Source organism: Arvicanthis niloticus, chromosome 29 (assembly GCF_011762505.2).
Source record: "Arvicanthis niloticus isolate mArvNil1 chromosome 29, mArvNil1.pat.X, whole genome shotgun sequence".
Lineage (NCBI taxonomy): Eukaryota > Metazoa > Chordata > Mammalia > Rodentia > Muridae > Arvicanthis > Arvicanthis niloticus.
The window spans coordinates 1,651,630-1,723,718 of NC_133437.1; the positions used below are offsets into that span (position 1 = coordinate 1,651,630).

Consider the following 72,089-nt stretch of genomic DNA (forward strand, 5'->3'; position numbering starts at 1 on the left):
ATATCAGGAGCTGTCATAAGTAATGGTGCTGGTGAGCAGAGAAAAAACTCCTCATTCCACCTCTCAGAATACTATACATCAATCAATTCCACTTGATGGTGCCTAGAAGCATAGCAGATCTAAGTTTAAGCTTTAATTCTGTCATATTAACTATGAGAACCGAGATGGCATGCCTTCCTTGACTTAGTTTACTTGTCTATAAAATGGGAAGAGAAATAATGTTGTGGTGAGACACCAATAGATGAAAGTCTTTAAGAAAAGTGTAAATACTGCCATTTGGTTAGGACAGACACCTAGCTGGTGTGTTCCCATGTCCTGAACCATATCCTGAACCATCCTAAAGAAACCACTGCACTCAGAGAAGCTGAGGAACCACTGCATACAGAGCAGCAGGATTTCAGGATCCCATAGGCAGCCTGAGTCCTAGGAGCTCTTCCACCCAGAATCTCAGGATCACAGGATCACAGGATCATGGAGACAGCTGGACTCAAAGAAATTCTAACACAAGTAAGATAAGAGGAGAGACAGGCTCCAGTCAGAGACAGTGAAAACAGGTAGCACTAGAGATAACCAGATGGCAAAAGGCAAGCACAAGAATATAACCAACAGAAACTAAGGTGACCTGGCATCATCAGAACCCAGTTCTCCCATCATAGTAAGTCCTGGACACCCCAACACATCAGCAAAGCAGGATTTAAAATCACTTTATATGATGATGATGGAGGACTTTAAGAGGGACATAAATAACTCCCTTAAAGTACAGGAGAACACAGGTAAACAGGTAGATGCCCTTAAAGAGGAAACACAAAAATCCCTTAAATAATTGCAAGAAAACACAACCAAACAGGTGAAGGAAACATTAAACAAAAAAACATCCAGGATCTAAAAATGAAAGTAGAAATAATAAAGAAATCCCAAAGGGAAACTACCCTGGAGTTAGCAAACCTAGGAAAAAGATCAAGAGTCATAGATGCAAGCATCACCAACAGAATACGAGAGGTAGAAGAGAGAATCTCAGGTGCAGAAGACTTGGATTACAATAGTCTACAACAGCTGAGCACACTCTGATAATCTTGGTTTAGATACCTTGGGTGTGTGAGATTAAAGGTGTATAACTTAAGAGTTTGATTTAGAAGTGTAGAGATCCGATTTAGAGACAAGACCTAAGGGCATGATTAAAGGTGTGACCAAAAGGCATGGCTTAGAAGTGAGACATATAAAAGGCAGAGGCAGACAGAGAGAGAGAATCAGACACTTAGAGGAAATATACTCTTTAGGGAGACACTTCAGAGAGTACAACTTGGAGTAGGAATTAGGCATTAGGTAGCAGGCACTTGGAAGAGAACTTGGAAGAAGTAACTTGGAACTTAGAGGCACTAGGGACTAGGAACTAGGGACTAGGAACTTAGGAGTTGGGACTTGAAGAGAAGAAGAGAGACTGAAGAATAAACAGGATTGAATCACATTCTGTCTGGTCTCCATTCTTCGAGTCTGTCCTCACTCTCTCTCTTGCTGAACCCCGACCTGCGGACCGGAGCAGCAGCTTGGGCCAGGATACAGTGGCCGCCAAACATGGGGCAGCCCGGGCCTCAACATTTTGCTCAGGCCAGGACAACCATAGAAAATATTGACACAACAGTCAAAGAAAATGCAAAATGCAAAAAGCTCTTAACTCAAAAGATCCAGAAAATTCAGGACACAATGAGAAGACCAAACCTAAGGATAATAGATATAGATGAGAGTGAAGATTCCCAAATGAAAGAGCCAATAAAATCTTCAACAAAATTATAGAGGAAAATTTCCCTAATCTAAAGAAAGAGATGTCCATGAACATATAAGAAGCCTACAGAACTCCAAATAGACTAGACCAGAAAAACATTCCACCCATCACATAATAATCAAAACATCAAATGCACAAAACAAAGAAAAAATATACTAAAAGCAGTAAGGGAAAGAGTTTAAGTAACATATAAAGGCAGACCTATAAGAATTGCACCAGACTTCACACCAGAGACTATAAAAGACAGAAGATCCTGGACTGATATCATATAGACCCTAAGAGAACACAATGCCAGCCCAGACTACTATATCCAAAACTCTCTAAATCACTATAAATAGAGAAACCAAGATATTCTATGACAAAACCAAGTTTACACAATATCTTTCCACAAATCCAGCCCAACAAAGAATACTAGATGAAAAACTCCAACACAAGGAGGGAAACTATAACCTAGAAGAATCAAAAAAGTAATCTTCCAACAAACCCAAAAGAAGATAGCTACACAAACATAATTCCACCTCTAATAACTAAAATGATAGGAAACAACAATCATTTCTCCTTAATATTTCTTAACATCAATGGACTCAGTTCCACAATAAAAATACATAGACGAACAGACATTAAATGTAAAAATGACCCAGAATATTTCTGCATACAGGAAACTCACCTCGGTGACAAAGACAGACACTACCTCAAAGTAAAAGGATAGAAAACAATTTTTCCAGAAAATGGTCCCAAGATACAAGCTGGAGTACCCATTCTAATATTGAGTAAAACTGACTTTCAATCAAAAGTTATCAAAAAAGCTAAGGAAGGACACTTCATACTCATCAAAGGAAAAAAATCAACCAAGATGAACTCTCAATTCTGAACATCTATGCTCCAAATGAAAGGGCACCCACATTCATAAAAGAAACTTTACTAAAGCTCAAAGTACACATTTCACCTCACACATTTCAACACTCCAATCTCAGCAATGTACAGATCATGGAAACAGAAACTAAACACAGACAGAGTGAAATTAACAGAAGTTATGAATCAAATGGATTTAACAGATATCTACAGAACATTTCATCCAAAAAAAAAAAAAAAAAAAAGAGTATACCTTTTTCTCAGCACCTCATGGTACTTTCTCCAAAATAGACCATATAATTGGTCACAAAACAGGCCTCAACAGAAATAAAAGATTGAAATAATCCCTTGCATCTTATCAGATCACCACAGACTAAGGCTGGTGTTCAATAACAAAAACAACGAAAAGCCCACATACATGTAGAAACTGAACAACGGTCTACTCAATAATGACTTGGTCAAGAAAGAAATGAAGAAAGAAATTAAAGACTTTTTAGAATTTAATGAAAATGAAGGCTCTTCATACCAAAACTTATGGGACACAAAGCAGTGCTAAGAGGAAAACTCATAGCTCTAAGTGCCTACATAAATAAACTGGAGATAGCATACATTAGCAACTTGACAGCCCACAGGAAAGCTCTAGAACACAAAGAAGTAAATACACCCAAGAGAAGTAGACCAAAGGAAATAATCAAACTCAGGGCTGAAATCAACTAGAAACAGAACTATACAAAGAATCAACAAAACCAGAAGCAGGTTCTTTGAGAAAACCAACAAGGTAGATAAACCCATAGCCAAACTAACCAGAGGGCATAGAGAGAGTATCCAAATTAATAAAATCAGAACTAATAAGGGAGTCATAACAACAGAAAGTGAGGAAATTTAAAAAAAAATCAGATCCTACTACAAAAGCCTATACTCAACAAAACTGGAAAATCTAAATGAAAAGGACAGTTTTCTATTCAGAAACCAGATACCAAAGTTAAATTAGGAGCAGATAAACCATCTAAACAATCCAATAACCTCTAAAGAGATAGCAGCAGTCATTGAAAGTCTCCCCACAAAAAAAAAAAAAAAAAAAGCCCAGGACCAGATGGTTTTAGTGTAGAACTCTATTAGACTTTTAAGGAAGACCTAATACCAAGTCTCTTCAAACTGTTCCACAAAATTCAAACAGAAGGAACACTACCCAATTCGTTTAATGAAGCCACAATTACATTCATACGTAAACCACAGAAAGACACAAGAAAGAAAGAGATCTTCAGACTAATCTCCCTTACGAATATCAATGCAAAAGTACTTAATAAAATTCTTGTAAACCTAATCCAAGAACATATCAAAACAATCATCCCTTATGATCGAGTAGACTTTATCCCAGGCATGTAGGGACAGTTCAATATTCGGAAACCCATCAACGTAATGCACTATAAAAACAAACTCAAAGGAAAAAAAACACATGATCATCTCACTAGATGCTGAAAAAGCATTTGACAAAATTCAGTATCCTTTCATGGTAAAAATCTTGGAAAGATCAGGAATTCAAGGCCCATACCTAAACACAGTAAAAGCAATACACAGCAAGCCATTAGCCAACATCCAACTAAATGGAGAGAAACTTGAAGTAATCACACAGAAATCAGTGACTAAATAAGGCTGCCCACTTTCTCCCTACCTATCCAATATACTACTCCAAGTCCTAGCAAGAGCAATTAGACAGCAAAAGGAGTTCAAAGGGATACAAATTGTAAAGGAAGAAGTCAAAGTATCACTATTTGCAGATGATATGATAAGATACTTAAATGATCCTAAAACTTCCACCAGAGAGCTAAAAAACCTGATAACTTAACAAAGTGGGTGAATAAAAAATTAACTCTAACAAATCAGTAGCCTTCTTCTACTCAAAAGATAAACAGTCTGGGAAAGAAATTAGGGAAATGACACTCTTCACAATAGTCACCAATAATATAAAATACCTTGGTATGAATCTAACCAAACAAGTGAAAGATCTGTATGACAAGAACTTCAAGTCTCTGAAGAAAGAAATTGAAGATTTCAGAAGATGGGAAGAACGCCCATGCTCTTGGATTGGCAGGATTAATATAGTAAAAATGGCCATCTTGCCAAAAATAATCTACAAATTCATTGTAATTCCCATTAAAATTCCAACTCAATTTTTCATAGAGATAGAAAGAGCAAATTGCAAATTCATTTGGAGCAACAAAAAACAAAAAACAACAACAAAAAAAAAAACAGGATAGTGAGAACTATTTTCAACAATAAAAGAACTGGAGGAATTTCTATCCCTGACCTCAAGCTATGCTACAGAGCAATAGTGATAAAATCTATATGGTATTGGTACAGAGACAGGCAGGAAGGTCAGTGGAATAGAATTGAAGACCCAGAAATGAACACACACACACCTGTGGTCACTTGATCTTTGACAAAGGAGCTAAACCTGTCCAGTGGAAAAAGGACAGTGTTTTTAACAAATGCTGCTGGTACAACTGAAGAGCAGCATGTAGAAGAATGCAAATTGATCCATTCTTATCTCCTGGTACAAATCTCAAGTCCAAGTGGATAAAGGACCTTCACATAAAATCAGATATAATAGAAGAAAAGGTGGGAAAGACCCTCGAATACCTAGGTACAGGGGAAAAGTTTCTGAACAGAACACCAATGGCTAGAGCTCTAAGATCAAGAATTGATAAATGGGACCTCATAAAATTGCAAAGCTTCTGTAAGGCAAAGGACACTGTCACTAGGACAAAATAGCAACCAACAGATTGGGAAAAGATCTTTACCAATCCTACATCTAATAGATGGCTAATATGCAATATATACAAAGAACTCAAGAAATTAGACTCCAGACAACCAAATAACCCTATTAAAAATGGGGTACAGAGCTAAACAAAGAATTCTCAACTGAGAAAACTCAAGTGGCTGAGAAGCACCTAAAGAAATCTTCAGTATCCTCAGTCATCACAAAATGCAAATCAAAACAACCCTGAGATTCCACCTCACACCAGTCAGAATGGCTAAGATCAAAAACTCAGGTTATACCAGGTGCTGGCAAGGATGTGGAGAAAGAGGAAGTCTCCTTTATTGTTGGTGGGATTGCAAGCTGGTAAAAAAAAAAAAAAAAAAAAAAAAAAAAAAAAAAAAAAAAAAACCCTCTGGAAATCAGTTTGATGGTTCCTCAGAAAACTGGACATAGCATTACCTGAGGACCCAGCAATACCATTCCTGGGCATATACCCAGAAGATGCTCCAACATATAACAATGACACATGTTCCATTATGTTCATAGTATCCTTATGTATAATATCCAGAAGCTGGAAAGAATCCAGATGTCTTTCAACAGAGGAATGGATACAGAAAATGTGGTACATTTACACAATAGAGCATTACTCAGCTATTAAAAACAGCGAATTCAGGCAAATGGATGGAACTAGAAAATATCATCCTGAGTGAGGTAACCCAGTCACAAAAGAACACATATGTTAGGCACTCACTGATAAGTGGATATTAGCCCAAAAGCTCACAATACCCAAGATACAACTCAGAGACCACATGAAGCTCCCAAGGTATCTTACTAGCACGTACCCATTCATTGGGGGAATCAAGAATAGAACACAATATCATTTTTTCTTACCTTCCTCTATTGAATTCTGAAAATAATTGCTTATTCTTTAAATAAATGCTATCCTTGAAAATTGCACTGAAACAGTTATAAATGAGCTGGGACAGATGGGCCTTCCATAACTTCCTGTAATTGTTGTTAAAAGAGTGTTTTGACTTTGATCTCAGACACGACAAGGAAGAAATACAACCAGTACCAGAAAATCTCTATCCTGACCCTAGGGAAAAGAAGGTTTGTCATGAAAACAAATCTTTTTCCTTTCTCCCCCAAATCCACACTTAAAGAAAACTACTTTAGTATGGTATTCTTGATGATCTTGGAAATGATATTGAGGTTGAAATGGTCTTTTTAAAAATAATACCTCTACAGTTCATGGAGAAAACTGCTCAAAACCATCTCAACGAAGAGATCAGATATATTATAGCAGTACCAGTAATTAGATGCATTGATTTCATATGCACCAATTACACCAATGGCTAGAGCTCTAAGATCAAGAATTGATAAATGGGACCTCATAAAATTGCAAAGCTTCTGTAAGGCAAAGGACACTGTCACTAGGTGATGGAAAATAATACAACATCATATCCTGATGGAACTACATCACACCAACTTAATCATGAGAACCTGTTAAGTCAACCAAAAATGAGGAATGCGAACTAATTATTACTTCTCAAAGTGTCAAGGTTATGAAAGACAAAAGGGAAATGTTTTAAATCAGAGATATGACAACCAAAATGCAATGAGGCAATCAACTGATTATCAGATAATAAAATGGTTAAGAAAAACAATTGGAAACACTAGAAAAGAACTCTAGCTTAATTAACAGTATTGTATCAGTGTCCCGTTTTAGCTAAATTTTATGTTAGTCCCACAATGTTTCTCTCTAAGAAAGTGAAGTGAAAAGTATATAAGAGCCCTGGTAACTAATTTTGAAGCTTTATGAAAGTCTAAAATCATAGTAAAATAGAGGTCTTACCTCTACACAAAAACTACAGGCAACTAAGGAATGCTGAGAGTGGGAGAAATAATCTTGCCTAGGGAAGAGTACAACAATTTGTCAGTCGATACCAACTGGTCAGTCCTGAAAAATACATGTATAACATTATACAGACTAAGCAGGTTATAATTAGGACTGTAGCCTATATGCATGCAACAACGATCAATGATAAAGATGCCATGAATTTGAAGAAAGTAAGGAGTGGTATATGGGATGTTTTAGAGGGAGGAAATGGAAGGAGAAATGATGTAATTATATTATAATCTCAAAAAAAGATAATTTTCAAAGATTAAGAAAATATTTTTTCCCAAACATGTTTTATACCATAGCCCAGGTATTCTTAAAATGATTTAAATCTATTAAAAATAAAATTCATATTACATCATGCAAGTTAATTAATTCAACATTAATAATGTCTTTTAAATATCAAATGATGCCTAAATATGTGAACTGCAGGAAGGAAGATACTAAAAATGGGAAACTGGTTTGTGAATATTTTTTATCTTCTATTTCTCGCTAAAGAGCATGGTGATTGTTGTTAACATTTCTAAATATGTTTTCTTTTTTTATTACAGGAACTCACCCAGTTACTTTGAGTAATTGACCTTACCTTATCTAATGATGTACCTATAAGTCGGTAAAGAATACTCTTCTCTCATTCAAAACAAATCAATATTGGTCACATAATCTATACCTGGCAAATAACAATTCTAAAATTGCCCACTCAGGCACAGATGTGACATTTTTCTCTGGGTCTGTAGTATTGAAATTGGAGGGAGGTTTTCTGTGGTTGCGGTAAAAGGTCTGAATGTCTAACATGTTTGTGTCATGAACTCAAACACTGTGGCCCTAAAAGTACTGGACATATGTATATGTCACTCTTTACAAGAACTTGAAAACTGAGCTATGAAAGTATAAGATTTCAGAGGTGGAGGGAGAGAGGGAGAAACTGAGAGAAAAAGAATAATGACGAGTGGGAGCCAACGTGACAGCAAGAGGATTCACTGCTGTTATGTCTGTGGTCTGTGCTTCAGATCCTGCCTTGACTTCTGTTGATGCTAAACTACAACCAGTAAGCCAAGCAAATCCTTTTCTCCTCCAAGCTTCTTTTGGTAAATATTTTATCATAGCCACAGAGAAGCAATCTAGAAGACTGAGTGAAGATGCAAATGGGTAACTGACACTTAAATATAATACCAAACTAGAGGTAAATCACTTGGTAATAAAATAAAAAATTTCAAACATCTTTTAAGGTTGAAACTCATTAAGAGAAGAACAAAACTCTTTATTTCACTCTTAAACCTTCTCCCATATACACAGATCAAAAATATAATTTGAAAGCAGCACGAGGAACATAGTGTAGTCAACCGTTAGTTGAGTAAGAAAAAGAAAAACAAATTCTATTTAGACCCCAGTGACAAAACAGAATAAAGGCAAAATTCCTGCTTTGACAGCACAAAATTTGGCCAGCTATGCATGCTATATTTCATTCTGCATGCTGTTTCATTTTAAAATTATATCATTCCTGATTAATAAGGATTTAAGAACAATAAAAAGATAAGGAATATTTAATGTAGAACAGAAAAGTAGTCGAGACATAATAATCTGTGTTTAAACAATAAAGATCTTGAGCTATCATAAAGAAGTCTGACTGAATTTGTCAGTATGGTCCTACAAGCAAAATTAAAACCTGTGTCTCCACAAATAAAAACAAAAACAAAAAAAAAAAAAAAAAAAAAAAAAAAAAAAAAAACCAGAAAACAAAAAATTGCACCAATTCAAACCATAGCAGGTCTTTTTTGGGAGACTACTGATTACCTAATATGTTAGGAAGATCATACAAGACTGTCATTTGGACAAAGGTTTGTTAACTATTATCAGTGCTTTTCAAAGTTTAATTATGTTAGAACCATCAAGAGCTGGATAAAAATACGGTAGTTTCTAGAGTTCTGGTAAAGGCCTGGATTAGTCTGATCAAGGTCTAATAAGCTCCCAAGTGATACTTGTAATGCTGACATGTAAACCACACTTTGGGAAGCAAAGAACCTGTTAACTTTATCTATTGGCTATTATCTTCAGAGATAATAGCCAATAGTTCTCTGAGAGGAGCAGAGGAAGCAGAAAGGTAAGAATTTTACTTGCACACACTGGTGCTTGAGAACAAAGGTGTTAGCAGCATTTCCTGGAAGCAATGGATATGATAAATGTCCACTCAGTAAATTCACATCTTTGAAGAATCTTTTCTAAAGAAAGAAAAGCATATAAATATATATTCATATATAAAATATACTTTGTATATAAAATAAATGGAATTATCTATTTTCATTAGAAAAGGCCAGTTATTTTCAACAATTGAACTTAATAGTGCTTACTAGTTCCATTTTAATAATTCTATATTAAATTCAAGAGTATAAGTATTGGTCTAATGTGTTCAAAAAAGTCCTTCAGAATTATTCATCTACCCTCAAACATTTTTGTGCACAACCTTTGCTTTGTTATTCTACCATTTATACAGACCAGTTCTTTCCAACTGGCTGAATCATCAGTGTCCCTCTTCCCTGGGGATGCAGGGAAAGCAGCGTCTGTGACTAAACCAAGCGGAAAAAAAGTTCTGCCATGCCAATATTTATTTTAGCAACCTACTCCAAGCATGGCCCTTTCTGTCATGTAGTAACAATCTCACCAGGCACAGTATCACTTGGTCTCTCCAATATCAGTCTTCTCATATGTTAAATACTTCTAACACTTTTATTTGTGAAGAAGCTGGCAATCTCCCTATTTTTTAATTTATACATTCAATTTTGTTTTATAATACTTTGTATATAAAATCAGGTGTATCCTGAATCTATAAATTTCCTCACATGGAATTATTATAATTAATTTGACAAGGAAACATTATATTATTTTAAATCAAATAACCAAAGGCCATAATTTTTGACTGGTTTTAGAGCACTTCAGTCATTTCTGTCTCTACTTTATAAACATATTTTATTCTTGGCAAAACTATGAAAAATTTATACTGAAAAAAGTATGAAAAATATATATATATGCCATAATATAGACAGTTCCGTAGAGTGTCTGAATTATTCTCTTTTGCATACAAACTAATAAGCTCAAAATGTTATTAGAGGACTTTATTGAAAATGGCACATTGACTTCAAATATAAACTCAAGACGCGTTGTCTTAATAGAATTATAATCATTTATTGATTTTAAGTTATCTGTATTTGATTTTCATCTTATTAAAATATTGTATTTTATATTCTTATTATAACTGTATCCTGTAAGGAAATTATCTTCCATTAGTTCCACACACCAAGTACTCAAATTTCCTCCAGTCTGTCCCAATGTGCCACATAAATATCATTTCCTGGGTTGAGAAACCCACTAATAAAATGTTGCTTCTAATATATATTCTATTCCCAAACACGTTCTGCTTTAATTATAGATGCAGCATGAGGTAGTTATTACCCATAGAAAACATTTAAATCTACATAATATTGGAAAATATAAAACTAAGTTATTTCCTTATTATCCCTTTCTATTTATAAATCATATTGTGTTTGGCTACCCAGGCTCAACTGAAGCCATCCTCTTCCCTTGGCATTCTTAATTATTTCTGAAAACCTTGAAATAATATTATTCCAAGGCTGGAAATTTTTTTTTTTTTTTTGTTTTTTTTTTTTTTTGTTTTTTTTTTGGGGGTTTTTTTTTTTTTTTTTTTTTTTTTGGTTTTTTTTTTTTTGTTTTGTTTTGTTTTTTTGCAGTATTATTCCAAGGCTGGAAATGGTTTTTTTTGGGTTTTGTTTTGTTTTGTTTTGTTTTTGTTTGTTTTTTGCAGTATTATTCCAAGGTTGGAAATGTTTTTTTTTTTTTTTTTCATCATTCAGTTTGTAGTAGACAAATTGCATATCATGTCAGGCTGCATATTTAATTTTATAGTAGCATAAGTTTTTATAAAGTTGTTTTCTAAGGCTAAATAGAGGTCATGATCCAGAGGAACTTATTCCTTCTTTCACAGTAACTTTGCACTTATTACTTTTCCAAATATCCAATAAGTCATTAACTGAATCACTGGGCATTGGGAGCAGTCACAGTGGGCATGCCACAACAGAAACATAGTTCTGCTCAGTATCTGAATTATTCCCTAATCTATAAAAACTAGTGAGATCAAAATGTTACTAAAAACAATTTAAGGGCTAGAGAGACAGCTGCAGCATAAATGAAAACCCGAGTTTAGACCCCAGCAGCCATGTTTTCTTTTTTAAAGAAGGCCCAGTTTAATCTCAGGGCTATGAAGGGCAGAAACAGGGGGATCACTGGGGCTTGCTGACTGACAGCCTAGCCCAGGTTCAGTGAGAAACCTTGTCTCAAGGGAAATAAGACAAAAAGTGATAGAGCAGAACACCCAGCATTGTGTTCTGAACTCTGAGCATACACACAGATATACACAAACACACATTGTACCCCCCCACACACACACACACACCTTAGCACTTAGCACTACGGAACCCCCCATCAAGTCTTGCCTCGTTTGCATATAATGGAGAATATCTCTTGCTTCTTTTCTCTCTTTGTTGTAGTGCCCTTTCCCTGTAGCCTTCCTTTTCTTGCTTCATGCCATACACCTTCTCCCATCCTCTACTCCTACCTCTCTTAGTAGGTTAAAGAATCTTTTTCAGAAAAAAAAAATACACCTCTCATTTTCTTTTCCTTGCCATAGCAGTCCGATGAACAAGATGCACATAGTAACCATCATAACCGTCATCATACTTCTACTAAGGCTTCCTATTTTGCTGTAGAAAGGTGGGAACGACCCGGGTCAAACAGAAAGCTGCTGAGAGCTGGCCAGTGCAGCAGAGCAAAGACCTTTTCAGCTCAGAAGGTATGCACTTTCACAGAGGCACTGAGATTGTCGCTGTCCAGACCTCGGTGCTGAATATTAAAGGCTTTGCTCTCAGCTGTTCAATCCCTCCAAGGCCAGATAGAGTCAATCAAGGCAGTGAGAAGGTAATCTCGAAGGTAGGCATAGGGACTGTCTCTTACTCTTCCTGTAAGGGCAATCTGCATTCCACAAAGATACATGCTGTATTTTATGTGAAAGTACTGGAACAACTTCAAGTCAGGACCAAAATTGAAATTTTCAGTGAGGGAAAAATAGAAAGTTCTGGGTTGATGAAACTTGCCCCTCCGTTCTCTGAGTCAATATAAAAGTCTTTAGGGGCCCCGAACCTCCTCGTTGAAATTTTAAACATGTTTCTCTCTTAAAAACTCATGTTGCTAATCAACCAATCAATTTTCCCTTTCTCTTTTTTTAATGTAAACAGAGTAATGATGGTGGCGCTGGGCTCCAAATGGTCTATAATCGAATTTTAGAAACTGCTTTAGTGGGGTTCAGAAGCAAGAGAGAAGGACCTACAAATGATTTTAAACACACTATGAAAACATTGTTTCAACACTGCCTAGAGGAAGTGCTTATTTTCTTAAGTAATTTGAAGCAATGTATCAGACAGCTGCCCTCCTCTGCTCCCAGCCTCTGAAATATCAAAGTACAAGTCCTATGTCTGTTTTGTGTCTGTTTTACAGCAAATGCTGATACTCAAGAACCATCATAAGATTCCTCCTCGTCACCAGGCACATTCATAGGAGATATAAAGTAACACAGAGAAAATAGATGGAAGGCGGGGGTGGGAGGAAAGGGGTGAGTGGTAAGTGTTGTGCTTCCTGCCTTGGGATCTTGGTAGTTATATTCAAATGAGGCTATTCTCTTTGAAGAATGGAGATGTTTCTCATAGCTACAGTATTTATGAACAGACAGCAGAACTGATTGATCCCACCAGTTTTGTTTTTTGCTTTTGTTTTGTTTTGTTTTTCCTTTTCTTAATCCTTCCCTGCCTATTTTAGACGCTTCTCCTCCCCGCCGGGAATACCATCCAGTTCTCAGTCCAGGTAGATCTGACGTCAAGAGATGGCTTTCGTCGGTTTGACGTGTAAACACTCATTTCTATTCTGGCTGGGAAGACTGGGGCTCCACTCAGCCGGGAGACTAAAGCACTTCAGTGAGTGCTCGCTCGCTCGCCGCCGCCCAGCCTCTCCCAGCGAGCCTCTAGTAAAGCAACCCAGAGCCAGGAGCGGTTCTGAGCTGCAGGGTGGAAAGGTGGAGTCTAGCTGGTGTGTTTCTGATCTTGCTTCTTTTCTCTCAGCCCTTCTTACTTGTGTGAGACCAAGGTTTTGAGCCATGGAGCAAAAAGGTTGGACTCTGCAGTGTACTGCTTTCGCCTTCTTTTGCATTTGCTGTGCACTGAACAGTGTAAAGGGGAAGAGGCAGTTTGTCAATGAATGGGCGGCGGAGATCCCCGGAGGGCCAGAAGCTGCCTCTGCCATCGCCGAAGAATTGGGCTATGACCTCTTGGGTCAGGTAAGAGTTTCCACTTTCCAGAAACTTTCTGGGGCTTGAGGACGCTGGTAGGGCTGAAGTGCAGTCTCCCAAGTGGAAGCAGCAGATTGCGCTACGGCGCTCAGTGTCGCAAGCAGCTAGGAGAATCCCCCTTAACACCACCACCCCCCCTCCCCGCGCGCTTTTAGAGGGGAAATGCTTGCATTATTTATTGTTTGGGCTGGGCGCCGCTAAACAAGAGGAAGCTGCCCCAGCTCAGCCGACCCTGTTCTCTCTGTTGTCGGCTCTAGACTTGAAATCCGCTTCCTCGAGGTTTGGAAAATAAAATTAAAAACCTATGTTTGTTCGGGGAACTTGAGGTGCACACAGGCTCTCGCCTACCTTGGGAAAGGAAGTGCGCTCGGTTCCCTTGGGACACAAGCGGCTTGTGTCCAGAGCCGGCGCTTTCCTTCTTTTCAATATGGCAGCACCAGCACCAGCTACCAGTTCTGAAGACAGGGTCCAGGCAGGCTTGGAGATGCCTGTGTGTAAGGGCGCGCCCAGCTGCTGGGACTAGTGACTCCGAGGTCAGGTGAAGGTGGTGGTAGTTTAGAGTCTGTAGGGGAAACTGGAAGGGCATTAGGTAAGGGAAAGAGTCCAATGGGGGAATTGAGGGTTTTTTCGGTTAACTTGTAAAGTCCAAGCTTCCTAACTTTGCATGGCCAGTGTCTTAGCAGGCCAGTTGCAGAAATGACTGTCTTGTTCCTCTGCCAAGTGCACAAGCATTTCCTGGGGGTTTCGGGTTATGAGATAAACTGATATTTGTCTAAGTGTATGCTGAATTAACAGACAGGTGTAGGTGGGAAGGGACGCTCAGAAGCGTTAAGTGGGAGCCTGCTTGGCAGAGCACTCCCAGAGGGGGACTCACAGAGGGTGTGATTTCTAATGTGAGCATTTCTTTTCCTTGAAATAGAGTCAACCCCCTGACCATGGTCAGGGAAATTGTTCACAGTTAAGCGGGGAGGGAGGAGGGAGTAAAGAGTTGTAAAACATTTTGGCGCGTTTTCTATTCTGGAGGTGGTGATTGAGACTCTGAAGTCACGAATGAGTAATCGGTGTAGGCGGTGTCTATTCCATACATCAAATCCACTAGGAAATAAGCCTTCTCTAGCCAGAGGCTTCATTCTTTAACTGTGTGAGCTAAATGATCTTGAAAGGCCCACCATGAAACTCAATAAAATTCCCAGAGCCTTTCTGAACAGTTCCAGGCTGTGCCTTAGGGACTGAAGGCATGTTACGGACAGTAAATTAGAAATAAATAATTGCACCTGAATGCAATTTGTGTAAGAGATGTTGTAGTTGGTGGTTTAATTCAGCATAGATAGATAGATAGATAGATAGATAGATAGATAGATAGATAGATAGATAGATAAAAGGAGGAAAAGTAGAAGGGAATCTGGGGAGGGGGGCATGAAAGAAAGCTACTGAAAATATCTACTTATACAGGAGTTGAGAAAAGTCTGAGGCTTCCAGAAGAAAATGGTGAGATTGGAGAAGGCACTGCAGGCATCTAAAGTAGCTTACAGGGGAAACAGATACAAAGCCGCTTCATATTGTTTGGTTATTGTGTGCAATTTTTGAACATTTGGGAACCAAAGAGAGAGAGAGAGAGTATTTTATGGAATTATCTGGGTGGGTAATATAAGCACCATGGAAATTCATATGTCCTGGGTGGGAGAAGTGATATTTAGTCAGCAGCTTGGTATTTGTGACTGGAAAAGAAAGAAAACAAAACTTTCCTCCCCCACATGTCACACATCCGCGTCATACACACATCTACACCTAGACCACTGTGTATAAAAATTATTTTTCAAAATAAACCAGCTTCCCTCTAGTCATTTTTTGTTAAAATAACAAATAGCAAAAATTTCAAAATTAATTTGTAATAGACTAGTGGTGTTTTCCTGGCTTCGCTTACTTTCCATTTTGTCCAGTGTCTCTAAAACCACACTAAGACAAGCATTTTAACATTACAGCCTCATGACAGAACTAGGAAGAGGGTAGAGACAAGGAGCAGAGCTGGCTGATGGTAGAGACAGAGCTCTGCAACCCTAAACTAGTCTCATGGCTTTCAACATGTCTTACCAGTCTCATCTAAGGGTCTCAGCAGATTCTCTGCCCCAGGCTCTGGTTTGGAAACAAGCCTCAGAATTTTTTACTGAAAACAGATTTTCTCAGTGATGAGAACTAACAACTTAAAGAGCATCCATTGTTTTTGAAAATACTACAATTGTTTATCCTTTAATTTTAAAAAATAGGCATTAACTGGTATTTTATGTAAAAAGCAATATTAAACAATAGTTCTAAATGAACCTGAAGGTAACCACCAAAGAACTTTGATAACCACCAAAGAAGTACACATATCCAGAGGTGAGCCCTCTGTTTTAAATACAGTACACTTCCTGAAAGCATTGAACTCATAGACAGAATCACCAATAATGGCTATAACATATATCACAATTGACTCAAACACTTTATATCTACAATATCTTGTTTTAACTGAATGTTAAATTTATTTAACTAATAAACTGAAAGGAATTTTTATGCATTCTACAAATGTTTCCTGACACAATATGTTTGTTTAAATAATCATAGAGAAATATTTTTTTGCAAGAAAATACAAGGTACTTCCTCTAAAATATATGAAACAGAAGCATCACTGTTCTCAATTATGAACCGAAAGTGAGATATATACCAACGGTCATCTCAAATCTTCTGTGCCTTCCTCGTAAGAGAAAAGTTAATTTCAGTGGATTTAATGGAAGATACTTTTATTAATAAAAGACAATTAGCTGTGTTAGTGGATTTTTTCAATAGTCTCTATATATTATACATTTTGAAGAAAGTGGATTGTTATTTTGATTTTTTTTTAATAGATTGGATCACTTGAAAATCACTATTTATTCAGACACAAAAATCATCCTCGAAGGTCCCGAAGAAGTGCCCTTCATATCACTAAGAGATTATCTGATGATGATCGCGTAAGTGTGCATTTGCTCTTCAATTCTCAGCCTAACCAGCTGTTTTCTATATGACTCCCAACAGAAGCATTTGATCCTTTTGTATTGTGACCACGATTACTGAGCTATAATCATTATTATTATTGCTTGTTATTTCTTTTTGTAGAATTGTGCTCATAATGTGTTTGGATTGGATTAAGCTAACAAATGTTAATTTTATATATATGCTTAGTTATGTGTGGTATATATTTACATATGTAAAGCTGAGTTCTGAGTTGCAGAAAATCAGAGAGAGGTATTGATGAAATAATTGACTGTAGTCAGACAACAGCCTTTTATATGTTACGTGGCAAGTAGGAAATGTTCCTTCTTGAAATTCTTGAACTCAGAATATGTAAAGGTCATTTTAATATTTATTCAATGATGCCTAAGAAATGTGTAGGCCTTGTTTTTAATAACACTTCTATGTAACTAAAAAACCTTTTACTATTTGCACTGATAAAAATATTAGTACTTACAAGAAAACTTCTACTCCACTTCTTTATGAGGTAAGTGTTTCAAAACATGTTATGTTGTGTCCATATCAGCTCTTTTTCATCCTGGTTTGTATACCAAGTCATAATTATTTGGTAACAGCAAAAATATCTAGAATAAATATAGATAAATAGGGTAAAAAAATTGAATATGTATTTAATATACCTATTGACTTGAGAGTCTAATTTCGAGCTCAGCACTTATGCTATTAGAAAATAATAAAAGGAGTGTTGGAATACTCTACGACAGAAAATGCTGTCCTTTTTTTCTGACTGGCATTCCTGGAGAAATGCATGCTAGTTGGACAAATGTACAAGACCAATGTTGGTTAAGATACCTAGAGAATAACAGAAATACAAAGTATTGTCTCAACTTTGGGATGGTGAAGAAGATACAGTAAGGAGATGTCGACATAACCGTTGAAAGTAAATGGAATATAGAAAGCCTAGGAACTACTCTGTGGTTTGGCTTGCTCCTTGATTTTTTTTTAAATAAGAAAACAAATTATTAGGAGAGAAAATTGTTGAGACTTGGGTTGCAGGGTTCAAAAGTAATAGAACCTATCACATTGATGCTACTTTATCAAGACCGAGGTCCACGATCCTACAGCTTATGCTGGCCTATTGCTAGCTCTTTATGTCAACCTATGGCTAGATGTAGTAGACCAAATTGGAAACCAGCAACCTTAATCAAAAAGTTCTTTTGTCTAGTGAGATCTTCTCTTATGACCCACACCAAAGTAGATGGCTTCTTGTATGTGGGCTCTAAAAAGCAGGCTAGCCTCCAGTATTCTAACTAGGCTTAATCCTTGGACAAGGCAGTAAGAATTCCTTCTCTGCCTAAATAGATTCCCAATGTTATATGGAAAATTCAAACTGAAATCCCTTCTCATTTTCATGGAAGAACCTGCACAGAGTAGAGTGTTCCAGCTATTCTCATGCAAAATGTCTCATGCAAATGAACAGATGGTTTAATTCTCCTCTTCAGTTATTTCAGTTAATTTTGGGGAAATCCCAAGATGCAAAAAAAGGATAATCGTTATTCACTAATAAAAATTTATTACAAGTAAGTTATATAATCTTATGAAGATTTTACCTCAGGATAATTTTACTTTAGGAGATATGTTGGAATCCTAGAAGCTTGCATTGGACAAGATGGCATTTAGGACATTTTGCAGATCCAAAGCATTATTTACAATGAAACACATGATACTCTGTTGTGGATAGTCCTGGTCTATTATGCACATACTCAGAAGGCACTGACAATTTTCTCCATTCCATTTAGTCTGCTCGTCTAGAGATTAATATGTAATTCTGATTAATGACATTAATCACAGTGTGGTTTGCTACAATTGGATGTTTATCTGATCAAATGGTAGTGCCACATTTTTATGCCATTTTAAAAACCTGCTCTCATTTTCACTTGCTGCACTTTTATAATGGAGGAAAATATTCTTTTAAATATACTCCATGAAATGCACCCAAAAGTCCATCTTTACAGGCTAATGAAATTTTCAACTTTAAGAGGTCCCTTCCCACAAAGATTTATATGTGTCTCCTAGCAGCCAGCTTCCAAAGATCAAGTTAGACAACAGGAAATGTATTTCAAGTAGTGTGGTATTTTTTAAAGCAAAACGATTGAGTCTGAAAATACAGGCACTTTAAAATAAATTTTAGTGACTAATTGCTGGCTCTCCAGTCCCTCCTGGTTTTTATAATTGGCTTCCAATATACTTTCTAATTAAAAATTCAAGACAGTCCTAGTGGATATCTTTGGTCTTCAGCTGAAAATTGTTTTTCAGTTTTTATTTTTGGATTTGACTCATAGAAATTCTCATATTAAACATCTCCTACCTCACAGTGGACTGTTAACCACATACATAACAGAAAAATTTTGTTCGGAGTAGGAAAGTGTCATGTTCCCCAGCAAAATAAGAATATAGTATCATCTCATGATGATAATAACTACAAGATAGTCCTGTATTCTCTCCAGGCCTCAGGTATAATAAGATTATGCCATAGATGTGTGCCAGGTAGTTTTTGTATTGCCAGATCTGGTTGCATAATGTATGAGGCTGAATTAATGACAGGTGTGCCTGGTCAGTAATGCTCATTTATCACCTCAGGTCTTCAATCTGTTTTTCATATTAAATACTCTTAGGCAGGAGGGTGAAACATGGGGGAGCCGAAGTTTCAAATTTGCACACATAGCATCATTCTGCATAACACTTGAAATTTTTCCTTTTGAGTGTAGAAAGCGAAATGAAACAGCAAGAGTGCTGTAACAACAGTCCCTGAGGTGCCCCCCACACCACCCCCTGGTTTGTTGACTCATCTATGAAAATGAACAAATTTGCATTGTGGCCTGTTTTCTGATGACAGCAGTCTGCAGGTCTATTCCAATTGTAAGCACAGTGGGAATAATCTGAAGGTCTCACTGCTGCATTTTACTACTTCTCCTCCTTAAAAGTACACTTTTACTACAATGGAGGAAACACTTGTCTCCTCAGTGGGCAATCTTTTCTTCTCCCTAAGCTGGGAGTTTGAGCTACAGTCAGACAAAAACATCACTATGATAAGTGAGTTTGGGGAGGAGGGTCTCAGAGATAGGGGGGAGATAATTATATCTAGGTAGAAACATGATTTCAATTTTCTTATAAAAATATTTATAGGTGATATGGGCTGAACAACAGTATGGAAAAGAGAGAAGTAAACGTTCAGTTCAAGGAGACTCAGCATTGAATCTCTTCAATGATCCAATGTGGAATCAGCAGTGGTACTTGGTAAGTACTGAAAGGACCACTTAGGATCTCGGCTCTTAGAAAGAGTATAGCTGCTATATCATCTTTATGGTGGTTCTGTCTATCTGTGTGTCTGTATTAGAGCTTCTTGAGAACAGAATTTATAGGAAAAACTATATATCATCTACATCTGTCTGTATTTTTCATATATAAAGGAGATTTATTAGAATGGCTCATGAGCTGTGTTCCAGCTATTCCAAAAATGACCATCTACCAATAGAAAGTCCAAGAACCCAGTAGTTGTTCAGTTCTTGAGTCTGGAAGTCTCAGCTGATCTTCTGTATATACTGAAATCATTAATGCCAGGTAAGGACTAGACTTGCTAATGAAAGCAAAAAGCAAAGAAAGAGCTAGCTTCTTTCTTCCATGTCCTCCTTATGGTACCTGCCAAAGGTATGGCCCAGATTAAAAGTGTATCTTTCTATCTCAAAAGATCTGGATCAGAAGTAGATCTTTTCACTTCAAATTATTTAATTAAGAAGAAAATCTGTCCCAAGTGTGCCCAACCACTTGCATTTTAATTAATTCCAAATGTAGTTTAGTTGACAACCAAGAACAGTCATCACAATGTCTAATATACAATTTGGTGAAGGCTACACTATCTAAAAAACAGTGCTGCTGAAAGTTTCTTTGACCTGATTTTTTTGTTTTGCTGAATGGCTATTTAAAATAAATCCAACTGTTAATGTTCCTTGTCTGTGTGTCCTTAGCTGGTGTAAGTGCAGAGGAATCATATCCCAGCCAGAAAGAATTTTCAGACACATCACTCATATTGAGACCACTATGGTGGTAGAATTTACTCTAGAGAATTCTCTAGATCACTCATAGACAATAGTCAAAACACTGTGCAGTCAAAAACCAACAGTTCTTGGACAAAATTCAAATAAAAATCTTTAAATGAGGCAAAAGGAGGAAATGCTAGGAAACTTTACTTACAAGTACTTAGCCTTGCAAATCATTGTTCCTTTAAGGTGTTTACAATGCCTTGACTGGTGTGTGAATGTGCCTTCAACAAGTTCTCTGATGTTGTAATGCCAATATAGTAGAGGCATAGACTACTAGTAGAAGGATTTGTTGCTGGAATAAAGTAAAAGATAATTTTCACAGTCACAAACTAAGGTTTTTGTTTCTATATTAGATATGGAAGGCCATGAGTTCCTCATGCCATTCTTTTAGATTAAGGAATACTTGCTGATCCCAGCAGAAGACATGTGTCCACTAACATATTTTGTATATTGACTAAAAAATCATAAATTGCATTCTAAGTATTTATACTAAAGTATAACTAACTCATTTTCTCTTACAACTATCTTATATTACTAAGATAGATAGAACTACTAATTTTAACCATATCAGTGATGAAGAACCAAAGACATTGCCAAGTTTAATAATTTATTTATATCTTGTGGCCAGGACTAGTAGAACCATAATTCATGACTTCAGAGGCCATATTCTTAACAACTATACATTATAATTACTCTTAAAACTTACATGGGAAGCGTCTTCTCTACCATAGGCCCATCAAAATGTTATGTATTTCCAAGTCTCCTGCTGCAGCCTCACAATCACCTAATGAATCTTTCTCACATCTACATTTTATGGGCTTTTTATTATGGTTATATAAATACGGCTTGCTGACTCTATCACCATGGAACTGGTACTGATTTACTACTTGTCTCACATGCTTAGGAATGTGTTCATATCTGTGTTACCCTGTTGCCCAGCTTTCCTGTATAGTCCCACACACTGTATCAGGAAAATCACCTGAAAAGGAGAAGAATTGCATAAATTCCATTTATGTAGAAAAAGTGTATTAAATTTCAATTTCTAGTAAGACTATAGTCTTCTAGCCATTCCATGTCCTTATTTCTCTCTTGGAAAAATATTTTCCTAAGAAACACAAATGGTGAATCCTCAGTGTGGCAATGAAGACTTCAGGGAGAAGGAAGCATTACCATCAAATAAAGCTTTAGTACAATGAAAGCTTGAGCTTGTTAATACAACTAGAGAAAAAGAAAATGTGTAGTTAAGATAAAAGCATAATTCATGTCTTGTGATTTTTTTTTCCCTTAGGACAACTAGAAGACTAGCATAAAATGGGTTACTTGGCTTGTGCCCTCAACTTTGTACTTTCACTTTACCCAATTCTCTCCTTGCTACTCAAGGAAAAAGAAAAATAGCCTTAAGTTAATGATTAAGCAAGAAAGATCATAATTTTTCCCAATGTCTTTTGTTTTTCTTCACTAGCAAGATACCAGAATGACTGCAGCTCTTCCCAAGCTGGACCTTCATGTCATACCTGTTTGGCAAAAGGGTATTACTGGCAAAGGAGTTGTTATTACTGTACTGGACGATGGCTTGGAGTGGAATCACACAGACATTTATACCAATTATGTGAGTCTGAGCTGTCCTATGTCCATATCTGCAGACATGCAGGGCTTTTCTTTTCTTGAAGAGATGAGCTGCCCTAGAGTCAGTCTCTGGGTCACTATCAGTCCGTCTAAACTTGTTTTATATTAGTAGGCATAAGAAGAGTCCAGCAAACTCAAATACTACACATGACAATGAAACTGTTAAAAATCCTTCAGACCAAAAGTTGAGCTATATTTAGAGCTGAAATCAGTCAGACCAAGCTTGATGTCTGTAACCATTTTATTGGTTACTTTCTCAAATTCTTTATGGCTCAGTATCCTTTCATCCTAAAGTTACATAAATGTAATTCTCACTACACAAAATAAAGATGAGCAGCACAACAGAAATGCCAAGCCAAGAATGGAAGAGTTTACTAGAAGTGGGAAGATGAATAATTGTCAATGTAGTTCCTAATAGAACAAGGACTCCATAATGGATCTTTTGTCTTTATAACAGGATGCTGAATGTTCCATCTATCAAATTATCCTTTCTCTTTTTCTTGTTCTTTTTACCCATCCAAAGTTCCTAAGCTATAATTTAAAGCTAAACAGCAAGGAAAGGGGACAGTAGGGAAGAGATTAGAAAAATAAACCAGAGTAGAAATGAAGAATTATTAAAATATAAGGGAATAGTAACAGTGGTGACAGAGTATCTACATCAGAGATGCTTAAATGCAGTACTAAGACTGAAAAAGAAGATAGGCAAGTAAAGCTTTCTTGAATTTCAAGTAAGGTTTTGGTAATTAAATTTCATGGCTTCTTACTGTGCCTAAGAAGGCTAAAGAAAAGCATAACAGAAGTTAGCACACCCCTCAGCCACCACTTTGCATCTTTGTTATGAAGGGATGTATATTACACATCAATAATTAATCCTGTGGCCTTAAAAGTCATTTGATGTCTCTGAGTCCATTTGTTTCTGAAAAAATGAGACAGCTGAACTATGGGATACAGTCATTGAGTATTGGGTGCCTTGCTCATTGTTGCTGGCTTGTGGATATAATCAATGCTCAGTCAGGCTAGACACTCTAAAGTCTATTCTTTGGAGCTGTCTTTCAGGAAGGGCCAGGTTCTAAAAGTGCTGCCTTTTTATGACACTATGTTGTTATTTTTTGTTGTTTCTTTAGGATCCAGAAGCTAGCTATGATTTTAATGATAATGATCATGATCCATTTCCCCGATATGATCCCACAAATGAAAACAAGTGAGTAAATGTGCATTCTGGAGGAATAAAGTTATGTGCAATGCTTTCATATTGTTTTGGAGACCTATGCTATATATAAATTTGGTCTAATTTCAAGTCTTGGTAAATGTAAACCACTCCCTATGCCATATTTCATTGCTTCTAAAGGAGGAACAAAAAACCCGTTTTCATATCCCTTGTAATTTATAGAAACATATTTACTTAAATTTCTTATTTTATAAGGTTGTCCTTCTTATATTATAAATTTAGTTCTTCAAGTGTAACTGAGTATTTGTAGCTTTAAGGGAAAATATTAGGAATGTAATAGATATAAATTGTATTCCTCCCTTTCCACTTTTTCATAAAAAAAGAAACAAACAAAAAAATATCCACAACTCAATCCAACGCTCAACAAGTATCCGCTGTGGTAGCAAATATGCTTTGTAATCTGGTCATGACCAGACAGCAGACAAGAAGATGCAGCTGAGGCTTGCTCTATGTGTCCGTCTCAATCTCTAAGGTGTTGAAGCAGTCGGGAACCTTCAAGAGGAAAAAAGAAGAGAGCTCTTGACTCTTAAGCTAACAGCTTGCACCTTAGAGTCTCACAGTGTAAGCGAAGATAAGAACTAGCTAGTCCTTCTAAAGCTAGAGGCCAAAGAATGCCAGAAACTCAAGACTTTCAATCTCCTTTCCTAACCCTAGAGAAGCTACACTCCAAAGACTTAGTCTCAAAGTGGCCATGCCCGTTTGAGCACTGCCTTTTTATCTCAGACTGATATTTCTTACAAGCTTCAAGGAGACATTCACACTTTACATTTTCTCCACATAGAAGAGACTTTCATCAAAGGAGATGAAATTGGAGTCAAACAAAATTGAAGCTTGTTGCTGTGAGGATAGGAACAATCTTGAAAGATCTTGGTGTGTGAAGCAGTCCACATGAAACATGAAGTGGTTCTCTTTCCTCTGGAGTCCATATGTCTTGGGTAGTAAGGCTAATTTAAAGTTATTTTTCTTTGACCTGCCTAAGGAACTGCCCTGTCTGCCTTCTTGTGACATGTATGGCATATTTCTTTCATGTAAAGGAGCTCCAACTCACATGATGTCCCTCTCTACCTCAACCTTACTTCCAGTGAGAACTCTCGCTTGCCCCATTCTTATCTCAGAAACCTAGACTTTCTCTCCAACCTCCCTCCACTCACTCCAACTAGCTCTGCACATTCTCATTAATTATATTTGGGTACCTGGTCCCTCCTCTAGGCAATCTACAAACAAGGACCACGTCTCAGGGGCACTTGACTCAGACTAGCAGTCACGGTTACCCTTGACTTGAGTACGACCCACATGTCTACCATTCCAACATCTTTTCAGGTAAAGACACCAGATGTGCAGTGCCTACCTCAGCAACTATTACCTGAGGGTAGGGCCTGAGACATTGTTCAGCCCCCTGAAGGTTAATTGTGAGGATGCTATAAATTTACAAATGGTCTTTTTCTAGCCTGCTGATTCAGGACTACCCTTCAAGAAGCCAACATAGAGCACAAGTGGGTCATATAGACTTGGCTTTCACTTTCAGGTGTCTGTTTCTTCCTGGAAGAAAAAGGAAGGCAGTGTAAAATTTACATACAATTCTTTAGTAACATTTATCTGGCTTTGAGTAATGTAGTTTAACCACAAAGACACTTTGGAAACAGAGCATTCCAGTAACAATAAAATGGAAATGCTCCTGGAACCCCCTTGGGAGAAGTACAGACATCTTGAAAATAACAGTGGGGCTCACAGACAAGCTTTCATATATATATATTTCTCAGTCAAGACAGGTAGAAACAAGAGAAATGCCAGTTCTTTTGGAGCACTTCCATATGGGGTGACCCAGCTGGCAGTTGTAGCTTTGCCAGTTACTGGTATGGACTAAGGGTAACCTTAGGGAAATCTCAATTTTTTTTCTACTTGTCACCTAAAACTGGCAAGAAGCTGCTTGCTGTCTATATTTCTGAAAGTTCCTGTGAAAGTGAGCAGTAGGTCCTTGGGAATAGGCATTACTTTATTAAAATGGTATAAAACAACATTCATTGTACCCCTAATTAAAACTAAGAATAATTGACCTGTAACCAAATGCTGAGTCTGAGGAGACTTAGTGAGAGCAGGAAATGCACATCCATTTTATGTAGACTTTATGGTCTGGATATAAGATAACTATAGTTATTCTGAGTGACAACTTGTATAATGACACTCTGCCATTTCTCTGGTCATGAGGACTCAGACTTTTAATGAACCATATTTGCATTACTGTAACAAATAAAATTAACCCAACTTAGAAAGAGAAAATGTTTCCCTTAGATCACAGTCTCAAAGGATTTCATTGCCAGTTGTCTTCGCTATTTGCGTTTGTGGTGGATGGTGGTTTCCACTGTGGTAGAACAAACTGCTCACCTAACAGCAGCAGGAAGCAAAGAGAAAAGATCAATATCTCACAACCAATGTTTTAGGATATATCCTTAGTTACAAAAAAATCTACCTTTTAAATGTTCAATCTCTTCCAATAGGAACTTTGGGAAACATTCCATATCCAAAATGATCTTCTTTGTTCTTTGTTCTAAGATGTAGCTATGTTACCCTCATAGTGAGTCCCAAAGACCCATGTAATAATATTGTTTATGCTCATTCTGAAAACCCTGGGTTTCCAGAACCTTGGCCATCATGGGTCTTCCATGTGGTGTTGAGTTAATATGCCATCGATTCAGCAGTAAAAGCAGGCTTAGAGAAAGGTTTAGACTAAATCTTAGCTCTTTTATATAATGTGTGTGTGTGTGTATGTGTGTGTGTGTGTGTATTTAGATCTCAGCATGTTTTGAAAAGGAATATTTTATAAAACTGTTTTACTATGGAGAATGGATATTACACAAATATGCATATATTTGTGGCTATTAATACAAAGAAATGTAAATAAGTGTTTCCTGAAATGAGTTTGATGATAAGGTCAATGGTAGTGGTGTTGACAATGATGGCCATCAAGGTTTCTCACTTAGCAACTGAGATGGACTGCATTTCATTAAGAAATCAGCATGACAAGAATGGTATTAATTGATATGAGCAGAAGGAGAAACACATTTTAATTTTCATAGCCAATTCAGAATCTGTATTTGAAAATGAAACAATGAGAAGATTTCTTAGAACACTCTTGACTAACAACCAGAAAGGTAGTATCCCAATTGTTTATTAAAGGCTACAATAAAAAGAAATACTTTCTAGCACATTGACAGATATAACATCCCTTAAGATTAGAAAATGAATGGCCCAATTTTGTTAGCCTATTCAGCATAGGAGACTTATTAGTTCCCAATTCTATGAGTATTATCTCCCTAAACTATTCCTATCACTGAGCTTCATCATCACTACATAAGGAACCACATAGCAGCACAGATTGGCATCCCTCTGCCCATCAAAAGAGAAATCACCAAATAATAAATCTTAAAGTGGCAGCAACACTTACTATTAAGTTAGCCTGAATCTGTATTCAGTATTTCAACAATTACAGATTATTTTTCTAGTCAAATAATGAGTATGACAAGAATGTCTTAAGAAAAATAATACTCGTTACCTTTTAAGTTTTTTAATCAGTTTTTAAAATGCCAAGTTACTACCACTATTCTAAGTTAGTGGAAGTCGTTTGTTTGTTTGTTTGTTTGTTTGTTTGAGTAACCAACCACATATTTATTACATTTGAGGCCAGTTCTATGAGATGGAACCCATATGTGACACTGCTAAAGTGGCCATGAGCCCAAAACTAGATAGATTATGAAACTGGGAGAAAATCCAATACTATTGTTTTGCTAAAGGAGCATAACAATAAAATGATCTCTAATGATATATTGCTGTACCCATAATAAATTACTCAGCCCTCATCAGAGGAGCTTCTTGCAGTACATGGGTGCCAATACTGCTTTTGCATATATTGTAGGCAGATTGCTGTTGTGGGTCACAGAATTTGTAGCTCAAAGATATTGATGATTACTTTTCTTTTCAGGTAATGTTCAGAGTACATAACAGCACCATGAATACTCCTCAGTAGATGGGTGAATTTTCTAGTTGACCATCAGTTTCATTCTGTGTTTGATGACATAAATAAGAGGTGTCTTCAGCAATTATAGGGCCTTGCCATCATGTTGTGGAATGTAAGCAACACAAATGACTAAGAAACACTGAGAAAATGTTCAATATCCTTAGTCACCATGAAAATGGCAATTAAAAGTACTTTGAGATCTTATCTTACTCCAGTCAGAATGACCTAAGATAAATTAATCAAATGACAACATATATTTATGAAAATATAGGAGATAGGATGCACTTACTCATTGCTGGTGAAGGAGCAAACTGTTACAGCCACTATGGAAATTAGTGTGGATGTTTCCCCAAAAGCTGAAAATAGATTTATCTCAAGGTCAATCTGTATCACTCTTAGGCATATACCCACGACCTCTACATCTTCCTACTACTGCACCAGAGTTAGTTACTTGTCTATCCATGTTTACTGTTGCTTTCTTAATAATAACCAGAAATTAGAAATAGCCTAGATGTTCATCAACTGGTGAATGGATAATGACATTGTGTTACATTTACAAAATGGAATATTATTCAACTATTAAGAAAATTTAAAATTTGAAATTTTCAGATAAATGGATGAAGCTAGAAACAATCATCTCAGGCTAATCTAGACCCCTAGAGAAAAAAATGCTGCATGTTTTCTGTTATCTGTGGATACTAGCCTTTAAGCTTTCAATATATGTACTTCAATCCAAATAACCACAAAAGTTAGGGACCTAATTATAGACCAGCAGGGAGGGGCAGATATTCCAGGGAAGGGGAAATAGAGTACCATGATATAAAAAGATAAAGGGGAAACTAGAATAGGATTCAATAAGAAGAGGGTGAGGGAGATGAGTAAAGTAGGGAATATATCAAGGGACATTAAACACTAAAGTCCTTATGAAAAACCATATGGAAATCTATTACTGTACATGATTTCTTAAGTATATACTCTATGAAACAAATTTAAGTAGAGTTACCATATAATAGGGGAGAGACTAACTCAACTAGACATCTTATGCTAACAAGTAAAACCTCCAGTGACAAGCATAGGTTGAATCTTGTTGAGTTTGAACTGACATTATTGAACTGACACAATAATATAAGTTCTGAGTTTGACCTTTGGCCAAAGGGTCTCAACATGGACTATTATGAGATATCTTTTAAATGTTCTGATTTGTACACATTCTCTAGAACATTTCAGGACAGCTTCATTGCATTTGAGATAATCCTAACTCGAAGGTAAAATGTAAAATGGGGGTTTAAAAATCAGCAGCAGATGTTATAAGACCTTGTAATCTGTGTAGTGTGTTCCCACATACCATCTACTGTTAGTGCTGCTTGCCCACTTAACTTCATTACCCATGGGGTCCTGAGTGGCAACAAGATACACCTGACTTACTTGTTCCCTCCTGTTTAAGGAGTACAAAGAAGGGCAGTATTTTCTTCCCCCAAATCAGCATCAGTACTTGAAAGCTGATTGAGGAGATGTGTGGGATCTCAGAGAAAAGAGTAAGCAGAACTGTCTTTGTTGGCTCAGTAACTTCAGGAATTTTATATTCTGCACTGGGAAGAATTACTCTATAGCCAGTGCAGTACTTTCTAGAGGTAGCTGGCTAGTGTTGCTATTAAAAGAAACTCTTATTTTTTTTTTTCATTTTAGCTTATCGGTCAGTGGCTCCTGTAAGTCACTAGCAGCTTTTGTACTTCATCCAGATGTTTCTGCAATGGATTCACCTCAGCATTATCATCAGCTATGAGACTTCTTGAGTCAGTCTGGTAGAAAATAAAGATAATGATTTCCTCCAGAATTTTAGAACTGGTGCTTCGCTGCTAGAAATTAGGGTGTTCAAGAGTGGACAAATCCCACCACATACCCTGAAATCATCAATTCCTTTCTTTGGCTGATTGGAAAGCAGCCTTGTTTAGGCCTCAGGCAGGTTAGGAGAATGTCTCATTTCTCAGATAGTCAGTAGTGTCCCCAGAAAATCACATATTCTTCTCAGTAACAGGAAGACATTGACCATTATAGTATGATGCATGCATGGTAAGGAGAACAGAGAAGAACTGATAAGAGGACCCTAGTCTGCTTAGTAGGACTGATTGACAACCACTAAATTCAAGTCAATTCTGAGAACGGAAAGTAAGGAACAATTTTATCGCCAGTATGAAAGGATCAAAGACATATTAGTGACACTGTCCTTAGGTGTTGACATAACCTCAATAATGTCAGAAGTTACATTGGCTCAGTGGCTATAGTGGCTAGGCTCTTAATATATGTTCTAAGTGCTTTGCATAAACAACTCACATGATCTTCCAACAATCCTTTGAGGATAAGTTATTGATCCAAGACCACACCATCGGTTACTGGCAGAGCTAGAATGTGAACTCACATGTTTTGACCCCACTAGCTATAGCCTTCATCTTTACATATTTCATTTAACTTCAATAAGAAGAACACAAGGAAGAAAGCTGATAAAGAGTTAATTTCATGACTTTATGTAAAAATACAATATTCCTGTTTTATAAATTTTTACTCCTTTAATCTTTAGACACGGAACAAGATGTGCAGGAGAAATTGCCATGCAAGCAAATAATCACAAGTGTGGGGTTGGAGTTGCATACAATTCCAAAGTTGGAGGTAAGGCAGTCTTTTACTGTAATTTGGCACTTTAATTAGAGGCTTGTGTTCCCTGCTATAAAATGGGGGGGTGGGGGAAAGAGAGACTGCCTTCAACCAAGGAGAAAATGAGTTTCTTACAAAATTTGCTGCACAACTTGAGTGTGACTTGCAAGTAAATCAGTGGACCTGAATTCCTTAAAGATGGATGGCTGAATATAGCCTAGACATCATTGCAGGAAGAATAATGGGATAGTGAATGGCACTTGAATGAAATCTAATATTCTCTGTGCTCTACTTTAGAAGGGATAGCTATTAAGCTCTTGCTAAGAAGGAACAGACTAATTTAGGCAGATTGTCCCTGCTTCTCATTTTATGTATATTCTTTGCTTATAAGCAAATGATTTTTAAAACATGTTCTTGTTATATGAAGTAGGCAATGCTACCTTAAATGCCAAAAAAGGAGAATCATTAGCTGCTTTGCTCAGTATAGAGTAGAGGACATTTTAATTAAAAAAAAAAAAAGCCATTTATGTAAATTAGAAGTGACAAAGGGGGGATTAATTAGAATAAGCAGAGGTTACCACATCCTGGCTCAAAGTAGAAGAAAAAGGGAGGTCAGTAGAAAGAAAAGAGAGGGGAGGTCAGTAGAAAGAAAAGAGAGGAGTCCACCACCATAATGAATTCCTGGGCAGGAGCTCTGGCTTCACTTGTGTAAAAGGAGCTGCTTCCAAATAGAACTGAGACAAGTGGGGGTGGGAGGATGAACACCACTTCACTCTATGACCACCCTTCTTCCCCGGGCAGCATTTAACAGACAACACAGGGAAGGCAAGAGAGCCTACTGGCAGAATTCATGTTCCAATGGAGACCAGTGGCTGATCTGTTAGGATGTAGTAAGAAAGCCAAAAACTGTCTCCTTCATTACACGCTCTACCTTGGGCTTTCACAACTGTGTAGTAACTGTTGAACTTAATTTGGTTTTAAAACAAAGAAAACATTTGTATAGCATGTCATTACAATAAAATCACATTAATCTCTACATGGCTACAATTTAAACTCGGCCATGGGTTTCTTTTACAAAAACAAATAAATACGCGTTGTGACTTGGGTATGTGGGCATTTTTCACCAATGGAGGACACTCAGATTTTCAAACGTCACTTCTGATTTCTTCTTTGCTTGTTTGATACTTCAAAATGCTGTTCTAATTTGAAGAAATCAATGCAGGTACAAATGTAATCAACTCAAAAAAAAATTCACTTTTTAAGTACCTGTAAACCAAACAGCTATGGATTGTAAAGAAATGATCTGATCTTCGTGTTTTGGAGAAGAATTGAAATCAGGTTCTTAAGGTAACCAATAACAGGCCTTGGCAACATCAAACTAAAATATAAAACTTCTGATCCTAAACCTATTATGCTAATATGCTAATATGCTAAGCCTATTATGTTCCAGCCTTTGGTAGTCCAGTTCCCATTTGAAGAACAATTTAATGTATTAGATATCCACTGTACACCAATCAGATATTATAAATATTTGTTTGGTACAGTACATTATAGAACATGTCCCTGCAGTAGGTAATGTAGTTTTGGGTACCTTATTTGTGGTGTTCAAATCCTGGCTTCCTGTTTTCAAGCTGTGTGGTCTTAAACAAGCTCTCAGGCATCAGTCTGTCCACCTATAAAATATGAGAATGACAGCGCCAATCTGATATTGTAGTTATAAAAAGATGAGTTTTTGTGTGTAATATGTATGGAATAATGACTACATATAATTAAAGTGTGCTGTTATCATCACTTCCATTTTATAGTCAATGTAAATGAGGCTTGGAGGGGTGAAATAGTTTCTTCAGTGTCAATACAGTTATAAAAAATGAGAGCTGAAATGTTTTTCTTCCAAACACACTTCAAAGAATTTTGTTACTGTTATTTTTGTTGTTTTCAAACAGGGTCTGTAACCCAGGCTGTCTTTGAACTCACTGTGTAGCCAAAGAATGATTTTAGATTCTGGATCCCTGCTTCCCTCATCGTTCAGCTGCTGAAATTGTAGATACTACCTCATTTAGCAAAGCAATTCTCAAAAAACTACATGACTTCCTTTGATCATGTAAATTATGTATTCACCCCCCTCTGCTTCCTGGTAAATAATAGTGTGAAAACATAAGGCTAGACAGTCCACTGGATTATTAACCCAATGCCTGGAGTAGCCAGGTATCTGTCTGTCTTGTTCAAATTGCTTTTCCCTTCTTGGCTCTTAGATTCATGAATCTGATGATGTTGGTGTTGGAAAGCACAGAGAGCTCTTTCCTGATGAAAAACAATCTTATTCAGCAGGAAAAATCTGTCGCAATGATCTCATCCTTGAGATTATTTAGAAGAAAAGAAAGCATGTTCCTTGAAAATATTTCTCGGCAAGCATGTAAAAGAACGATTTCTAATCAGGGTTCTTCTATAACAGGTTGAGCCACAGCCATCATGACACAGTCAGGAGCAGGTGTATTGATAGGGGTTTTACTTTTTGGGTTTTATTTTTCCTTCGAAGAGCTCTCTGTTATCTGTCACTTTGTTTGGATGCTAGAAAGGAGACACTTTTAATGTTACACAACCACTGTAACATTATAGTGTTACAGTCTATAATTACAATATTACAGAAGTTCCGGCATTTTTTCTGGTGGTATGATGCCATTTACCTTGGATCTCAGTATCACTGGCAACAGCTTTTAAGCATGAACAACAGTAAGAAATCACAGCTGCTTTTTAGTACATAATATTAGCTCTAAAGTTCAGGCAAGAAAATGCACGGAGACAGGATTTTGTCCCTTGGGTGCTATTAGGAACAACCTCACAAGTGTTGAACATCTAGTGACTACTTTGTGTATTTTGTTGTTGTTTTGTTTTGTTTTGTTGTTTCAGAAAGTCCCTTAATACTGTGATTGCTAAGAGTATTTTATTTTTCTCTGTGGACACACTAACATTCCTGTTACATTCTTGTTGTGTTGCTTCTTTGTTTTCCTTAGGCATAAGAATGCTGGATGGCATTGTAACTGATGCCATTGAGGCTAGTTCAATTGGATTCAACCCTGGCCATGTGGATATTTACAGTGCAAGCTGGGGCCCTAATGATGATGGGAAAACTGTGGAGGGGCCTGGTAGACTAGCCCAGAAGGCATTTGAATATGGTGTCAAACAGGTGAGATGCTTAACACAGACTCACATGAAACAGTGAAGAGGGGAGAACACTTGGGTTATAGGAAAAGATATGATAAACTTTGTAGAAAAGCCTTTCACAACTTTAAATGCACTTAAACAACTAAAGCATTCTTCAGAGAGACAGATGTACAAAATTAAGAACATTTCCATATGTGGATCCAACACAATGTAATGATTCATTACTTTTAGAATATTTATATTTAATATATTTCTTGAGGCTAGGGAGTCAAAATGTCCTGGTTGCTTATCATGAAAATTTGAGTTTGAGCCTCAGCATCTTAGTATAAAACCAGGAATGATGGTGCTTACATTTCCAGAGCTGAGGCAGTGGAAACAGACAAAGATCCCTGAAGTTCTCTGGCTAGCCAGTCTTTGATGAGAGACTTTGTCTCAAATAAACCAGACAGATATTTTTTTTTAAATACTAAGTGGATAGTGCCTTAAGAATGACAGTCAATGCTGACCTCAAGACTCCACACATATACATACACACCAGCACACATATATATGTATCTGAACATACATACACACATGTGTACACACACATGCACACATGGAAACATGCAGATGCACCTGTATACACACACACACAGCTTTTGGACATATTTCTCATTTTTCTTCAGAGTTTTTTAGTAGGTAATCTACCACCCAGCCTTCTTCCAATTGCTGTTCATTCTTGAATGTAGCAACACCTTGCCCTCTACATTACTTGAGTACCTGGATCTTTTCACCTCTCATATGTTGCTCTTTCCCTTGAGCTAACTACATTGTTGGACAGGTTCTAAGACCTTGAATTACGCAGGATAAGACAAAAGTAGATGCTTTGGAGAGCACCAATTGAAATATCACAGAAAGAGTGGCCTTGACGAGTTCCATTCAAACCAAGAGTCTTTTTTTTTATAATGCAGCTGCAATCCAGATCTGAATAATGCCTGATTTTGTCATTCTATCAGTCAGCCAGACAATTCAAGCAGAAACAGAGGAAGTTCAAAGATTCAAGTCTAGTGACATAATGAAGAGTGAAAAAATAATTCATGTGCTAAAGGCTGGATTATGAATCTAGGAATAAAGAAGAGAGAAAAAGTCTAGCTCAACCCCACTGCAAAGAGGGCCCTGAAAACAGGAGGCAGGCAGGGATACTCCGCTTATGGTCTGTGATATACAATCTGACAGCCCTTGAAACCCTGAAATTAAAGACAGATTCCAAAGGATTGTCTCTGAGAATATTGTGCATATATTTTCTGACAGTTTTGGAGGGCTTGCTGGTAACTGCAATTGATGATGATAGATTGTTATACATGCTCTCTTTTCTTTCAGGGGAGACAAGGGAAAGGCTCCATTTTTGTCTGGGCTTCAGGGAATGGGGGTCGTCAGGGAGATAATTGTGACTGTGATGGCTACACAGACAGCATTTACACCATCTCTATCAGCAGTGCCTCCCAGCAAGGCCTGTCACCCTGGTATGCAGAGAAGTGTTCCTCCACGCTGGCCACCTCCTACAGCAGTGGTGATTTCAAAGACCAGCGAATAGTAGGTGGCTTTGTTTCTGTGTCTCTGCTGAAGTAGAGAAGAGCAAGGCATACTTTCAGAATGATCCTGTTCCCTGACCTTTGCAAGAATCGATTTATTTCAACTTGATATATCAGTTGGGGAGGTTCCTGCTTACTCTCTTGAAAGACTGGCATATATTGGAAAGTTTCTCTCAGAGATATCGGCACTTCTGCCAAGATGATCTTCCCTGTCATTTTTTAACTCAACTCTGAGAAGCCACGAAACCTGTCATTGCATTCAGCAAACACTCCAAATGCCTTTTCTGCTTGTCTGATGCCTTCCTGGAAACAGCCTGGAAAATTTCAGGGTCATAGGGCTTCAATGCCCTGTGCTTACTGATCCTCTAATAACAGGGATGTAGTCTGACTCTACTATTAGCAACTGATAAGACTATACCAGTAATATCTCCTAAGAACAGATAACCTACATGAAAAAATAAGTCTCAATTTTGCCTGGGGTGAAGTCAGCCTCTGGGGAAAGCAGCTGAAGGAGTTATATCGTTAGATCTCCTCCAGCCCACACCTGCCTGTGCCTTCACTTCCATGAGTCATGAACAATTATTGGATTTCCCTTCAAGGACATAATGAAGAACTGTTTGGAGGCTTTGAGAATGGAAAAGAATACTTTCAAATTTTAAAGCCTCAAATTTAACTAGGTTGATTCTATGTAGATCCTAATTTCAATAAAATAGAAGGTTGTGACCCAGTTAATAATTACCAAGCGTTTGGGGTTGCTAGTAGCCCCAGTAGATTATGGTAGGATGTTATACATTTTGTTCTTTGTGGGAGAGGAAAGGTTTCATCATTGTCTGGTCTTCTGGGAATCGGGGTTCTGGAAGATATGCATCATTCTAACTAACAACCCTAAAACCTAAGCAGCACCAATGTGTGGTTTGCACAGTATCAGGGTTATAGCTCCTTCTGTACTTACTTTAGGCAGCAGAGCTGTGTAGTCTCCACTGGAAGGTGCCAGCCTTCCTCTCATGTCAAATGTTCAGTTACTTGAATACACAGACTGTGACATTCTAGTCAAGGATTCTTTGTATAGGCAAACTTTATAGCTTTAGAAAGAGACACAGCAGACACCTCGACATTGGTGTCAGAGCCCCTGGCTGTTTCTATTCCTGTGGCATCCAGAGCTGACTTCAGAAAATGGTCTGTTAAGCATTTTAATATTGTTACTGCATAGACTTCGTCATCATCTGGAACCCCCTTGCACTAAGTCAGGGAGGAGATTTTTCACCTTTGTAGAAATTCATCCTTAGGTAAAGCAGTCGTGGCAGAGACAGCTGATGGATTCTATTTGAGTCGGTTGCAACGACATGCTTTTCTTACATAAGCCTTTTCCTCATTGCTAGGGACTTATTTATGTCAACAGATATAAAGGGCAGCTTGATTTGTGCAATGCTCTGAGAAGCAAAGCCACCATAACGTGAGAAATCCAAGGACACGAAGTGAGAAACCAAAGGTGGTGATGATAGAACATTTTTTTTTTTTAACACCTCCCGTCTACACATTGAAATCTCCAGCTAAAGCGGAAGCACCGAAGCCTGGGTGGGTGTCTGGTTAAGAATCTTTGGCCCTGCTGTTTATTCAGCCAGCAGATTGACTGGAAGTTTTTGTGGTATTTCTGCATATTTGTTATCTGTACATGGTCTATCTCCATAGCCTCTTTATTATCCTAAAGCTAGTCTACACAGTTCCTTGCATGCAATACTATTCACAAATACTTTCACAAGGCAGGCTCTCACTCATGTCTAGAATGAATCAGGAAATATAAGTCCCATTCTGCTAATGTGACTGTGAGTCACATCGAACACACAGTAGTTTTATAATCTGAACCCAGAACTAAATGTGGGTTAATTTTTTAACCTGACCAATCTTATCTAAGAACAGAAGACACAAACTTGTAGCTTTCCAATGAAGTCAACAGTTAATTCAAAATCTGTTTTAAGTAAGTTTTTTCAAATATCTCTAATCAAGATGTCATTATATTCCTCTATTACAGAGGCAGACAGATGTCAATCTGAAGGCCAAAGGGAATGCAGTTTGAGTTAGAATTTCTAAATATGCTCAACCATGCACAATGAACCTGATTATTAATGGGCTGGTATGATTCACAGTGACTTAGAAACAGATCCTTTTTTTATAGATACATTTCATTTGGGAATCTCAGAAGAGAAAATATTCATAGTGGGAGTACTTCATCCCCAGAAAAGGCAACTTGATTCCAGAATTATAGAGAAGTTGCACATAGAGGAGAGCTAACAAAAATATCAGCAGATGGCAAATATCTGCTTGTTGGTGCTTGAGAAAAAGAAGTGGAAAATTGAATCTTGTGCTTCCAGGTCATAGCAGATGCAGACTTCAGTCTGGCTACCCCTACCATGCTCTTCATGTCTCTACCTTTGTCTCCTTTCAGACAAGTGCTGACCTGCACAATGACTGCACGGAGACTCACACAGGCACCTCAGCTTCAGCACCTCTGGCTGCTGGTATCTTCGCTCTAGCCTTGGAAGCAAAGTAAGGCCCAAAAATCTGGTCAGATTGACTGAGACAGCTTCTCATGTTGTTGGCTGAACATGTAATTATAGGAGAATTTTGAACAACTTCAAAAATAACAACAAAGCAACAAAATCCAGATAAATCCTGCCACTCTGAAATTATTATTATTGATGCCTCAATGTAGATTTATGAAACATACATCTCACTGCACATTATTTTTTAATGGATATTTTTCTTTATGTACATTTCAAAGGTTATCCCCTTTCCCTGTTTCCCCCAACACACACACTATTTTCTAATATTTTCTAATATATTAGAAATATTGTCTCACATCTCAGTCAATACTCCTTGGCTTTCCAAATTCATGTTCTTCTCTAGTCCTATTCCTGGGCACCAAACCAGCCCCATCAGCCAGAATTCTGTCTAAATCATTTCCTTGGAGTGATTCTGAGAACAAATGTGCTTTCTTCAGAAAATAAAACTTCATTCTGGAGCTAATATAACTAGATAAGACATGATAATCAAAAACAGGACTTTTATCTTTTCACAGAATTTTAAATTACAAATACAAATTTTGGAAAAGTCACCCAATCATGTCATTTATAAATATTGACATCCCTTATGTGTTCCTCGGGATGAACACTCAGAATTGAGAGCTCTGAGCCAAAGGGATGGTGTGTTTTAATGATTCTGATGCATATGGACAAGTTGTTTTCTTGAAGGCCACATCATGTTATGTTCTCCTCAGGAGGATATGTGTGAAAGCTCCAGTTTCTAAAATAAGTACTAACACTGTTTACCTTTTCAGTGTTTGCTGTGTGAAGGAAATGGCATCCCATTAATACTGGGGCTCATTATTGATGAAGCTCAGAATTTACATCCTTTGGCAAGTTGCCCTGTGATACAGCTTCTTTATGGCCCTGTTTTTGTTTTATAATCTTGGCTTCAAAGATCCATTAATGCCTTATCAGTTTGACATTTACATTCAGTTTTACTCACAGGTAACTTTAGTGAAATGAAGCTAATAAGTATATAGCAATGTTTGCCACTCTGTTTCTCTAGAGCCTCTTTCTTTAACAGTCTCCCAAACCAGTATTAGATTAAAATTTGTGGGGTTTTTGGGGTTTGTTTTTTGGTTTTTATTTTGTTTTTTGCTTGTTTGTTTTTTTCTGTAGCCCCTTTACTATGCTTAAGTTTTAAGTACCTCTGGCCTTTATTTTATTATATGATGTAAAAATGGATTTAGCAACATTTTTACATCATAATTGTTGTTCAACATTCTAACACTTAACACAGAAGAAAAAAAAAAAAAAAAAGCCCATGTACTCCACACCTGCTTCCACGGCTCACTTTTCTTTATTCCTGTATTCTGATGTTTGGTGACAAAAGGCTAACCCAGCTAGAAGACAGCATAAGGCCACCCATATATAAGGTAGACTAGACTCACTGAAACAGAACAGAACAGAACAGAACAGAACAGAACAGAACAGAACAGAACAGAACATGTTGTCCTTTGTGCCACATGGAAAAATCTGAAGACGCTGAATCTTTGTCTGGTAAAGCTTTAAGATTCCCAGGGTACCCTGAAGAGATAAAGGTAGAATTTCTGAGTATCAGTAATGAGACCCAGCATAACCCCTGTCTAGGCTCTTACCTAGTGTCTACCTATTGAGAAGAACTAGAAAGATGTTTGAGTAAGTTGGTCTTCCCCCCACCCCCTTCTTAATATCTGTCAGATTTGTATAAACATAGAAAACCAGACCAAGGCCATTTTTATTTTGATGACCAGATACATCAAAGCTATTCACTAAGATGAGTACTTATAATGTTAATATTATCTAAGAACTGAAATTTTAATTTTTATTTATATTTATATATATTCATGTGTACCTTCTTTATGTTCACTACATGACTGCAATGGCTCCCAGGGCCAGAAGAGGGCATCAAATCCCCTGGAACTGAAGTTATAGGCAAATATGAGCTGCCTGATCAGGGTGCTGGCAATCAAATGCACATATTCTTCCTGAGCAACAAGTGTCTAAACCCATAGAGCCATCTCTCTAACCCCAGAACTGACATAAAGTCTGAACCATTGTACCTTCATGGGAGGGACATTATCTAAGAATGACATAGCCTAATTAATCTTGTTTGTCTTCATGGGCTTTATTTAAGTAAAGAGCACGATTGCTATAGAATACATGCCTAATTTCCAAGTAGTCTGTGAATTTCTTTGCTCCTAAATGCATACTTGCTTAAGGGAGTACTTAAGAAATATTTCGAGGGACTTGCTTGTGGGTTCCAGAAGACTCTTATGGGCCGGGCAGTGGTGGCACACGCCTTTAATCCCAGCACTTGGGAGGCAGAGGCAGGTGGATTTCTGAAGTCAAGGCCAGCCTGGTCTACAAAGTGAGTTCCAGGACAGCCAGGGCTACGCAGAGAAACCCTGTCTCGAAAAACAACAACAACAACAAAAAAAAAACAAAACAAACAAAAAAACAAACAAACAAAAGACTCTCATGATTTAAAACATTGATAATTTGTTGTTGCATGTAGTTTTATGCTACTTGCCTTAGCTCTGGGAAGTGGCCATGCTGATAGCCCCCTTCCAGTTTCCCTTGAATCCACAGATAAAGACAGACACATAGTTGTTCATTTTCATCTTGCCTTCTCAGCACAATTGCTGGGTGCTACTATCTTCCACTTGGAAAACGTGCCCTTATCATTACTCTTAGCTTCAATCCTCCCTCCTACCCTAAGTTTAGTCAATTAGTTGAACCTAGTCCCTGCTAAACATCTCTGACCACCTGCCTATAGGAGCAGCCATAGCTCACTGCTCCTCTTGAGACCTCACATAGTAGCCTGGTTCTCCTCTCTCCAAGACAGTGTGAACTCTCCTTTCTTCTTCCTTGAGTCCCCCCTTTCTTCCAGAGACTAAGAAGTTCCACCTGTACCTTTTGCCCAGCAATTGGCCTATGGCTTTTTTTTTTTTTTTTTTTTTTTTACTGGACAGATCAAGAACCAATTGGGGAATAGGACCTCAACATCAGAACTACCCTTACAGTTTGTGAACCTTCGGGTGTAGAGTAAAGAATTTAATCTCCACCATGTTGATTCTAATTTTCAGTACAATGAACTTGATCTGTCTAAAGATTTATATCCATCCTGAAAAAGTATATAGCAAATATTGAGATGTTTGTTCTCAATTGGATGGCTTTCTGCACCCTATTCAAAATGGTCTATACCAAGATTATATATCAGGACATCTGAATGCTAGAATTTCTAAATAGGAGCCCAAGCCACACTGAAGACTGAATCATTCACTAATCTTCACCTAAGGAACAACTACAGAGACTGAAAGACTTTTGACTAAACTTGTCAAGAATGACATTCAGTCAGTGCTTATCAGGTTCTACTGTAAGCTAGACAGTGTGCTAAATGTTCACATGTAACATTAGTTCTAATCCTTATGACAGGTTTATTATATTGAAGTGGTAGTTACATTGCATTTTATAAATAAAGAAACTAGGGGTAGAGGGGTCAAAAAGTATGACCAGTATCTCTCTCTCTCTCTCTCTCTCTCTCTCTCTCTCTCTCTCTCTCTCACACACACACACACACACACACACACACAATATAAATTCAGGTCTGTATGCCCTGAAATGGTGCTACTCTGTGCAGCCTCCACAGCTCTGATAGGGAGAAGGATGTTGAACAAAAGCCAATCAATCGTTTCATCAAACAGTCTCTCAGCCAGAGACTGAGGCTGATATAAAGAACATCTAAGGCTGCACTCATATATTCTTTACTATACTTCTAAGACAGGGTGGTAGGAAACTGAATGAACAAAGAGAAGGAGAATGAGTAGTTCTGGCTAAAACATCTACAAAATAACACTTTCCTTCCTTAGCCAGTTACTCTTGAATACAGTAAAGCTCCAGGGTAGGTGATTTTCCATGTACATTCCCAAATCCTATTTCTAAAGACTCAGATTCTGAAGTATCTGCCCTAAAAGCCAGGTTTTAAGCAGGCATCCAATGCTAGGAGTACTTTAATAAATTACTCTTAAAAACTTAAAAAATTTCATTGCTTAACAATGAAATTCCTTAAATATTTCCTACGACTTCATATAACTGTGATTATGAGACTGTCCAATGGGGTACCATATAGGAAAACTCTGGAGAAAGAAATTCTCTGCCTAAATGCCAGTGGCACCATAATTAGTGTACATTAAGAATATCTAAGGAAGCTTGCAGATGATCATCTCTCTCTTCAGAGGCAAGATCAGAAAAATTGGGGTAGTTTGTAATAAGAAAAAATTTTCAAGTGAACCATTGGATACAATCACACCTTTGCAGATATGCAACAAGTAGATGAACCTTAAATTTTCTAATAAATAATAATACAGCCCAAGTAAACTATCAGTGTTGTACAAAGTCCTCAGGGGAACAACCCCCTACAAAATTCTTAAAACAATTTTTTTTTTGGAAAGTTCAAGTCAGAAACTGTTCAACATCTAAATTCAAATATAGTTAGAGACTAAACCACTTAGACTCCAAGATTTTTCACTATATAATTTTGTACCCAGACTTTTTTATATGCATCTTTTCTAGTTAAAGAATGCTTAATTTCAATGTTAAGTTCTTGTAGTTCTTATTTTCAACAACATATTTCTGGTTAGAAACACAATGAAGTCTTGATATTTTAAATTAGTGAAGATGCTACTGTGTACTAATTAATAAAGGAAGGCTGTCCAGAATTAGTCCTATTGTTAGCAGCTCCTTTTCATTTATAACATGTAAGCACTCAGCTGAAGAATAATTGTTAAGAATTAAGACTTAATTTTTTTAATTGCTTAACAATGAAATTCCTTAAATATTTCCTAAATATTATATATAAATTTGAAAACACATAAAGGACTACAATTATATGTGAAACAAATGCTCTATCATAGGAATGTAAACAATGTATACTTTGAATGTGATCACCAAACCATCCTTCATTATATCCCTTACTCTCTGTTCTCATCTCCCTTTACACATAACTGCAAACACTGATCAAACCAAACAAGAAATTTGTCCATTGACCATAGGCCACCTTGATAGGAGGCTTTTACTTTAAGATACTTTATTTTGAAGACCAGAATGAAGCAGGCATTTTAATAATATGCTTTAAGGACAGAAGTTTGTATCTTGAGAATATAACCATTTCTGCCCAACTGGCTAATGATTCCTGAATATGTGATGGTCACAAAAACAAACAGAAGACAATAGGTACAAAGAGGTATTTCTAATGTTAAACTGACAGAAGATCTGAGTAGTAAAGCATTCTGGAAATTGTCACATTCAATCTTCTCATATAGCAGATGAGACAACTCAGGCCCCAGAGAAAAAAAAGTAGTCATACTGAAGTCAAACCATTTATTGGAGCATAATACTATATAATGTGTTTTCTATTGCTCCTTCTTTGATACCATGATTCAAAGTGTCTTATAATTGGCTTAACTGCTCTTATGCTTATAATCTTCCTACCAATTTCTATTATTTTGGGTGCAATAAAAACTGGATAGATAGACTTTTAAAAACATAAATAATCTTGACCTATTTCTATTGGCAAAGTTAGATATAGGTCGGAAATCATTATTTATAAATATAGTGAGTGATTATGATGCATGCAACCTGAGATCAACTGGGAGTCACTAGACTAGATTCTTCTTCAAGCCTCTATCAGTCATGCTGGTGTTTAACAGTATACCTGGCAAAAACTCAGGCCAGCATAGTGACAGTAAGTGGAATTGCCAGGTGTTGTTGGAGTAATGCATTACATAAACAAGTCAAAAAATAAAACATTAAGCCTTTAATGGTTTTAATGTTTGTTTGTTTTTTTAATTCCTGCAGTCGTGGGCCAGTATAGGAATGAGTTTGTATCATTTCTGGGAGAGCCCAAACAATAGGTCCCAGCAGTTTTATGAACCTTGGAGTTAGATGTACTGGGAGCTTGATAATGAATAAAATTAGAAAAGTGCTTTCAGGCTTTCTACCTGCTTATTCCATAGAAAATCTTGTCAGAAGTACCTGAAGAAGACTTCTGAACAAGGTCTCCAACAGAGAAACTTGGGAGTAAAAGTACTTGCTTTCAGAGGATAGGAATGTACATATGGAAAGTGTGGGAGGGGAAAAGGGGCTGAAGACTTGACTGCAGCTAATGGCTCTGTGCCAGAGCTGGTTCAAACACAGGATTCCCTATAAGTATCATCAATGCAAGCCTTTGTGGAGATGCCTGAAAGGTCACACACAGGTCTTTAACAAGTGCCCAGGGCATGGATTAACCGATACATTATTGGCTCTTGGAAGAAGGTACCAAATTGAGCTAGATTTCCATGATTCTTCAGCCTCATGGCAAGGAAGAAACTTTGAAAAACATGCAATGTTTATTAAATAATGCTTGGTTTGACTAGAGGAAAATAATGCAGATCACAAAAAAAAAGCAATAAAAAGCTTAAGGTGTTTTTTGTTTGTTATTAATTTAATGATTTATTTATACAAATTAGTAGATAACAAATTTACTTTATCTGTTATTAATCTAATGACTAATAACAGTAAACTTCAAAATTATATCAGAATATTTAACTTAGGCACCTTTGATCATTCATCAGCATTATTTACATATACCCTTCCTAAATATAACCTGTTCAGTCTGTATAATGGCATTGGACATATGTCTTAAGGCTGATGATTTACTATTACATAATTGGTGTACTCTTTCCTGGGAAGCACTATTTCTCCCACTTTCAATATTCATTAATTGCCTGAGTTCTTCATATAGGACTGAAGCCTTTTGAATTTTTTTTAGTCCACTTTGACATGTCTATTATCCTTGTCCAGCTCATGTTTAAATAGTCATATTGGTGAGACTTTATGGGTGTAGTTTAGACAATATTTATATTATATTCATTTAGAAGGCATTTGTGTGTGTGCACATGTATGTGCCACAGATGATACACATGTAGATGTCAGAAGATACTTTGTAAGAGTCAATTCTCTCCTTCTACCAAACAGATGCTGTGAATAGCAGTTAGATCATCAGGTTTGATGTAAGGTGCCCCTACTTGCTGGACATTTATCTATACTTTTGTATAATCTTGTGCCTGGCATAATTTTGTATGTTTGCTAAGCATCAGAGAATGAGATAAGTTTTCACTCCTTGTAGCTAAATTCTAGCTTGAGAAACAAGACACACACACACACACACACACACACACACACATTCTCTGTTATTTAATAATGTGGAGAAAAGAGAATCGTCAAAGCAGGATGTGAGTTCAGAAGCATGTTGGTGAAAACTGGTCCAGACCATTTTCTGGATCAAAAATCCAGTACAATTCCCAAGGCCCAAACAGTACAGTTCAAACTTTCAAACTCACGTGGTGATATTCAGCATCTTCAGACTATGGTTTAGTTCTCTGCATTGTCTCCTTCTGCTCTAGCACATACATTATAAACTAGCCCCAGCTGGTCTTCCACACCATGCTTCTGCTGTCCTGGTTGCTATGTACTCCCTTTTAGAAGTTCTACTAACCCTTCAAAATTCACCTCATATACATCTTTCCAGTAAAGACTTTCAGACTTTCATAAGTTATAAATGCAACATTCAGCATACATAGTTATATAGAACTGCACTGTCAGTTTCTTAAGAACCAGAAAAAAACTCCTTGACTATTCTAATAATGTTTAGCATAGTGTTCTTCAAGAGCAATCCCATGAAACCAAGAATTTTTTGAGAGTTTTTGTCTATTGTCATTCCTCAATATCTGCCAATGATCAGGTCCAGAACCTGGATGCTTAGGTCTCTTATGGGAAATGATATAGTAATTTACAAATTTCTTAAAATGCCTAATGCAGTGTAAATTCCGTTACACTGCACTGTTTAAGGAATGATAACAAGAAAAAGTATATACATACCAGTACAGATGCAAATTTTTCTTTTCAAGTATTTTTGATCTATGGTTAAATACTAAGTATGTGAAACCTAAAGCTATGGAGTTCTGACTACATTTTTTAAAAAGAGATAAAATGTGTTGAGTAGGTTGTAAACTCTTGTCTTTTACATCTGATACTTCCTATGATAAAAACAAGCTTCAATGAAGTTTCATAATGCTGAAATGTGCTAAAGTGTTCTACGAACAGAACTAGAGACACAAAGGAAGTGTTATTATGTTTAAAAAACCAGCTTTAGATAAATGTAAATAATTAGAGTCAGGGACAAAATTTCACACTTCAACAGTGCTGAAGCTGGATTTTACTGATAGTAAAAGTTTACCTTATGTACTATAGGTGAAAGATTTTAATAATGTATTGTGAGCTCTAAATAAAAGAGTATAACATTAAGCAATAGGGTATATATTATAAAAGTGCACATAATAATACCTAAAAAGGAGATACTTATTTTTAGCACTTGATTTTTCAAGAATATTTTATTTTGTTCCTAAAAGATACTTTGGGTCACTTTCCCTCTAGCCCAAATCTTACCTGGCGAGATATGCAGCATCTGGTTGTCTGGACCTCTGAGTATGACCCATTGGCCAATAACCCAGGTTGGAAAAAGAATGGGGCAGGCTTGATGGTGAACAGCCGATTTGGCTTTGGCTTGCTAAATGCCAAAGCTCTGGTGGATTTGGCCGATCCTAGGACCTGGAGGAATGTGCCTGAGAAGAAAGAGTGTGTTGTAAAAGACAATAACTTTGAGCCTAGGTAAGTATCTCCCAGAATTTTAAACCACTTTATGCCCAAAGCACTACTAGATTAAGGTATTGTCACCCAAGTTTTTCTCAATACTTGTTCTTCTGAAATAAATAAGGAAAGAGTTTGACAGTGTGAATTTAGGATGAATTTTCTTCTAAGTAAGGCTCTTTATGAATTACCTCTGGCTCATCATAGATGGTCTTGGAAGCAGAATCTGCTATGACTATTATATAGTTTTTATCAAGGCAACCATAATGATAATAAAAACCCACTCCCACAAACCCCAGAACCTGAAAAGCCTAGGAACATGCCTCAGAAAGGCCTTATACACAAAATTAATTTTTTCATGAGAATCTTATCAATATTTTTGTCATAGACCACTTTTGTTGAATTGAAGACAAAGCTGTCTGAATTTTTTATAGACAATAGCATCATACTTATATATTTGTGGTTTTATCAATTTCTTATACATTAAATTCATCTATAGGTAATTATGAATTAAACTCTACTGATAATAATCTTTTCTGATTATCTGGCCAAGGTATCCATATGCAACTGTCACAAACAAACCAATGGATAGCAGGAGAGATACGTTTTCTTTAATTCTGCTTCTTTAATGTATGTAGAGCCCTGAAAGCTAATGGAGAAGTGATTGTTGAAATCCCAACAAGAGCTTGTGAAGGACAAGAAAATGCTATCAAGTCTCTGGAACACGTACAATTTGAAGCAACAATTGAATATTCTCGTAGAGGAGACCTGCATGTCACACTCACTTCTGCTGCTGGTAAACTTCAGCAACCACTCAATGATCATAGAACTAACTCTCCTCAAAGGCATTAACATATATTAAAACATGGTGTTTTTGTTGATGGTAGATTTCTTCCTGTTCATTTCCACTGGTTTTTGGATAGACAACGGGATCTTTGCTTCAATGATGTTAATCAATAGGCTTTTCTAAAATCACCTATTTTCAACCTTGTTAATTTCCCAAGATAAAAGACTTCTCTTAGGTGACAGTTAGTTTAAAAAAAAATTTTGAGTAATTCTCAAAACTTATAGATATGTCTGCAACACTGAAGAAATTAATAGAGAAGTTAGCAATTGTGATTCATAAAGTTGAGAACAGTGATTAAATCTTCACAGCCATATGAATAAGTATATATGATAATATAAATTTTGACATTTTGCTGAGAGAGTTCTAGTTAAGATGAGTTAAGGACTATTGAGCCATAAACTACAACACAACCAGAAGATGCCCTAACATACTTAAGTATGTTAATGGGTCAGTAAGATAAAAACAGATAAAGGCACCTGCTGTTAAGCTTAATGGCGTGAGTTCCTTCTCCAGGACCAAGTGATAGAAGCAGATAACTGACTCCCACAAGTTATCCTGTTAATTCCACATATGTGTCATGGGACACACATGTGCATGCAATGAGTGTGTGAGCATATACAAATGAATAAATAAAAATATAGTAAAAAAAATCTTCCTACAAAATCATTTAGTGTTTCAGTGGAGTAATTTCAGTTTCTATACATAATAGACAAGGAGAGATGAGCTGTCTAACTCTATGATCTCTTTCTAGCAAATGAAATCTTGAAGTTTTAGAGTAGGCTCTATTGACTTCAGAATTATACTTTCTAGATGCCCTGGAGTTTTTATGAAATACTATGGAGATTTCCACCCCCTCCCATTGATAGATTTAATCTCACCTTTCATTCCCAGCTATTAGATGCTAGAGTGAATCCAATGACAAGACTGTCATATTAAGATAGCACTAATTTATATTTGCTGTATGAAAATAGGAACCAGCACCATACTGTTGGCTGAAAGGGAAAAGGATACATCCCCCAATGGCTTTAAGAATTGGGACTTCATGTCTGTTCATACATGGGGAGAGAATCCTGTCGGCACCTGGACATTGAAAATTACAGACATGGTAAGCATGAATAAAGAGACAAAAACAAAACAAAACAAAGATCACTTTTCAAACACTTGCAAGTACTTTAAATTGTGTCAATTCCCTAATTTCTTTCTCAGCCTGCTTATCGTTTAAGTAGAGGAAGGCTACTGATTTGTTTGAGTTAATTTTATATCCAGGCACTTTGCTGAAGTTGTTTATCAGGGTTAGGAGTTCTCTGATGGAAGTTTTGGGGTCACTTAAGTATACTATCATATCATTTGCAAATAGTGTTACTTTGACTTCTTGCTTTCCAATTTGCATTCCCTTGAACTCCTTTTGTTGTGCAATTGCTCTGGTTAGAACTTTGAGTACTATATTAAATAGGTAAGGTGAGAGTGTGCAGCCTTGTCTAGTCCCCGATCTTAGTGGGATTGCTTCAAGTGTCTCTCTATTTAGTTTGATGTTGACTACTGGCTTGCTGTATATTGCTTTTACTGTGTTTAGATATGGGCCTTGGATTCCTTATCTTTCCAAGACTTTTAGCATGAGGGATGTTGAATTTTGTCAAATGCTTTCTCAACATCTAGTGAGATGATCATGTGGTTTTTGTTCCTTATATGGTTGATTATGTTGATGGGTTTCCATATATTGAGCCATTCCTACATCCTATAAGGCCTGTAATCCTTGGACATAATTATACATATTCGCAGACAGGGAGATGTAAGGCTAGCTTTGCTGGAGTCACAAGAAAGCATCCTTACTACTACTCTGCTCTTTTTATTGAGTAGTATAATAGCTTCCTGTTTCAAGTTAAGCAAGACATCTTTAAAATCTTTTTTTCTAACTTTAAAATCTCTCTCTCTCTCTCTCTCTCTCTCTCTCTCTCTCTCTCTCTCTCTCTCTCTCTCTCTCTCATACACACACACACACACACACACACACCAAAACAAACAACAATAACAACAACAAAACCACACTACAGTTTTTTTAATTTCTAGAGCTCAATGATACTCAAAAATATTAGAATTGTAAAGTATCCTAGACTTTGGAAAATAGGGACACTCACCTGGTAAAGCCAGTATAAACACTCTAAGACTGGAAAGGTTTGAAATCTGAAATCCTTCTGATCCCCAGCATTTCAGACGCTGGATCTGTTATAATATTCTCCGGCATGCTTTAAAGGACAATGCCACAAAGATTAAGTGGCAGGACTGTGTCTGACATGAAGCCAAGTAGCTCAACTCTTTGTGCACCATTCCCTTGCTTCTCTGAGGTTGGAATGTACATGGGTGGTGTTCTATCTCTAAGTTCTGAAAGAAAAGTGTAAGGACCATCAGTGCAGGATCTGACTGCCTTGATAATTTTGTTGTTGGTTTTTTTTTTTTTTTTCTAGACATGGTTTCTCTGTATAAGCCATGCCTGTCCTGGAACTCATTCTGTAGACCAGGCTAGACTTAAACTCAAGGAATCTGTCTGCCTCTACCTCCAGATTGCTGGTATTAAAGGCATGCACCACTACTACCTAGCTGCCTAAATAATTTCTTAAAAATAAGTCAGTTTAAATTTCTAAAGATAGAAATTAATGTAAATTACATATTTTCTACCTTTTGTCAGAGAATAACTTTCCCTTCAGATAATTGAAATAGGGCTGGCAAGATGACTTAATGGGCAAGAACACTTGCTTTCAAGCTGAGCCTGACTTGACTTTGATCCCTAGACACCACATGGTCAATGGAGAGAACCAACTCACACAAGTTGTGTCTGATCTTCACACTTGTGTGTTTCACAATGTACGTGCTCACACATACACTTGAAACTAATTTTAATTATACCTTATAAAAATGAAGACTGAAGCAATTCTTGTTATAAAAAGAAAGTAGTATTATTACTTATTAGTGCTATTCTTGAACTTTCCTCAGATCTTAAAAAAAATCAATATTGCATGTGGGTGGTTGTTCTGCCCGTATGTATGTATGAATGTATGTATGTATGTATATATGTATGTATGCATACCACTTGTGCTGGTACCCAATGAGTCCAGAAAAAGATATTCGATCCTCTGGAAGTGAAGTTACAGAGGGTTTTGACAGCTGGGAATTAAACCTGGGTCCTCTGAAAAAGCAACCATCACTCTTAACCACTGAGCCACGTCTCCAGCAGCCCATCTTCAATTCTTTAGCTCAATTTCAGCTGAAAGAATCTAAATAATTCTACTTGCCACGACAAAGCCACTTCATATCAAATCTACACATTTGACTCCATCTCTTTAGAACTTTGACTTATAGATGTTTAAGAGACAATCAGCTATTCAAGAACAGAATCAATGTGACAAAGTAAATTTACACAAAGAACTCAGCTTTTTAAAACTATATTCTTGGCTGTGAGGCAATAAGTCAGTTTTTTAAACTGTTTGGCTTATATAGTATTGGATTTTATTAAAAGAGTAGATCTATCCAGCCTTTTCTTTTAAAATAAGTCTTTGAGAATAGAATACACAATACCTTAAAATTAAATTTTAACTATGAGTTTCTTTTGGCAATTTGAATAAATTTGTTTTATAGTTGAAACACAAATCAAAATAAATACATGTATGCTTGTTTTAACCAGTCTGGAAGAATGCAAAATGAAGGAAGGATTGTGAACTGGAAGTTGATTTTGCATGGGACATCTTCTCAGCCAGAGCACATGAAGCAGCCTCGTGTGTACACGTCCTACAATACTGTCCAGAATGACAGAAGAGGAGTGGAAAAGATGGTGAATGTTGTGGAGGTCTGTGTACCATGTTCTCTTTTAGGCACTAGTGGGTAATAAGTGAGGAGAGATGCATATAATTTTTAGGAAGGGAAGAATTCACATATGCATAGAGAGAAAGGGCTTAGAAGAGAAAAACTGTTGGTTTTCAACTAGATGAGCCATGCTTTTTTTTAAATTAAAGTTGATAAATTCCCTAACTTGAATAATATCTTTGTATGACAGCACATTGCAAATCAAGCTGTCTTTTTACCTATTATAATATATTGTGAGTTATTATAATGCAGTGCATATTAAGAATGTTCAGTCTTATCTCATTTTAATTGTAATCTTTGTAACTTAGACAGTAGGGCCATATAAAGTAAGAAAATCAACGTTAGACCGTCACATCATGTAAGCTTATTACTAATTACTAATTCCTGGTTAGTAATTGGCACTTAGCTGACATGCCTTGTCATTATTAAGCAGAGCTATGAAATCATAATTTAGCTTGAAATTTTTCAGAGGTTAGCCAATTGTGACCCTAGGTTCAGGAACTACTGACACTGTTCTTCTCAGAAGCCATAAAGAAATGGTATCTGTTTCCCCACATACATCCATCTAACACAGTGCCTCTGTTGTAGGAGGGATTTTAGGATCTCTGAATGATCTGTCCTAAAAGGGAAATCTCTGAACTAGATGTTTTAGGAGGTTTCAAGACATGACACTTACATGAGGAATTTATAAACTAGGTTTGAGAAAGTTTCAGCTAGGGTTTAGGTCCTGTTCATATTATACTAGACAGAATCCAGGTGCAGTTTCTCCACGGCGACTGAGGAAAATCCACATTGTGAGTGTTTCTCCAAACCTCTTTTCTAAGTATTAACAGGACTTTCACTTGTTAAAGTATTGAAGTATGATCATCTCTTCATATGATGGTCTCTAAATCCTTGTAGTCCACTAAGTCAAATATGGATCAAAAGTATTTGAAACAACTGCCTCTGTACTGACCATGTACAAACTTACTTCCCTGTATCTAGAATGTATTTTCTGTAATTAATATATAAATATATCATTTCCCTTAAAATGCAGTATTTACCTTGTGTTAAGCATTAACAGATGTCTTAGAAATGATATTGTATACTGGAGGATGTGTATAGGTCATTTAGCAATACCTTCCATTCTATGCAAAGGGCTTGAGCATCCATACATTTGGTATCACAGAAAGTCCTAGAGAACAACAGTATTTCCATAATGGTTGACAAATAGGTATTTCTCAGACTTCCTAGTTCCTGCCCCATGACCTCTCTCCCCTAGGAACTTCTCAGAATTCAATAGATTCTAACAAGAGCAAGGATTCTCTAGTCAGCTGCTTTTGTACATGACAACCAACTGGTACCTTACAAGTGAATGGTTAAATATTTAATATCATTTCTCCAAATGGATTTCATTATGGTAGACGCAAAAGTGAAGGAATACAGCACACTGAGTACATTCTTGCATAATTTCTATCTTCAAAAGCATCAGAAATTGAAGTGTTCTGATTTCTACTTTATAGCTGGAATTCTGGGAGACCAAAAAAGATGCCAAACCTGAACCAGGAAGTGGAAAAATAAATGTTGAAATATGAAAGCCATATAACTCCAAGCCTTGTTTTTTCTCTACTCTCTAAATTGCTTCTCAAGGGACCTATAGTAGGATTGTGTTAGGGCTGCAGCTAGCTTTTTCTAGCTGTAAATAATGAGCTTTTTGCCTTTGTTGCATTTTGTATTTCAGGAGTACCCCACACAAAAGAGCCCAAATGGAAATCTCCTGGTACCCCAAATCTCCAGCAGCAGCAGTGTGGAGGGCAGAAGGGATGAGCAAGTACAAGGAACACCCTCAAAGGCCATGCTAAGGCTCCTACAAAGTGCTTTCAGCAAGAACGCACTTTCAAAGCAATCGCCAAAGAAGTCTCCAAGTGCAAAGCTCAGCATTCCTTATGAGAGTTTCTATGAAGCCCTGGAAAAGCTCAACAAGCCCTCCCAGCTTGAAGACTCTGAAGACAGTCTGTACAGCGACTATGTTGATGTTTTCTATAACACAAAACCTTATAAGCATAGAGATGACAGACTGCTGCAAGCTCTTGTGGACATTCTCAATGAGGAGAATTAAAATAAGTGTGTGGCCTCAGTTGGAAATCTTCATGCACCCTCCTTTTCCTTAGATGTTCCTGAGTCCAGGAGTTGTTGTGTCCCTGATTCCTATGCTTATAATGTCCTTCACTGTAATTTTACTTTTTCTCCTCAAACTTACTTTTGGAGTGAGTTCTAAAATGAAAGCCAACTTCATCATTAGTCTCACAGTTTAAGAATATGTCTTCCTTGTCTATCCTGTCTATACAAGTGAAGCAAATTCTTTCTAAAGTCACTGTTGGGACACAGCCCTTTGCCACAGTAGAACAGTTCCTAAAGCCTCCCCATTTCATATCTCACAAGAATAGGACAAAAGTGGGAGATTCATTTTATTTGGAAAAGTAATTTACAAAGGTAGCTTGGGGGCTACAGTTTATTCTGTTCCCCTATTTTTTGCAATGGGGTTCATTGAATTTTGATAACAAGGAAGCATTTATATAGCATCTAATGAAAAAGTTCACAACTAAGTCTTTCTACAACATGTATTGCTCATGATGAGGCTGATAATCTGCCCATTTTGGAGGATCTAGAATAAGATGCAGTATTTAAATTAAAAACAGATCTTAAAATTTAATTAGCTAGAATAGTCAAACCATGTTCCTCTTGATTGGTGTAGAAGTCTCTGTGGGTGAAAGGTAGTTGTGACCCATGTTGTATCAGACTTGGGCTTCTATTTCCCCCTTGTCCTGTATGTTTTCTTTTTGAGCCACAAACTTAAAACTCAAAGAACTAATTCATGCCATTTTCTTAGAACAAAATTATGCTTGAGTTTTGAAAAATTCCTTGTCATAGTTTTGTTTAATAACATAGTTTTTGTTCAATAACAAGGAGCCACTCAACAATATAGAGAACCAATGTAATAACAGGGAAAATGTTAATAAAGCAGAGAAGCAACAAGATGCGTTTTGCAAGCTGTGTTCCCAGGACAGGTTCTTCTGTCTCTCTATGTGAGTGGTCATTTATGGACACCACAGGGTCTTCTCTAGTCTGAGAGGACAGTATTTAAATTCTTACCAAAATGCTTCCATGTTTCAAATTAGAAAACAGGTGGGCAACACTTAGGTCTTATTTGTATTTTCCGTAAGTTATGCAGAATATTTCAGAAGTGTGAAGGACAGATGAAAGTATGAGATCACACATGAAACCTGATTATCAGAACCATCTTCCATCACAGCAATAGCTAGACAGAGATAACTCCTTCCAATTTAAAATTCAAAGTCCAGCCTTCCCTGGCCCACTTTTTTTTTTCTACAATAGCCACTTTATTTGGTTACTACACACCATCCAATAGCCATTTATTCCTTTTTAATTATCAGTTACAGGAAGTAAGGTTTCATTTTGACATTCTCATATACATGTTTTATGTGCTTGTACAATGTCCAGCCTGCACTAGCATCTCTTTTGTCTCTCCTTGGTTGTCCTTTTGCTCTTTACGAGTATTTCCACTTCCAATTCCATGTCTTTTTATCTAGTCCAGATTCCATATATAAGAGTAAATGTGATGTTTGTCTTTCTATGCATGTAACTTTGCCCACTCGTATACTAAGTGAATCTATATATGGTGTAAATGCATTAGGGAAAGTATTTCCTGCAATTATTTCCAAGCAGTCTCTGACATTAATAATTGAGTTTGCTATGAGCTAGTTAAATTGTTGCATTTATAAGTAAAAAGAGTACTTCAAACCCTAAAAAAATACCTCTGAAGTCTCCTTTAATATGAACACTTGCTCTTATCTCACCTGGATGTTTATTTGGACTATTCATTAACTAGAGACCACTTCTCTTAATATGCCAACATACACTCTAGTTAACTCTGTGCCTGGGTTCTCCCACTGAGTTTTTGTTTGCAAATTTTCTACAAAGTCTACACTCATTCCTAACATTGAACTAGCTCAGAAAGACAGTTTATTTGCCTTTCCTTTGACTGTGATTAGTAGCACAAAGTTTCACCTCCTGTTTCATCATTTACATTTGTACACAACAAAGCCCTCTTCAGAGCCTTGCCCTTGATACTGCTGTCTTTGAAGGTTTTGGATTCTGTTTACTCTAAAGTTTAAATGAAATGTTTACTATTATAGCACATTACAACTGAAAAGGTCTTAAGAGTTATAACATTAAATTTCAGCTAATTAGAAAAGGCCTAAAAAATGGTATCACTAACTGACAATTAATGTGTGATTTAAAAAAAAATGAAAGAATTGGAGGTCAACCCTACCCTTTTTTGGTCCTTAAACTAAATTATGAAGATTTTCTTCAGCCATTTCTAATAATATATTTCCCTTCTAAGAATGCCAACCAACTCATGGGCTACAGCCAAAGGTTCACTTGGATAAGCTTTAATATTTAGACAATACCATGCTTGAATGTTTCCAACCTGAAGTATATATTGTCTAGACATAAAAAATATTTTTGTCAGTCTTTCTTAGTGCCTATGTGAATTTTTCTGAAAATGTTTAAAAAAAGGATAATTATATAATATTACCCTTGGAATTTTAAGCTATATTTTCTTTACAGGTATTTATAATGTACCAATGCTTTTATCAAACAGAATTTTTAAAAGCATAATAAATTATATTAAAGAACCAAAAGCTTTCATGAGAATAAGAATGTTTCATCCAATAAAATAGCTTTGACAGGCATGTCCCCCTGTGAATGGAAAAGTATATATATATAATTTGTGATACTAAAAGTTATGTTTATCTAATATCCTAATACAATAATACAATGTACAACTGAGTCTAACATGGTCTTAGAATTCTTCATGGAACTCCTTTATTACACACTTGATGTATTAACCAGAATATGTAAATAAAGCAGAAGAATAAATGGTTCTTCACTAAGTCAAAAACATAAACTTTATGTTTCCAACCAATGCAAGTTCTCTCTTTTCCCAAAACGTTTTCCAATGGACTTTCAAAAAACCAGAATGTTTATGTTAAAATGTTGAGTAACTCATTTTCAGGAAGCCAGGCTCTCCTAGAGGCAAATTAAGTACCTACTTGTGAAGGCATGTTTTATCTTCCCACCCAACCCAGGCTTTCATGGTCATGACAACACAAGTCTTAACCAAGTCTGACCGAGCCTTAACCAAGGTGTGAAGGAGAAAAGGCAGGTAAATGGAAAGGACTCCCTGTCTCAGAGAAATTATTTATGACAGTTCAGTCTATAGCCAATGTATAACAGGAAGCTGTGACTCCTTCTACTATGTCCCTTTATCAAACCTTTAGTTTTATCCTCAGGACACTTTGCTACCACAAAAAGCTACAGTTTAGACATACTCAAAGTCTTCCCATTAGTGTGGGGAGAGGCATGTGCATTTTCTATTTGTGATACGAACATGATGTTTTAACATATCTCAGCTGATGCTGGCATTGGACAAACTCAGAACAGACACATTGGACCAACAACCCTGCCTTGGCATTTCCATTAGCTTCTGTCAGAACTTTGCTATAATCTTATGGTAGATGACTAAGTTCTCAACATTTACAAGAAAGGCAACCATTGCCATAGAGAAAAATCTGGTATGAAAAATAACAAGTAATTTGTGTTCACCTTGAGTTTTTGCTTCAAAATTAAGGAACATTCTCCATATCTTGTTATATAAAGTCATTTTGTAAGCATTCTTAAACAATGCATAGACAAAGAGGTGACTATGGACATTTTATGTGCATCATTTTTATTGGATATTTTATTTACATTTCAGATGTTCTCCCCTTTCCTCATTTCCCCTCCAACCAGAAACTCCCCTATCCCATACCCGCCTCCTCCTGCTTCTATGAGGATGTGCCCCTACTCACCCACACACTCCAACTTCCTCACTCTCAAATTCTCCCACACTGGAACAACCAGCCTTCACAGGATCAAGGACCTCCTCTCCCACCTATGCCCAACAAGGCCATTCTCCCCTACCTATACAACTGGAGCCCTGGGTCCCTCCCTATGTGCTCACAGACTGGTGGTTTAGACACTGGGAACTCTTGTTGGTTGGTATTGTTGCTCTCTCCATGGGGCTACAAACCCCTTGAGCTCCCACTCTCTTCTCTCTAACTTCTTCATTAGGAACCCCATTATCAGTTCAATGGTTAGCTGTGAGAATCTGCCTCTGTATATGTCAGGCCCTGGCAGACCTCTAAGAAGACACTTCCTGGCATCCATATCAGCATCTGCCTTTGGTGACTGCACATGGGATGGATACCCAGGTGGAGCAGTCTCCAGACAGCCCCTTCTTTAGTTTCTGTTCTACACTTTGTCTTCATGTTTGCTCCCCTGGGTATTTTGCTGCTCCTTCTAAGAAAGACTGAAGCACCCAGACTTTGGTCTTCCATCTTCATGAGGTTCATGTGGTCTGTAAGTTATATCTTGGGAATTGTGAGCTTTGGGGCTAATATCCACTTACCAGTGAGTGAATACCATGTGTGTTCTTTTGTGACTGAGTTACTTCACTCAGGATGTTATTTTCTAGTTCCATCCATTTGCTTAAGAATTTCACAAACTCATTGTTTTTAATAGCTAAGTAGTACTCTATTGTGTAAATGTACCACATATTCTGTACCCATTCCTCTGTTGAAGGACATCTGGGTTCTTTCCACCTTCTGGCTATTATACATAAGAATGCTATGAACATAAGAGTATGTGTCATTGTTATATGTTGGAGTATCTTCTGGATATATGCCCAGGAAGTGATACAGCTGGGTCCTCAGGTCCAATTTTTTGAGAAACCACCAGACTGATTTCCAGAGTGGTTGTATCAGCTTGCAATCCCACCAACAATGGAGGAGTATTCATCTTTCTCCACATCCTCACCAGCATCTACTGTCACCTGAGTTTTTGATCTTAGCCACTCTGACTGTTGTGAGGTGGAATCTCAGGGTTCTTTTGATTTGTGTTTCTCGGATAAAACTAAAGATGCTGAAAATTTCTTAAGGTGCTTCTTGGTCATTTGAGTTTCCTCAGTTGAGAATTTTTTATTTAGCTCTGTATCCTATTTTTTAATAGGATTATTTGGTTGTCTGGAGTATAATTTTTTAAGTTCTTTGTCTATATTGGATATTAGCTCTTTATCAGATGTAAGATTGGTAAAGATCTTTCCCCAATCTGTTGGTTTCCATTTTGTCCTATTGGCAAGTTCCATTTGTCCTCCTCCTCCTCCTCCTCCTCCTCCTCCTCCTCCTCCTCCTCCTCCTCCTCCTCCTCCTCCCCTCTCCTTCTCCTCCTCCTCCTCCTCCTCCTCCTCCTCCTCCTCCTCCTCCTCCTCCTCCTCCTCCTCCTCCCCTCTCCTTCTCCTTCTCCTTCTCCTCCTTCTCCTCCTTCTCCTTCCTTCTCCTTCTCCTTCTCCTTCTCCTTCTCCTTCTCCTTCTCCTTCTCCTTCTCCTTCTCCTTCTCCTTCTCCTTCTCCTTCTCCTTCTCCTTCTCCTTCTCCTTCTCCTTCTCCTTCTCCTTCTCCTTCTCCTTCTCCTTCTCTTCCTTCTCCTCCTTCTCCTCCTTCTCCTTCTCCTTCTCCTTCTCCTTCTCCTTCTCCTTCTCCTTCTCCTTCTCCTTCTCCTTCTCTTCCTTCTCCTCCTTCTCCTTCTCTTCCTCCTCCTCCTTCTTCTCCCCTCCCTCTTCTCCTCTTTTTCCTCCTCCTTTCCCCTCTCCTTTCTTCTTCTCTTTCTTCTCTTTCTCTTCCTACATTGTCCTCCTCTCTTTCTTTCCTCCCTCCCTTCCTCTTTCTCCTCCTCTTCCCCCTTCCTCTTCCCTTCCTCCTCCTTTTCCCCCTTTCCCTCCCTTTCCTCCTTCTTCTCTTCCCCTTCCACTCCCCTTCATCCTACTCCTCCCCTTTCTCTTCCTTCCCTCCTCACCCTCCCTGTTCTCTTCCTCCTCCTCTCCCTCTCCCTCCTCCTCTCTTTCCTCCCCTTTCCTCTTTCTTCTCCCCCCTTCTCTCCTCCTTCTCTTATTCTTATCCCATGCTATAATGCTGAGTTTTTTATTTAAAATATTTTAAATATTTTTATTAATTACTCTACCTCTAGTCCCCAAACTTTGTGTCCTCATTATTTTTTATTATTGATTTTTATGCAGGTCCTGAGCAGACCACCACAGTTGCTCTGCATTTATGAAAGCAATAGGCCTCTCATGTCCAGGAGACACTCTTTGACACCACCAGTCTTGCCTAACCTTTCCTTCCTACCACCTTTTTATTTCTTCTTCCATTATGGTTCCTAACCCTTGAAGAAAAAAGTTGTGTTATAGATGCTCCAATTATGGCCAAGCACTCCATAGCACTTATTCTCTGCATCTCAGCGAGTTGTGAGTTTCTGTGTTAACCACCATCCACTGCACCAAGACACTTCTCTGATGAGGTCTAAGAGCTGTACTTTATGGGAGAAAAATATTAATTTAAAGGGGGGTTTTATATAATTATGTCTATTTAGCAAAACAATAGAAATAGGTTTACACATAAAGCTATAAGTTTATAGGTGTAATGGTCCTGTCATATCTAAAAGACACTGTTTTACTCTAGTTCCCCAGAACATCTGGCTCTTACAATCTTTCTGCTCCCTTTTCTATAATGGCTCTGAATCTTAAGAAAAGAAGTATGATGCTTTATTTGTGGCTCACAACCTTGGGTTTTTAACCATATTTATAGTACCAAATAAATATTTTTCCCATGAAGCAGGCCTTAATCCTTCTTAAAATGTTTGGTTATACCTAAAATACTTGTGCCACTATTATGTCCAAGGGGATATTTTGTAATTTTAAGTGATAATTTAACTTTATAAAGTTATACAATTAATGTATGAATGTATCATTATCATATAAAATTTAAAATATAGAAGTATGCTCAATAAAAACTGACAATTCTTTGATAGATATCAGCCCCCATCCAACCTAGTTTAAAGCATTTCCCAGCTAGCTAGCAGTTTAAATAAAATTTCTTTACAGTAATACAATAAAAGTGTACATTTTATTTATATTAATATCAATAAAATATTAAAATAAATAAAATATTAATATTTTGTTTATTTTATTGTATAATAAAATTTTTATTTATTTATAATACAATAAAATTGCAGTATACAAATTCTGTGTACAAATTAAATAAGGTATGTAAACATGGTTCTTACTCTTTAGATGGTTATTACCCATTAACTCATATGCCCATCAACTGATAAATGGATAGTGAAAATATTTATAGATATTAATTAGCTGAAATGAAAACTGAAGTCATAAAATTTTTATGTGGGTAGAGATGGAACTGGAAAAAATATTATACTGAGTGAAGTCACTCAGGCCCTTAAAGCCAAGTGTCTTGTGTTCTTTCTCATATGACAATGCTAGTTTCAATTTTTTTGTTTGTTTTGTGTACTTAACATGAAAGTACTTAATGTGAAAGATGGGAATCAAGAAATACACATTGCCAAAAAAATGTGACAGAAGATAGTAAAATAAAAGTAAAATGAAACTAAAGACTGGAAATATAGGCAAAGAGGGTTTAGCTGCCAGAAGATTAGATTCCTGAATTCAAACAAACAATTATCTTGGTACTAAAATTTGTTTTGAGAATTGTATACTGCAGATTACACAGCCTTGGTGTATCTACTCATCAAGCAAGCTGAGCAGACCTGCTCAAACCTCTGATGTCCTGGAATTCCAGCTAGATGCAGTGAAGACTCGGCGTCAGAGGCTTGTCAATTTACTCTTCCCACTGCACCTCTTTTAATATCTCAATGCCCATAATAAGCTTGAAGAAGTTAAAGAAGACTCGGTGCTCCTACTCCCTGGGCTTGGGGACTGAGGTGGTTTGTACCTTCCCCCCCACCATGAGCAGGACTGAAGAGACCTTGGTTGCCGCAGCAAGGTCAAGTGATCTAGGTGGAGTTACCCACCTTGGCTGCCCGGAACACAGCAGAACTGCCCCTGGGCTTGCCCTGAGACATCTCCGGCCGTGACCTGGAATGGACTATGGATTATCCCACCCATCTGGAACCAGGAGGGGTTGTGGGTTGGGTCTTCCCCTTTAAATTGAGAGCCGAACATTAAAGCTTTGGGCCTTGATCAGAGAACTTTGTCTTGGCCTCATCTCTTCTCGCCCTCCTTCCCCCTTCATTCCCAGCCCCCCTTTCAGGTGAATCCAGTTGACTTGTGGCCGCGGGCGGCTACAGATTGGCGCGCCATCGTGGGACTTGAAAACGGGGACCAGCTGAGGAAACACTGTCTTAGGTGGGGCCCCACGGGAAAAAAGTAATAAAAGAATGTATCCCGCGCACTTAGGAAGTAGCAAACAATATTGAATCTAGCGCTAGGTAAGTTTAGGAGGCCATGTTTGCAGGAAGTGCGTTGTGAGGGATAGGTATAGGTCTAGGTCAAATAGGTGTTGACCCGATGCCTACTTTGCCTAGGGGTGACAGTGAATTCGGGATAGGAGACCGGCAGATGCCCGCAGCCTTCAAGAGCTGCCTCAGACGAGAAAGAGCAGGGTTAGAAGAAATTTTGGAAAACTAAAAAAGCAGCCACAGCCATCTCCTAAAGAGAGGGATAAAGTGTTAGATATTAAACTTCAGAGAGAGAACTGGTTTTGAAAAGCAGTTGTTCTCTCTCTGGGTTATGCCAGCAAAAAGAATGGAAAGGCTGTATCGGAGCTCTCCTAGGAACAAGAGAAAATTCAGGAGACGTTTTAGACTAAGAGAAACTAAGAGAAATTCTTAGTTCTGCCTTTGTTTATTGTCTTATCCTTGGTGCACCAATGTCCACGTGTGTCTCATTGTGTTTTCTGTCCACATGTCTCGTTGTATGAATGATTGGTCGTCTATGTTTCATGTTCTATGTTTAATGTTTAAAAGATCGTTAAAATTGCTTGATTCAACACTTGGTCTAGTTTAACTTGGTTTTCAAAGGCAGTTTTAATATGCAGAGCAGCAGCTAAGTTTGCTTAACACCTGTAGCTAAAAGTTTGGGAGCTGAGCTGAGCTGGAAAGGCTGCCTTTTTAAGGGACAGGCAGGTTTCTTGGATTAAATAAGGAAGTTAAGAGTTGTTTGTCCTGGAAAAATCTCAGTGACAAGGTGCTTTTATTTTAGAATTGTGGCTAGAAAAAGCAAGAAATTTTGTTTCGTTTAAATATATAAGATGTGTTGTTATTTCATTTTTGTTTGTAATTGGTTTTAAGGTACAAATATGTTCATGTCTTGGTTATAAATTATTGGCCTATAAGTTATTGGGTTTGATTAAAAATTTACAACTTTGGTAACAAAAAGTTGGCTCAAAACTGGTAACACAGGGTTAGTCATTCAAAGACCAGATGTATAAAAGATATCAAAGCAATGTCTATTTAGTGAGATATTAAAGGCTGCACTATCGTGCATTCATATATAAGAACTGGCAGCCAAACTTTGTAACGTAAAAGTAATCCACTTGGTGTTGATTTTAGAGAAAATAGATTGCTTACATTGTTAAAAATTGGTTTTGTTTCCAAAAATTATGGTTATGCTAATATTGCAAAGGAAACTTAAAAATGTGGTTAACTGCCAACATTCCTTTGGCTACAGCTGACAGGCAGTTGAATTGTGAGCTTGAAAATTTTTTGACTTGGTTATGTTTATAGAAGAAAGGCTATAGCAGGTAGAGTTAAATAAAAGAGTTAAACAATTGTGGCACAATATGGGTCTACTGACCCCTTCACACAAGCTTTATTGGATACTGTGGTAGAAGCAAATTTAATGCTCAAATATTGGAAAACTATATGTAAGGCTACTTTGTTAGGAGGAGATTACTTGCTTTGGAGCTCAAAATGGTGTGATACCAGTAAGAAAACCGCCATGATGATTGCCCAGGCAGGCAATGCAGATTGGGATCTTAACATGCTTCTAGAGAAGGTTAATATGAAGGTAATGCTAATCAGGTTAAACTGCCTGCAGGAGTGTATACATAGGTTGCAATGGTTGCCTGCTGTGCTTAAAATCAATTACCTACTAAAGGGGACCTTAGTGGAAACTTATTCAGTATTAACCAGGGTTCTGAGGAACCATTCCAGAAATTCGTAGACAGGCTGCTGAAAGCAGCTGGTAGAATATTTGGAGATCCTCAAACAGGAATTCCTTTTGTTACTCATTTGGCTTATGAGAATGCTAATGCAGCCTGTTGCACAAAGCAAAGACAGACTTACTTGGAGACTTCGTCTTTGCGCTAAAATTGGGCCCTCTTACCATCAGGGTCTGTCTGCCTTACAAGGGACCACTGTACAAGCAATGTTTGCACAGAACCGTAAAGATAAAAGATGTTTCTAAAATGTGGAGATTCAAGTCATTTTTAAAATGACTGTCTCAAAAACACGCACTAGCAAATAATCCGGTCACAAGACAGAAATTTGTCCTATGTGCAGGAAAGATAATCTCTGGGCTAGGCCTCAGGATATAGGCCAAGATTAAAAACATTTACATTTGAATTAAGTTGATATAATGGGTGTAGCAGAAGTCTGTGTTACAAATACTCTTTTTGCCTTGGTCATCCTGACCAGCCCCTTGAAGGGTGTTTTCTGGAATTTGTTTATTGCCTTGTTTGTTCCTTGGAAGGGTCAGCTTCAGGGCCAAGAGTTGTAATGATTATGCTGGAGAAATTTAAATAATGGCTGCTCCGCCCATGGCATTGTAACTACCTGCTGGAAAAAGAATTGTTCAACTTGTTCCTTTGCATCTAGTTCCTTCCAAATTGTTAAGAAAGAGAAAGGACAAGATGGCTTTGGTTCCTCTAATATATATTGGGTTCAGTCTATCACTAGCAAGAGACCTAATCTTAAGTTCTGTAACAATTAGAAGGTTGCCTTCAGCTTGGCATTCATCTGATACTCTCACTCTGCTAAAATAGATTGGTTATTGAATTAATCCAAAACAAAGTTTAAACTTAAGATTCATAAGACTAATGGGGCATTACAGCCTGACTTGCCTACTCCAGCTGCCATTTCAGTAAATATGTATATATTTATTATAGATCTAGAAGATTGTTTTTATACCATTCCTTTACATTTCTGGTAAGGCGTTAGGTTTGCATTTAGTAGATTTGCTGGTAATTGAGAATCCAAGGTTCTCACATTATTGGAAAGGTTTGCTTTTAATTTCATTTGCATTTAATGATTTTCAAAATTTGTTAAGAGATATTATTTGGCTAAAACCTCATCTTAAGCTTACCATGAGAGTATTTGAACCTCTGCTTGATATTCTCAAGGGAGATACAAGTCCTAATTCCCCTTGACAATTAACTAAAGGAAAAATAGCTTTGCAGAAAGTAGAGTAAGCTGTTAGTTATCAACAGACATTATATAGACTATGAAAAATTGTTGGCTGTTTGTGTTATTATTACTCATGCCCACAGCAGCCCTTTGGCAAAAGAAACCATTTATGTAGATTCATCCTTCTTCATCTACAAGTAAAGTTTGTGTTAATAAAAGATTGTAAGATAGAATCCTAAAAACATTTTCAATAAAATGTTTATTCCTTATTCCAAATAGCAATTAAATTGGTTATTGAAAAATGATATTTGGCCTATTATGTGGCAAACATTTTAAGCAAATTTGGTGATCACTATCCAAAAGATAAGTTGTTACAGTTTTTCTCTGCATGCTTTTATATTTCCTGAAATTTACTACGCATGCAGCTCATAGAAAAGACATTTACTGTATTTACAGATGCCTCATCTATTGAGAAGGCAGTATATGTAATTAGATCACATATTTAGATCACATGTTTATTTTCTTGAGTTTTCTCTACTTGAGCACAAATAATTAAATTATGTGTTGTAGCCACTGTTTAAAATACTAGAAAATCAAGCTTTCAATTTATATACTTATAGCCAGTAAATGGCTCATAATTTATAATTGCTTAAAATTGTTCCTTTTTTAGATATTGCTAATTCTCAAATTTTATAGTTATTTATAAAAATACAGCTTAATTTTTAAAACATGTACTGTCTCTGAACTTTTTAAGACATTTAAAAGCTCATTGGATTGCCTGAACCCCAGGACAATGCCAGAGCAGATTTGTATACTAGGCAGATCATAGGCCTTGCAAATAATTGGCCATACTATCTTATTCTTTACAGCATCTTGATATAATAATTTGGCATTTCTAAAAAGTGTGCAAGTTAAATTGCAAAAACTTGTTTTCAGTATTCTCAATTTTTTCATATTGGTGTTAAACCTTGAGGACTTATGTAATCAATTTTGGCAAATAGATGTTACTCATTTTGATTTTTAAAAATTAAAATATGTACATGTGACTTGACACTTTTTAGACCTTTTAGTTGCAACTACTTTAACAAGAGAAGCAACTAAAAATATAATTAGTTATTGCCTATATTCCTGTGCTTGGTGTTCCATACCAGACTAAGATAGGTAATGGAACTGGCTATTGCAGTTATTTGACTACAGTCAAACATTTGAGAGGTTTTGTTTACAACTTTATTACCAAAATTTCTCATTATCCTCAAGGAAAAAATTGTGAAAGAGAGATTATAAAACCTTTATCTTTATAACTCTCTGAGTGTGGGAAAAACAGCTATTGGTGCTTCTTCCCTGATTTTACAAATACTCTAAAAGGTTGGCTTTTTAAACTAAAGGGGGGGGGGAGAATTATACCCTCCAAGGTCACCAAAAGCACATCTTGCTTTTGTGTTATTTGTCTTAAATTTTCTGCAAACTGATGTTAAAGGTCAGTCTGCAGCAGATTGCCACTGGCATCCAGTCACTTCCAGGGTCTAATGGAGAGACCCCCTAACTAATTCTTGGAATGGTCCTGACCCTGTCTTAATTTGGGGTCATGGATCAGTCTGTATTTTTTCAGAAAAAGAAAATGGAGCCTGATGGCTGTCTGAAAGATTGGTCTGTCAAGTAGACACAGATCTTGAGCCCAATAATTATGATTCTGATAATGAAGAATCAGATAACAAATCTAGTCAGAGTGTTTTAGCCATGGAAGACCATGAGACTCTAGGCTGTTACTCTATCCAGGGTGTTCCCAAGTCTCATCTCCACCCAACCTAAAAGAGGGGACTTCCGCCCCTAGACCAAGCGGAGAGGGGCCACCCAGAACCCCTCTGTCTGGCAATCTGAATTCTTGCTAAGGCTGCGAGGCTAAGCACTGCAAGGGAATATAAATAAAAGTTAAAAATATGTTTCTGGGTTCCCTGAGGGACAAGCCTGACTGCATAGGGGTTGATGTCAAAAGTATCCCCTCTCCAGGAAAAAGACATCGGGACAGGTATGGCCCTCAGGACTTACTGGACAACGACAGGAGGACTGGAGCCATTACAAGGTTCCCTTTAATTACTGGAGGTCAGGCCTCTATCCCCGCCTTGGTAATATTAGAATTGCCACGGTCCTTCTATACTTGGAAAAGAGAGGAGACGTCAGGGACAGCCCTGCTTAACACTGAAAGCCTAAAATTCAGCAATAGGCCTGGCTTATTTGCCCGCTCAAAGTCTTAGGTCTCCATGGAAAAACACTGAAACAGAGGGCTATAAAGTATTGTAAACAGACAGCTTTTGTTGATATCTACCAGCCTGAGTAGTCATAGACTTTGTATCTGATCCCTGTCAACCAGCAGTTGGACTAGATACTAAAACAGTTCCATTTTCAACCTTATTTCCTACTCGGCTTGGATAATTATATTGCTGTTAACGTTTGAACCTTGTGTCTCAAGCAGATAAGTTGCCTTCACACAAAGATCTCTCCCAACAAGCCCGGCTACTCGGTACCCCAGATGGGATGAAGTCGTGTACCCCACACAGCTGCTTCTACTGGACCTGTTCCTCCTGACCTATCCTCAGATGGGCTCCATAAACCCTGGACAGCAGGACATAGCCAACTCTCCTACATCCCCCATATCCATTCTTCTAGGTTCCCCCTAGAGACACGTCGCCCCCAATGTCAGCAGGAAGTAGCCAGATATCACGACGACGACCCTATTCCTGTTTCACCTCTTTCTTTTCTTTTTAAGTTAACTAAAACGGGGGAAACTGTACCTTCCCCCCCACCATGAGCAGGACTGAAGAGACCTTGGTTGCCGCAGCAAGGTCAAGTGATCTAGGTGGAGTTACCCACCTTGGCTGCCCGGAACACAGCAGAACTGCCCCTGGGCTTGCCCTGAGACATCTCCGGCCGTGACCTGGAATGGACTATGGATTATCCCACCCATCTGGAACCAGGAGGGGTTGTGGGTTGGGTCTTCCCCTTTAAATTGAGAGCCGAACATTAAAGCTTTGGGCCTTGATCAGAGAACTTTGTCTTGGCCTCATCTCTTCTCGCCCTCCTTCCCCCTTCATTCCCAGCCCCCCTTTCAGGTGAATCCAGTTGACTTGTGGCCGCGGGCGGCTACAGTGGTTAATATTGGGCTGTCTTCTAGGGAAAAGAAGTGGTTTTGTTGGAACAGAGAGGATTAGCTAAGATTTATTGCATAGCCATAACCTATGGTAGAAATATGTATAATGTTATTAAGCTGAAGTTATAATTTCTTAAATGGTACAAAATTTACTTTGATTTTAAAGTTAAGGTTTTCATTGGTATGAGCTTCTTATTAATATAAAAGTGAAACCAATATTGTTACTCTCATAGGCATTGTGCCTATATAACACATTTATGAATACAAGGCTTAAACCCAGTCCTTCTTTAACTTTTTTAACTGATTTGAGATGGATAGACTGTGAGTTAAGGACCTAGAGCAAATTCATGGCTCTGAGTTAGTGTGTTTTCTATATTTTTATTTAGAAATAGCTGAGAAGAGTTTACGGACAACAGTCCAGATTGCCTTACATGGATAGTTGGTTTTCAAAATGTCAGAAGTCCACAGAATTGATGTTACAAACATTTCTGTATTAATGTTCATTTTGATTAGAGACCTGTCTACTCCTGACAGCTTCCTGTCTTGGATACTAAAAAGAAATTGAGCATCTTTGGTGTTACTCCAGTTGTGGTGAGACAGCCACTGAGAAAGAATTGCCTCTTTTCATCTACAGAAAAATTACTGTCCAGAAAAGCACACACTTGCTTTTATTATATCTGCCAAAACAGAGTAATCAGCCCTTAAAAATTCTGCATTACCAGGTTTGTCAGATGATTCTGGGCCAGAAGGCTGAAGATCGGATCCTCCAACGTTTTGTAGTATAGGGACTGTCCACGTGTTCAGCGGTACTATAAATTGTCTAAGTTTTAGAAGCTATGCTTTGTGCTTCCCATAATTTCAGTTAACTCAGTCATTCTGGATTTCTGACAGGGTTGAAGACTTATAATCTTATAGCTATTTACTTTGAGAGAAAATATTTGAATGGATGGTTTTTGGCTGACATTCATTCTAAAGCCAAGAAAAAAGCCAGGTTCAGAACTAAGTCTTTTAGTTAGGAGAGATGACAGAGGTTCTGGTTAGTCAAAAAATGATGGGCTGGATATTTGGTCTATCTTGTACCTTACTGACAGAAATTAGTATAGTTATGCTTTAATTGTATTTTGAGAGAAAAGTTTTATTTTAACAGAAAGGGTGATATGTGGGAGGAGCTAAGGTAGGAGGAGTAAGGAGAGGAAGAGTAAGGATAGGAGGAGGAGAAGAAGAGGGGGAGCTAGGTGATGAGATGGGGGGAACAAGGAGGCAGATGTTCACATGTCTCTGCCAGTCAAAGATAGTTGATATATCTAGGTTGGGTATTGGGATACACTTCTGATTGTATGGGCATCTTGTTAATGAGCATTACCAAACTTATAAAGCCTTTGATTAACATTAAAAAATTTATATAAAAGCAAAAAGAAGTAGGGGGGATGGGATGGGGTTTTCTAGGGAAGGGAAAATGTGGATAGGGGATGGCATCTGAACTGTAAATAAAATATTTAATAAAAAATAAAGAAAAAAAAGAAAAAAAAGACTGCTATTAGACTTACCATGCCCCATTGATGATCTCAAGCCCACGTGCATGTAGACAGAACTAAGTGGACTCAGGAGCGTTAAAATAAACCAACCAATAAAAGCTTAAAAATCTCCCTGTTTTAGTAGTTGTCATTGTTAGCACAGAAATGCATAGGATTTATTGTGGCATTTTCACAGATTTTTTTTTTGGTCAATTCTGTAATGAATTGATAATTCCACTCTCTAAATCCAACAAAGGATAATAATTAATAATTATGGAGAGCCATGATTTCTTAACTCCATTTTCAGTACAGTGCAGTATTTAATTGAATTCTCTCAACAACTGTAAAACAAGTATAAAACCAATAGTATCATTTTGGGGATGTACACTAAAAAATTGGGTTATGGGGAGGTATTCTGGTTGGTTCAAGGTCACAAAAATGCTTAATTATAATTTTAGTCTACAGTAGTTCTAATCCCAGGATATGCCTCACAATAGCAAGACAGAGGGGACATGTGTATTTTAGAAGACATTTGTATGATGAGAAGCAAGTTAGAATCAGTCTATAGTAAAAGCTAATTTATTATGATTTCAAATGGTAGAAAAAAATAATAATTTAAATCACCATTTGCCATGTTCTAAGCATGCAAATTCCATATTTTCATAATGATTGCATATTATTTCCTGAGAATACATTATAGTGTTTAAAACATTTGTATTATCTTGCAAGTGTTTTTAAAATATAGAAACAGAGAAAGATTAAGTCACTTAGCATACAGGTAAGCAAATATATTTAAACTGATCTCTCTGACTCTGTGTTTTTACTTTTGAGACTTACTTCTCCTTTTTGTCTCGGTAAATAACTTCATGATTTTAAAAACAACTAGGTAGACTTTATCTTGTTCCATTAATTCAAAAGTTATAAATTTCAATAAAATTTTAAAAACTCAGATGTCCTGTTACCTCCATCAGACTACCTGTGGGTGTACCTCTTGGCGCTTGCTCTTGACTGCTAATTGGCATAGGAGGACTCAGCCCACTGTGAACAGTAAATCTCTAAGCAGGAGTGCCTAGGATGTGTAAAAAGCTAGCTGACCAAACTAGTGGTCATGAGCCAATAAGTTTTGTTTCCTCTTGACTTCTACTTCAAGCTGTTGCCTTGAGTAGCTGCCTTGACATCACTTAATGATAGACTATAATAATACATAATAATTGTGGACTATAGTAACACAGGAGCCAAACTAAATTTTTTCTCCCCAAGTTGCTTTTGGTCATAATGCTTGTCACAGCAGAAAAAAAACAAAACAAAACAAAACAACAAGAACAACTTAAGTTTGTTTCAGTTTGTGTGTAGTTCACACACAGGACTGCCAGGTCATACTGACTCTTTTAAGTTTATAAAGTATTTTACAATACTTCCCTGTGTGTGGGGGGGAATCTTTGATTTTTTTTTTGTTGTTGTTGTTGCTGGGTTTGTTGTTATTGTTGTTTTCTGTCTTATACTTGCTTATTTTTATTTCATTGCAGGAGTTCTCAGAAGTCCATTTCATAAAATGGTATTTACAATTAATATTTAAAATGCTACTGCCTTTCTCAGCATGTCTCTAGACAAAATTAGTTTTCCTGGAGCATCTGCCAGAATTCTCTCAACCTGAGACACTATCTTCCAGCCAACCATGTCCAGATAATAACTCCCAAGCTTAAGTCTAGGTTCTACAGAGTGAGTAAGGCTTACAGTCACCACATGCCTGATTATTTCTGAGATATTACAGCTCATGCTATTCCCTTGCCTCAGTAAGAAATGATGCACCACCAGCTGACAGCAGGTGCCAACTGTGGCCAATAAGGAACATGAGTCAGAGCCCACAGGGAGTGAGAAAGAGAGAGGAACCTACTTTCTGAGGGGAGAGAACTCAGGTGTGTGTATGTGTGTGTGTGTGTGTGTGTGTGTGTGTGTGTGTGAGAGAGAGAGAGAGAGAGAGAGAGAGAGAGAGAGAGAGAGAGAGACCACATTATCACATACTCATTGTAGAATAAGTATTATACCAATTTGTTTAGGACATCCTTGATTTATTGCTGTTATATTACCATAATTATGATTTCAAATGTATCTAGTCTGACAAGAATTATGTTCTGTTAATAGAACAAGGATTAGAGGCTTTCTCATCTTGCAAATAATGAAATGCTTCTTGAAATGTTTCATTAATACTATAATCATTAAGACTCAGAATTAGAAAGAATTGCCTATTTTTGACCAAGTTTCTCACACTTGAGTGAGATGCTGCACATTCATAGAGAGGTACAGATAGAAAAACACTGTTTCTTCCTCATCTCTATGACCTTGTGTCTATATGGGATGTCAAGAACTTTTACAACCATTAAGGAATCTTACTGAGTACAACAATCATTTCTAAAAGAGCTCACTAATTTCATGTTTCAGGTACCATAAACCCTGGAGCATCCTTTCTCTCATCTCTCTGCATTCATCCATGAAGTGTATGAATCTTTCAAGCCTGCCAGTTTCTCCATTATCAAAGGTATCATTTGACTCAAACTGTGTCTTCTGCATCACTATGGTGGACAGAGTTCTTCCTTATCACCTTTCATCTTTGATGTTACCAATCTCATTATATCACTCTCTTTTTGAAAATACTCTGAACTTAGAATCAGACCAAATGATTCATCTGGGTTAGAAACCTGTTGTTTAATTATTTAAAAATGGCCACCGGTCAATGCTGACTATCTACTGCATCATCTCTGCCTAGCAGCTAGAAACGGCCAGCTAGAAACACCAGTCCTGCCTCCCACGAGATGCCAGTGTGGGAGATGGCTCTGCCAATCTTCCATGCTGTCTCTGCAAGGCTGGGCAGTGCCCGGCCTATCCCACCAACCACACGGGCTTAATACAGATGAGACTCTAATGCTTAGATTATCCAAAGGCTTATATATTTAGTAATGATCAATAACAAGATACCCTTATAATCAGAGGTTTAACCCAATACCCAACCTAGATATACCAACTACCTTTGACTGCTACAGACAAGTGAACATCAGCCTCCATCTCCCCCTCTCATTCTCTGTCTCTCATTTAGCTCCTCCTCTTTCTTCTCTTCTTCCTCTCCTTTCTCC

At 37.3% G+C, this 72,089-nt stretch overlaps 1 protein-coding gene across 1 annotated transcript; it reads left to right on the forward strand.

Moving 5' to 3' along the window:
* The first annotated feature begins 13,239 nt into the window (after positions 1-13,239).
* On the forward strand, positions 13,240-55,942 carry Pcsk1 (proprotein convertase subtilisin/kexin type 1). Its single transcript, XM_076927008.1, has 14 exons — positions 13,240-13,687; positions 16,582-16,686; positions 19,871-19,981; positions 22,247-22,393; positions 23,535-23,611; positions 30,226-30,314; positions 33,311-33,483; positions 34,821-35,033; positions 37,476-37,576; positions 46,072-46,305; positions 46,923-47,080; positions 48,103-48,236; positions 50,808-50,969; positions 52,707-55,942. The coding sequence occupies exons 1-14, from the start codon at positions 13,508-13,510 to the stop codon at positions 53,082-53,084; spliced, it is 2,262 nt and encodes a 753-aa protein (XP_076783123.1). The 5' UTR covers positions 13,240-13,507; the 3' UTR covers positions 53,085-55,942.
* Positions 55,943-72,089: the final 16,147 nt, after the last annotated feature.

Coding starts and splice junctions, on each gene's coding strand:
- Pcsk1 (XM_076927008.1), top strand. CDS start 13,508: ATGGAGCAAAAAGGTTGGACTCTGCAGTGTACTGCTTTCGCCTTCTTT. Junction 33,484..34,820: donor TTGAATATGGTGTCAAACAG/GTGAGATGCTTA, acceptor CTTTTCTTTCAG/GGGAGACAAGGGAAAGGCTC. Junction 47,081..48,102: donor CACACTCACTTCTGCTGCTG/GTAAACTTCAGC, acceptor GTATGAAAATAG/GAACCAGCACCATACTGTTG.